Source organism: Cervus elaphus, chromosome 32 (genome assembly GCF_910594005.1).
Source record: "Cervus elaphus chromosome 32, mCerEla1.1, whole genome shotgun sequence".
NCBI lineage: Eukaryota > Metazoa > Chordata > Mammalia > Artiodactyla > Cervidae > Cervus > Cervus elaphus.
Window position 1 is genome coordinate 5,715,636 of NC_057846.1, and position 70,810 is coordinate 5,786,445.

Below are 70,810 nucleotides of genomic sequence, written 5' to 3' on the forward strand. Positions count from 1 at the left end.
GTGACCTCAGGATCCCTCTAGCCTTGAAACAGTGTTCTTGGGGTTTCTCTGGAGTGCCATCAAGGAAATCAAGGCTCCTTTCATGTGTGATGTGCAACACGGAATTGCTCTGCACGCAGTGCAGGGGAATCGGGCCTCATCTCGCGGCGAGGGGGAAGTCTCATGATTTTTCTCGAGTTGCGGCGGGAACCTGGGGGATATTCTCCAGTTACGACGGGGATGGCCCTTCCACACACGTGTTTGTTCAGCGACGGCAGGACTCCTGCCTAGTTACGAGGGACAACTCGGGATTCTCCTCGAGGCTTGGCAGGGCAATTGGGACGCCTCTCCAGCTGAGGCGGGAGACCAAGCGTCCCTTTCCACGTGCCACAGGCATCCTGGGACTTCTATCAAGTTTCACGAGGAGTCAGGCATCGTCTCCTTTGAAGGCACTGATCTCCGCGTACCTCTGGAGTTTTCAAAGGATGTGAGGCCTCCGGTCGCGATGAGGTGGGGAACTAGGTCTTTCTCTGTGGTCTCCACAGGGGATTCAGACATCCGTTCATCTTGGGAGATGCAAGACGAGCCTGCATTCAAGTCACTGCAGGGATATCCGGCCTTATTTCGAGTCAGGGCATCACGGTGTCCATTCCACTTGAGGCCGCAAACTCAGGGTCCCTCTCACATACCTAGAGCTGAGAGAAGCCTCCTCTTGAGGTGCTTGTGGTTAGGTGGTATTTCTCTGGAGTCGAAGCCAGGGACTAACCTCTCATCTCGAGTTGATTTTTGGTCCACGGAGCTCTTTCGTGTTGCTACAGTGACCTCAGGTTCCCTCTAGCCTTGAAACAGTGTTCTTGGGGTTTCTCTGGAGTGCCATCAAGGAAATCAAGGCTCCTTTCATGTGTGATGTGCAACACGGAATTACTCTGCACGCAGTGCAGTGGAATCGGGCCTCATCTCGCGGCGAGGGGGAGGTCTCATGGTTTTTCTCGAGTTGCGGCGGGAACCTGGGGTATATTCTCGAGTTACGACGGGGATGTCCCTTCCACCCACGTGTTTGTTCAGCGACGTCAGGACTCCTGCCTAGTTGCGAGGGACAACTCGGGATTCTCCTCCCGGCTTGGCAGGGCAATTCGGACGCCTCTCCAGCTGAGGCGGGAGACCACGGGTCCCTTTCCACGTGCCACAGGAATCCTGTTACTCCTATCAAGTTTCACGAGGAGTCAGGCATCGTCTCCTTTGGAGGCACTGATCTCCGCATACCTCTGGAGTTTTCAATGGATGTGAGGCCTCCGGTCGCGATGAGGTGGGAAACTAGGTCTTTCTCTGTGGTCTCCACAGGGGATTCGGACATCCTTTCGTCTTGGGAGATGCAAGACGAGCCTGCATTCAAGTCACTGCAGGGATATCCGGCCTTATTTCGAGTCAGGGCATCGCGGTGTCCTTTCCACTTGATGCCGCAAACTCAGGGTCCCTCTCACATACCTAGAGCTGAGAGAAGCCTCCTCTTGAGGTGCTTGTGGTAAGGTGGTATTCCTCTGGAGTCGAAGCCAGGGACTAACCTCTCATCTCGAGTTGATTTTTGGTCCACGGAGCTCTTTCGTGTTGCTACAGTGACCTCAGGATCCCTCTAGCCTTGAAACAGTGTTCTTGGGGTTTCTCTGGAGTGCTATCAAGGAAATCAAGGCTCCTTTCATGTGTGATGTTCAAGACGGAATTGCTCTGCACGCAGTGCAGGGGAATCGGGCCTCATCTAGCGGCGAGGGGGAATACTCATGGTTTTTCTCGAGTTGCGGCGGGAACCTGGGGTATATTCTCGAGTTACGACGGGGATGGCCCTTCCACCCACGTGTTTATTCAGCGACGTCAGGACTCATGCCTAGTTGCGAGGTACATCTCGGGATTATCCTCGAGGATTGGCAGGGCAATTGGATCGCCTCTCCAGCTGAGTGGGAGACCACGGGTCCCTTTCCACGTGCCACAGGAATCTTGTTACTCCTATCAAGTTTCGCGAGGAGTCAGGCATCGTCTCCTTTGGAGGCACTGATATCCGCATACCTCTGGGTTTTCAATGGATGTGAGGCCTCCGGTCGCGATGAGGTGGGAAACTAGGTCTTTCTCTGTGGTCTCCACAGGGGATTCAGACATCCTTTCATCTTGGGAGATGCAAGACGAGCCTGCATTCTAGTCACTGCAGGGATATCCGGCCTTATTTCGAGTCAGGGCATCGCGGTGTCCTTTCCACTTGAGGCCGCAAACTCAGGGTCTCTCTCACATACCTAGAGCTGAGAGAAGCCTCCTCTTGAGGTGCTTGTGGTAAGGTGGTATTCCTCTGGAGTCGAAGCCAGGGACTAACCTCTCATCTCGAGTTGATTTTTGGTCCACGGAGCTCTTTAGTGTTGCTACAGTGACCTCAGGATCCCTCTAGCCTTGAAACAGTGTTCTTGGGATTCTCTGGAGTGCCATCAAGGAAATCAAGGCTCCTTTCATGTTTGATGTGCAACACGGAATTGCTTTGAATGCAGTGCAGGGGAATCGGGCCTCATCTTGCGGCGAGGGGGAAGTCTCATGGTTTTTCTCGAGTTGCGGGGGGAACCTGGGCTATATTCTCGAGTTACGACTGGGATGGCCCTTCCACCCACGTGTTTGTTCAGCGACGTCAGGACTCCTGCCTAGTTGCGAGGGTCAACTCGGGATTCTCCTCGAGGTTAGACAGGGCAATTGGGATGCCTCTCCAGCTGAGGTGGGAGACCAAGTGTCCCTTTCCACGCGCCGCAGGAATCCTGGGACTCCTATCAAGTTTCACGAGGAGTCAGGCATCGTCTCCTTTGGAGGCACTGATCTCAGTGTACCTCTGGAGTTTTCAAAGTATGTGAGGCCTCCGGTCGCAATGAGGTGGGGAACTAGGTCTTTCTCTGTGGTCTCCACAGGGTATTCAGACATCCTTTCGTCTTGGGAGATGCAAGACGAGCCTGCATTCAAGTCACTGCAGGGATATCAGGCCTTATTTCGAGTCAGGGCATCGCGGTGTCCATTCCACTTGAGGCTGCAAACTCAGGGTCCCTCTCACATACCTAGAGCTGAGATAAGCCTCCTCTTGAGGTGCTTGTGGTAAGGTGGTTTCCTCTGGAGTCGAAGCCAGGGACTAACCTCTCATCTCGAGTTGATTTTTGGTCCACGGAGCTCTTTCGTGTTGCTACAGTGACCTCAGGATCCCTCTAGCCTTGAAACAGTGTTCTTGGGGTTTCTCTGGAGTGCCATCAAGGAAATCAAGGCTCCTTTCATGTGTGATGTGCAACACGGAATTGCTCTGCACGCAGTGCAGGGGAATCGGGCCTCATCTCGCGGCGAGGGGGAGGTTTCATGGTTTTTCTCGAGTTGCAGCGGGAACCTGGGGTATATTCTCGAGTTACGACGGGGATGGCCCTTACACACACGTGTTTTTTCAGCGACGTCAGGACTCCTGCCTAGTTGCGAGGGACAACTCGGGATTCTCCTCCCGGCTTGGCAGGGCAATTCGGACGCCTCTGCAGCTGAGGCGGGAGACCAAGGGTCCCTTTCCACGTGCCACAGGAATCCTGGGACTCCTATCAAGTTTCACGAGGAGTCAGGCATCGTCTCCTTTGAAGGCACTGATCTCCGCGTACCTCTGGAGTTTTCAAAGGATGTGAGGCCTCCGGTCGCGATGAGGTGGGGAACTAGGTCTTTCTCTGTGGTCTCCACAGGGCATTCAGACATCCTTTCATCTTGGGAGATGCAAGACGAGCCTGCATTCAAGTCACTGCAGGGATATCCGGCCTTATTTCGAGTCAGGGCATCGCGGTGTTCATTCCACTTGAGGCCGCAAACTCAGGGTCCCTCTCACATACCTAGAGCTGAGAGAAGTGTCCTCTTGAGCTGCTTGTGGTTAGGTGGTATTCCTCTGGAGTCGAAGCCAGGGACTAACCTCTCATCTCGAGTTGATTTTTGGTCCACGGAGCTCTTTCGTGTTGCTACAGTGACCTCAGGATCCCTCTAGCCTTGAAACAGTGTTCTTGGGGTTTCTCTGGAGTGCCATCAAGGAAATCAAGGCTCCTTTCATGTGTGATGTACAACACGGAATTACTCTGCACGCAGTGCAGTGGAATCGGGCCTCATCTCGCGGCGAGTGGGAGGTCTCATGGTTTTTCTCGAGTTGCGGCGGGAACCTGGGGTATATTCTCGAGTTACGACGGGGATGTCCCTTCCACCCACGTGTTTATTCAGTGACGTCAGGACTCATGCCTAGTTGCGAGGTACATCTCGGGATTATCCTCGAGGATTGGCACGGCAATTGGATCGCCTCTCCAGCTGAGTGGGAGACCAAGGGTTCCTTTCCACGTGCCACAGGAATCCTGGGACTCCTATCAAGTTTCACGAGGAATCAGGCATCGTCTTCTTTGGAGGCACTGATCTCTGCGTACCTCTGGAGTTTTCAAAGGATGTGAGGCCTCCGGTCGCGATGAGGTGGGGAACTAGGTCTTTCTCTGTGGTCTCCAGAGGGGATTCAGACATCCTTTCGTCTTGGGAGATGCAAGACGAGCCGGCATTCAAGTCACTGCAGGGATATCCGGCCTTATTTTGAGTCAGGGCATCGCGGTGTCCATTCCACTTGAGGCCGCAAACTCAGGGTCCCTCTCACATACCTAGAGCTGAGAGAAGCCTCCTCTTGAGGTGCTTGTGGTAAGGTGGTATTCCTCTGGAGTCGAAGCCAGGGACTAACCTCTCATCTCGAGTTGATTTTTGGTCCACGGAGCTCTTTCGTGTTGCTAAAGAGACCTCAGGATGCCTCTAGCCTTGAAACAGTGTTCTTGGGGTTTCTCTGGAGTGCCATCAAGGAAATCAAGGCTCCTTTCATGTGTGATGTGCAACACGGAATTGCTCTGCACGCAGTGCAGGGGAATCGGGCCTCATCTCGCGGCGAGGGGGAAGTCTCATGGTTTTTCTCGAGTTGCGGCGGGAACCTGGGGTATATTCTCGAGTTACGACGGGGATAGCCCTTCCACACAAGTGTTTGTTCAGCGACGGCAGGACTCCTGCCTAGTTGCGAGGGAAAACTCGGGATTCTCCTCGAGGCTTGGCAGGGCATTTGGGACGCCTCTCGAGCTGAGGCGGGAGACCAAGGGTCCCTTTCCACGTGCCACAGGAATCCTGGGACTCCTATCAAGTTTCACGAGGAGTCAGGCATCGTCTCCTTTGGAGGCACTGATCTCCGCGTACCTCTGGAGTTTTCAAAAGATGTGAGGCCTCCGGTCGCGATGAGGTGGGGAACTAGGTGTTTCTCTGTGGTCTCCACAGGGGATTCAGACATCCTTTCGTCTTGGGAGATGCAAGACGAGCCTGCATTCAAGTCACTGCAGGGATATCCGGCCTTATTTCGAGTCAGGGCATCGCGGTGTCCATTCCACTTGAGGCCACAAACTCAGGGTCCCTCTCACATACCTAGAGCTGAGAGAAGCCTCCTCTTGAGGTGCTTGTGGTAAGGTGGTATTCCTCTGGAGTCGAAGCCAGGGACTAACCTCTCATCTCGAGTTGATTTTTGGTCCACGGAGCTCTTTCGTGTTGCTACAGTGACCTCAGGATTCCTCTAGCCTTGAAACAGTGTTCTTGGGGTTTCTCTGGAGTACCATCAGGGAAATCAAGGCTCCTTTCATGTGTGATGTTCAAGACGGAATTGCTCTGCACGAAGTGCAGGGGAATCGGGCCTCATCTAGTGGCGAGGGGGAAGTCTCATGGTTTTTCTCGAGTTGCGGCGGGAACCTGGGGTATATTCTCGAGTTACGACGGGGCTGGCCCTTCCACCCACGTGTTTGTTCAGCGACGTCAGGACTCCTGCCTAGTTGCGAGGGACAACTCGGGATTCTCCTCGAGGCTTGGCAGGGCAATTGGGACGCCTCTCCAGCTGAGGCGGGAGACCAAGGGTCCCTTTCCACGTGCCACAGGAATCCTGGGACTCCTAAGAAGTTTCACGAGGAGTCAGGCATCGTCTCCTTTGAAGGCACTGATCTCCGCGTACCTCTGGAGTTTTCAAAGGATGTGAGGCCTCCGGTCGCAATGAGGTGGGGAACTAGGTCTTTCTCTGTGGTCTCCACAGGGGATTCAGACATCCTTTCATCTTGGGAGATGCAAGACGAGCCTGCATTCAAGTCACTGCAGGGATATCCGGCCTTATTTCCAGTCAGGGCATCGCGGTGTCCATTCCACTTGTGGCTGCAAACTCAGGGTCCCTCTCACATACCTAGAGCTGAGAGAAGCCTCCTCTTGAGGTGCTTGTGGTAAGGTGGTATTCCTCTGGAGTCGAAGCCAGGGACTAACCTCTAATCTCCAGTTGATTTATGGTCCACGGAGCTCTTTCGTGTTGCTACAGTGACCTCAGGATCCCTCCAGCCTTGAAACAGTGTTCTTGGGGTTTCTCTGGAGTGCCATCAAGGAAATCAAGGCTCCTTTCGTGTGTGATGTGCAACACGGAATTGTTCTGCACGCAGTGCAGGGAAATTGGGCCTCATCTCGCGGCGAGGGGGAAGTCTCATGGTTTTTCTCGAGTTGCGGCGGGAACCTGGGGTATATTCTCGAGTTACGACGGGGATGGCCCTTCCAACCACGTGTTTGTTCAGCGACGTCAGGACTCCTGCCTAGTTGCGAGGGACAACTCGGGATTCTCTTCGAGGCTTGGCAGGGCAATTGGGACGCCTCTCCAGCTGAGGCGGGAGACCAAGGGTCCCTTTCCACGAGCCACAGGAATCCTGGGACTCCTATCAAGTTTCACGAGGAGTCAGGCATCGTCTCCTTTGGAGGCACTGATCTCCGCGTACCTCTGGAGTTTTCAAAGGATGTGAGGCCTCCGGTCGCGATGAGTTGGGGAACTAGGTCTTTCTCTGTGATCCCCACAGGGGATTCAGACATCCTTTCGTCTTGGGAGATGCAAAACGAGCCTGCATTCAAGTCACTGCAGGGATATCCGGCGTTATTTTGCGTCAGGGCAGTGCAGTGTCCATTCCACTTGAGGCCGCAAACTCAGGGTCCCTCTCACATACCTAGAGCTGAGAGAAGCCTCCTCTTGAGGTGCTTGTGGTAAGGTGGTATTCCTCTGGAGTCGAAGCCAGGGACTAACCTCTCTTCTCGAGTTGAATTTTGGTCAACGGAGCTCTTTCCTGTTGCTACAGTGACCTCAGGATCCCTCTAGCCTTGAAACAGTTTTCTTGGGGTTTCTCTGGAGTGCCATCAAGGAAATCAAGGCTCCTTTCATGTTTGATGTGCAGCACGGAATTGCTTTGAATGCAGTGCAGGGGAATCGGGCCTCAATTTACGGCGAGGGGGAAGTCTCACGGTTTTTCTCGAGTTGCGGTAGGAACATGGGTTATATTCTCGAGTTACGACGGGGATGGCCCTTCCACCCACGTGTTTGTTCAGCGAAGTCAGGACTCCTGCCTAGTTGCGAGGGACAACTCGGAATTCTCCTCGAGGCTTGGCAGGGCAATTGGGATGCCTCTCCAGCTGAGGCGGGAGACCAAGGGTCCCTTTCCACGTGCCACAGGAATCCTGGGACTCCTAAGAAGTTTCACGAGGAGTCAGGCATCGTCTCCTTTGGAGGCACTGATCTCCGCGTACCTGTGGAGTTTTCAAAGGATGTGAGGCCTCAGGTCGCGATGAGGTGGGGAACTAGGTGTTTCTCTGTGGTCTACACAGGGGATTCAGACATCCTTTCGTCTTGGGAGATGCAAGACGAGCCTGCATTCAAGTCACTGCAGGGATATCCGGCCTTATTTCCAGTCAGGGCATGGCGGTGTCCATTCCACTTGTGGCCGAAATCTCAGGTTCCCTCTCACATACCTAGAGCTGAGAGAAGCCTCCTCTTGAGGTGCTTGTGGTAAGGTGGTATTCCTCTGGAGTCGAAGCCAGGGACTAACCTCTAATCTCCAGTTGATTTATGGTCCACGGAGCTCTTTCTTGTTGCTACAGTGACCTCAGGATCCCTCTAGCCTTGAAACAGTGTTCTTTGGGTTTCTCTGGAGTGCCATCAAGGAAATCAAGGCTCCTTTCATGTGTGATGTGCAACACGGAATTGCTCTGCACGCACTGCAGGGGAATCGGGTCTCATCTCGTGGCGAGGGGGAAGTCTCATGGTTTTTCTCGAGTTGCGGCAGGAACCTGGGATATATTCTCGAGTTCCGACGGGGATGGCCCTTCCACCCACGTGTTTGTTCAGCGACGTCAGGACTCCTGCCTAGTTGCGAGGGACAACTCGGGATTCTCCTCGAGGCTTGGCAGGGCAATTGGGACGCCTCTCCAGCTGAGGCGGGAGACCAAGGGTCCCTTTCCACGTGCCACAGGAATCCTGGGTCTCCTATCAAGTTTCACGAGGCGTCAGGCATCGTCTCCTTTGGAGGCACTGATCTCCGCGTACCTCTGGAGTTTTCAAAGGATGTGAGGCCTCAGGTCGCGATGAGGTGGGGAATTAGGTTTTTCTCTGTGGTCTCCCCAGGGGATTCAGACATCCTTTCGTCTTGGGAGATGCAAGACGAGCCTGCATTCAAGTCACTGCAGGGATATCCGGCCTTATTTCGAGTCAGGGCATCGCGGTTTCTATTCCACTTGAGGCCATAAACTCAGGGTCCCTCTCACGTAGCTAGAGCTGAGAGAAGCCTCCTCTTGAGGTGCTTGTGGTAAGGTGGTATTCCTCTGGAGTCGAAGCCAGGGACTAACCTCTCATCTCGAGTTGATTTGTGATCAACGGAGCTCTTTCTTGTTGCTACAGTGACCTCAGGATCCCTCTAGCCTTGAAAGAGTGTTCTTGGGGTTTCTCTGGAGTGCCATCAAGGAAATCAAGGCTCCTTTCATGTGTGATGTTCAAGACGGAATTGCTCTGCACGCAGTGCAGGGGAATCAGGCCTCATCTAGCGGCGAGGGGGAAGTCTCATGGTTTTTCTCGAGTTGCGGCGGGAACCTGGGGTATATTCTCGAGTTACGACGGGGATGGCCCTTCCACCCACGTGTTTGTTCAGCGAAGTCAGGACTCCTGCCTAGTTGCGAGGGACAACTCGGGATTCTCCTCGAGGCTTGGCAGGGCAATTGGGACGCCTCTCCATCTGAGGCGGGAGACCAAGAGTCCCTTTCCACGTGCCACAGGAATCCTGGGACTCCTATCAAGTTTCATGAGGAGTCAGGCATCGTCTCCTTTGGAGGCACTGATCTCAGTGTACCTCTGGAGTTTTCAAAGTATGTGAGGCTTCCGGTCGCGATGAGGTGGGGAACTAGGTCTTTCTCTGTGGTCTCCACAGGGGATTCAGACATCCTTTCGTCTTGGGAGATGCAAGACGAGCCTGCATTCAAGTCACTGCAGGGATATCCGGCATTATTTCGTGTCAGGGCATCGCGGTGTCCATTCCACTTGAGGCCGCAAACTCAGGGTCCCTCTCACATACCTAGAGCTGAGAGAAGCCTCCTCTTGAGGTGCTTGTGGTAAGGTGGTATTCCTCGGGAGTCGAAGCCAGGGACTAACCTCTCATCTCGTGTTGATTTTTGGTCCACGGAGCTCTTTCTTGTTGCTACAGTGACCTCAGGATCCCTCTACCCTTGAAACAGTGTTCTTGGGGTTTCTCTGGAGAGCCATCAAGGAAATCAAGGCTCCTTTCATGTTTGATGTGCAACACGGAATTGCTTTGAATGCAGTGCAGGGGAATCGGGCCTCATCTTACGGCGAGGGGGAAGTCTCACGGTTTTTCTCGAGTTGCGGTGGCAACCTGGGGTATATTCTCGAGTTACGACGGGGATGGCCTTTCCACCTACGTGTTTGTTCAGCGAAGTCAGGACTCCAGCCTAGTTGCGAGGGACAACTCGGGATTCTCCTCGAGGCTAGGCAGGGCAATTGGGATGCCTCTCCAGCTGAGGCGGGAGAGCAAGGGTCCCTTTCCAGGTGCCACAGGAATCCTGGGACTCCTAAGAATTTTCACGAGGAGTCAGGCATCTTCTCCTTTGGAGACACTGATCTCCGCGTACCTCTGGAGTTTTCAAAGGATGTGAGGGCTCTGGACGCGATGAGGTGGGGAACTAGGTGTTTCTCTGTGGTCTCCACAGGGGATTCAGACATCCTTTCGTATTGGGAGATGCAAGACGAGCCTGCATTCAAGTCACTGCAGGGATATCCGGCCTTATTTCCAGTCAGGGCATGACGGTGTCCATTCCACTTGTGGCCGAAAACTCAGGGTCCCTCTCACATACCTACAGCTGAGAGAAGCCTCCTCTTGAGGTGCTTGTGGTAAGGTGGTATTCCTCTGGAGTCGAAGCCAGGGACTAACCTCTAATCTCCAGTTGATTTATGGTCCACGGAGCTCTTTCGTGTTGCTACAGTGACCTCAGGATCCCTCTAGCCTTGAAACAGTGTCTTGGGATTCTCTGGAGTGCCATCAAGGAAATCAAGGCTCTTTTCATGTTTGATGTGCAACACGGAACTGCTTTGAATGCAGTGCAGGGGAATTGGGCCTCATCTTGCGGCGAGGGGGAAGTCTCATGGTTTCTCTCGAGTTGCGGGGGGAACCTGGGCTATATTCTCGAGTTACGACTGGGATGGCCCTTCCACCCACGTGATTGTTCAGCGACGTCAGGACTCCTGCCTAGTTGCGAGGGACAACTCGGGATTCTCCTCGAGGTTTGACAGGGCAATTGGGACGCCTCTCCAGCTGAGGCGGGAGACCAAGTGTCCCTTTCCACGTGCCGCAGGAATCCTGGGACTCCTATCAAGTTTCACGAGGAGTCAGGCATCGTCTCCTTTGGAGGCACTGATCTCAGTGTACCTCTGGAGTTTTCAAAGTATGTGAGGCCTCCGGTCGCAATGAGGTGGGGAACTAGGTCTTTCTCTGTGGTCTCCACAGGGTATTCAGACATCCTTTCGTCTTGGGAGATGCAAGACGAGCCTGCATTCAAGTCACTGCAGGGATATCAGGCCTTATTTCGAGTCAGGGCATCGCGGTGTCCATTCCACTTGAGGCCGCAAACTCAGGGTCCCTCTCACATACCTAGAGCTGAGAGAAGCCTCCTCTTGAGGTGCTTGTGGTAAGGTGGTTTCCTCTGGAGTCGAAGCCAGGGACTAACCTCTCATCTCGAGTTGATCTTTGGTCCACGGAGCTCTTTCATTTGGCTACAGTGACCTCAGGATCCCTCTAGCCTTGAAACAGTGTTCTTGGGGTTTCTCTGGAGTGCCATCAAGGAAATCAAGGCTCCTTTCATGTGTGATGTGCAACACGGAATTGCTCTGCACGCAGGGAAGGGGAATCGGGCCTCATCTCGCGGCGAGGGGGAAGTCTCATGGTTTTTCTCGAGTTGTGGCGGGAACCTGGGGTATATTCTCGAGTTACGACGGGGATAGCCCTTCCACCCACGTGTTTGTTCAGGACGTCAGGACTCCTGCCTAGTTGCGAGGGACAACTCGGGATTCTCCTCGAGGCTTGGCAGGGCAATTGGGACGCCTCTCCAGCTGAGGCGGGAGACCAAGTGTCCCTTTCCACGTGCCACAGGAATCCTGGGACTCCTATCAAGTTTCACGAGGAGTCAGGCATCGTCTACTTTGGAGGCACTGATCTCCGCGTACCTCTGTAGTTTTCAAAGGATGTGAGGCCTCCGGTCGCGATGAGGTGGGGAACTAGGTTTTTCTCCGTGGTCTCCACTAGGGATTCAGACATCCTTTCGTATTGGGAGATGCAAGACGAGCCTGCATTCAAGTCACTGCAGGGATATCCGGCCTTATTTCGAGTCAGGGCATCGCGGTGTCCATTCCACTTGAGGCCGCAAATTCAGGGTCCCTCTCACATACCTAGAGCTGAGAGAAGCCTCCTCTTGAGGTGCTTGTGGTAAGGAGGTATTACTCTGGCGTCGAAGCCAGGGACTACCCTCTCATCTCGAGTTGATTATTGGTCCACGGAGCTCTTTTGTGTTGCTACAGTGACCTCAGGATCCCTCTAGCCTTGAAAGAGTGTTCTTGGGGTTTCTCTGGAGTGCCATCAAGGAAATCAAGGCTCCTTTCATGTGTGATGTGCAACACGTAATTGCTCTGCACGCAGTGCAGGGGAATCGGGCCTCATCTAGCGGCGAGGGGGAAGTCTCATGGTTTTTCACGAGTTGCGGCGGGAACCTGGGTTATATTCTCGAGTTACGACGGGGATGGCCCTTCCACCCACGTGTTTGTTCAGCGACGTCAGGACTCCTGCCTAGTTGCGAGGGACAACTCGGGATTCTCCTCGAGGCTTGGCAGGGCAATTGGGACGCCTCTCCAGCTGAGGCGGGAGACCAAGGGTCCCTTTCCACGTGCCACAGGAATCCTGGGACTGCTATCAAGTTTCACGAGGAGTCAGGCATCGTCTCCTTTGGAGGCACTGATGTCCGCGTACCTCTGGAGTTTTCAAAGGATGTGAGGCCTCTGGTCGCCATGAAGTGGGGAAGTAGGTTTTTCTCTGTGGTCTCCACAGGGGATTCAGACATCCTTTCACCTTGGGAGATGCAAGACGAGCCTGCATTCAAGTCACTGCAGGGATATCCGGCCTTATTTTGCGTCAGGGCATCGCGGTGTCCATTCCACTTGAGGCTGCAAACTCAGGGTCCCTTTCACATAGCTAGAGCTGAGAGAAGCCTCCTCTTGAGGTGCTTGTGGTAAGGTGGTATTCCTCTGGAATCGAAGCCAGGGACTAACCTCTCATCTCGAGTTGATTTTTGGTCCACGGAACTCTTTCGTGTTGCTACAGTGACCTCAGGATCCCTCTAGCCTTGAAACAGTGTTCTTGGGGTTTCTCTGGAGTGCCATCAAGGAAATCAAGGCTCCTTTCATGTGTGATGTGCAACACGGAATTGCTCTGCACGCAGGGCAGGGGAATCGGGCCTCATCTCGGGGCAAGGGGGAAGTCTCATGGTTTTTCTCGAGTTGAGGCGGGAACCTGGGGTATATTCTCGAGTTACGACGGGGATGGCCCTTCCACCCACGTGTTTGTTCAGCGACCTCAGGACTCCTGCCTAGTTGCGAGGGACAACTCGGGATTCTCCTCGAGGCTTGGCAGGGCAATTGGGACGCCTCTCCAGCTGAGGCGGTAGACCAAGTGTCCCTTTCCACGTGCCACAGGAATCCTGGGACTCCTATCAAGTTTATCGAGGAGTCAGGCATCGGCTCCTTTGGAGGCACTGATCTCCGCGTACCTCTGTAGTTTTCAAAGGATGTGAGGCCTCCGGTCGCGAAGATGTGGGGAACTAGGTTTTTCTCTGTGGTCTCCACAGGGGATTCAGACAACCTTTCGTCTTGGGAGATGCAAGATGAGCCTGCATTCAAGTCACTGCAGGGATATCCGGCCTTATTTCGCGTTACGGCATCGCAGTGTCCATTCCATTTGAGACCGCAAACTCAGGGTCCCTCTCACATACCTAGAGCTGAGAGAAGCCTCCTCTTGAGGTGCTTGTGGTAAGATGGTATTCCCCTGGAGTCGAAGCCAGGGACTAACCTCTCATCTCGAGTTGATTTTTGGTCCACGGAGCTCTTTCGGGTTGCTACAGTGACCTCAGGATCCCTCTAGCCTTGAAACAGTGTTCTTGGGGTTTCTCTGGAGTGCCATCAAGGAAATCAAGGCTCCTTTCATGTTTGATGTGCAACACGGAATTGCTCTGCATGCAGTGCAGGGGAATCGGGCCTCATCTAGCTGCGAGGGGGAAGACTCATGGTTTTTCTCGAGTTGCGACGAGAACCTGGGGTATATTCTCGAGTTACGACGGGGATGGCCCTTCCACCCACGTGTTTATTCAGTGCCGTCAGGACTCCTGCCTAGTTGCGAGGGACAACTCGGGATTCTCCTCGAGGCTTGGCAGGGCAATTGGGACGCCTCTCCAGCTGAGACGGAAGACCAAGGGTCCCTTTCCACGTGCCACAGGAATCCTGGGACTCCTAAGAACTTTCACGAGGTGTCAGGCATCGTCTCCTTTGGAGGCACTGATCTCCGCGTACCTCTGGAGTTTTCAAAGGATGTGAGGCCTCCGGTCGCGATGAGGTGGGGAACTAGGTCTTTCTCTGTGGTCTCGACAGGGGATTCAGACATCCTTTCATCTTGGGAGATGCAAGACGAGCCTGCATTCAAGGCACTGCATGGATATCCGGCATTATTTCCAGTCAGGGCATCGCGGTGTCCATTCCACTTGTGGCCGCAAACTCAGGGTCCCTCTCACATACCTAGAGCTGAGAGAAGCCTCCTCTTGAGGTGCTTGTGGTAAGGTGGTATTCCTCTGGAGTCGAAGCCAGGGACTAACCTCTCATCTCGAGTTGATTTTTGGTCCACGGAGCTCTTTTGTGTTGCTACAGTGACCTCATGATCCCTCTAGCCTTGAAAGAGTGTTCTTGGGGTTTCTCTGGAGTGCCATCAAGGAAATCAAGGCTCCTTTCATGTGTGATGTGCAACACGGAATTGCTCTGCACACAGTGCAGGGGAATCGGGCCTCATCTCGCGGCGAGGGGGAAGTCTCATGGTTTTTCTCGAGTTGCGGCGGGAACCTGGGATATATTCTCGAGTTACGACGGGGATGGCCCTTCCACCCACGTGTTTGTTCAGTGACGTCAGGACTCCTGCCTAGCTGCAAGAAACAACTCGGTATTCTCCTCGAGGCTTGGCAGGGCAATTGGGACGCCTCTCCAGCTGAGGCCCTAGACCAAGTGTCCCTTTCCACGTGCCACAGGAATCCTGGGGCTCCTATCAAGTTTCACGAGGAGTCAGGCATCGTCTCCTTTGGAGGCACTGATCTCCGCGTACCTCTGGAGTTTTCAAAGGATGTGAGGCCTCCGGTCGCGATGAGGTGGGGAACTAGGTCTTTCTCTGTGGTCTCCACAGGGGATTCAGACATCCTTTCGTCTTGGGAGATGCAAGACGAGCCTGCATTCAAGTCACTGCAGGGATATCCGGCCTTATTTCGAATCAGGGCTTCGCGGTGTCCATTCCACTTGACGCCGCAATCTCAAGGTCCCTCTCACATAGCTAGAGCTGAGAGAAGCCTCCTCTTGAGGTGCTTGTGGTAAGGTGGTAGTTCTCTGCAGTCAAAGCCGGGGACTAACCTCCCATCTCGATTTGATGTTTGGTCCACGGAGCTCTTTCGTGTTGCTACAGTGACCTCAGGATCCCTTTAGCCTTGAAACAGTGTTCTTGGGGTTTCTCTGGAGTGCCATCAAGGAAATCAAGGCTCCTTTCATGTGTGATGTGCAACACGGAATTGCTCTGCACGCAGTGCAGGGGAATCGGGCCTCATCTCGCGGCGAGGGGGAACTCTCATGGTTTTTCTCGAGTTGTGGCGGGAACCTGGGGTATATTCTCGAGTTACGACGGGGATGGTCCTTCCACCCACGTGTTTGTTCAGCGACGTCAGGACTCCTGCCTAGTTGCGAGGGACAACTCGTGATTCTCTTCGAGGCTTGGCAGGGCATTTGGGACGCCTCTCCAGCTGAGGCGGGAGACCAAGGGTCCCTTTCCAAGTGCCACAGGAATCCTGGGACTCCTATCAAGTTTCGCGAGGAGTCAGGCATCGTCTCCTTTGGAAGCACTGATCTCCGTGTACCTCTGGAGTTTTCAAAGGATGTGAGGCCTCCGGTCGCGATGAGATGGGGAACTAGGTCTTTCTCTGTGGTCTCCACAGGGGATTCAGACATCCTTTCGTCTTGGGAGATGCAAGACTAGCCTGCATTCAAGTTACTGCAGGGATATCCGGTCTTACATCGAGTCAGGGCATCGCGGTGTCCATTCCACTTGAGGCCGCACACTCAGGATCCCTCTCACATACCTAGAGCTGAGAGAAGCCTCCTCTTGAGGTGCTTGTGGTAAGGTGGTATTCCTCTGGAGTCGAAGCCAGGGACTAACCTCTCATCTCGAGTTGATTTTTGGTCCACGGAGCTCTTTCGTGTGGCTACAGTGACCTCAGGATCCCTCTAGCCTTGAAACAGTGTTCTTGGGGTTTCTCTGGAGTGCCATCAAGGAAATCAAGGCTCCTTTCATGTGTGATGTGCAACACGGAATTGCTCTGCATGCAGTGCAGGGTATCGGGCCTCATTTTCCGGCGAGGGGGAAGTCTCATGGTTTTTCTCGAGTTGCGGTGGGAACCTGGGGTATATTCTCGAGTTACGACGGGGATGGCCCTTCCACCCACGTGTTTGGTCATCGACGTCAGGACTCCTTTCTAGTTGAGAGGGACAACTCGGGATTCTCCTCGAGGCTTGGCAGGGCAATTGGGACGCCTCTCCAGCTGAGGCGGGAGACCAAGGGTCCCTTTCCACGTGCCACAGGAATCCTGGGACTCCTATCAAGTTTCACGAGGAGTCAGGCATCGTCCATTTTGGAGGCACTGATCTCCGCGTACCTCTGGAGTTTTCAAAGGATTTGAGGCATCCGGTCGCGATGAGGTGGGGAACTAGGTCTTTCTCTGTGGTCTCCAAAGGGGATTCAGACATCCTTTCATCTTGGGAGATGCAAGACGAGCTGACATTCTAGTCACTGCAGGGATATCTTGCCTTATTTCGAGTCAGGGCATCGCGGTGTCCATTCCACTTGAGGCCGCAAACTCAGGGTCCCTCTCACATAGCTAGAGCTGAGAGAAGCCTCCTCTTGAGGTGCTTGTGGTAAGGTGGTAGTTCTCTGCAGTCAAAGCCAGGGACTAACCTCCCATCTCGAGTTGATTTTTGGTCCACGGAGCTCTTTCATTTTGCTACAGTGACCTCAGGATCCCTCTAGCCTTGCAACAGTGTTCTTGGGGTTTCTCTGGAGTGCCATCAAGGAAATCAAGGCTCCTTTCATGTGTGATGTGCAACACGGAATTGCTCTGCACGCAGTGCAGGGGAATCGGGCCTCATCTCGCGGCGACGGGGAAGTCTCATGGTTTTTCTCGAGTTGCGGCGGGAACCTGGGGTATATTCTCGAGTTACGACGGGGATGGCCCTTCCACCCACGTGTTTGTTCATCAACGTCAGGACTCCTGCCTGGTTGGGAGGGACAACTTGGGATTCTCCTCGAGGCTTGGCAGGGCAATTGGGACGCCTCTGCAGCTGAGGCGGGAGAACACGGGTCCCTTTCCACGTGCCACAGGAATCCTGGGACTCCTATCAAGTTTCACGAGGCGTCAGGCATCGTCTCCTTTGAAGGCACTGATCTCCGCGTACCTCTGAAGTTTTTAAAGGATGTGAGGCCTCCGGTCGCGATGAGGTGGGGAACTAGGTCTTTCTCTGTGGTCTCCACAGGGGATTCAGACATCCTTTCGTCTTGGGAGATGCAAGACGAACCTGCATTCAAGTCACTGCAGGGATATCCGGCCTTATTTCGAATCAGGGCTTCGCGGTGTCCATTCCACTTGACGCCGCAATCTCAAGGTCCCTCTCACATAGCTAGAGCTGAGAGAAGCCTCCTCTTGAGGTGCTTGTGGTAAGGTGGTAGTTCTCTGCAGTCAAAGCCGGGGACTAACCTCCCATCTCGATTTGATGTTTGGTCCACGGAGCTCTTTCGTGTTGATACAGTGACCTCAGGATCCCTTTAGCCTTGAAACAGTGTTCTTGGGGTTTCTCTGGAGTGCCATCAAGGAAATCAAGGCTCCTTTCATGTGTGATGTGCAACACGGAATTGCTCTGCACGCAGTGCAGGGGAATCGGGCCTCATCTCGCGGCGAGGGGGAACTCTCATGGTTTTTCTCGAGTTGTGGCGGGAACCTGGGGTATATTCTCGAGTTACGACGGGGATGGTCCTTCCACCCACGTGTTTGTTCAGCGACGTCAGGACTCCTGCCTAGTTGCGAGGGACAACTCGTGATTCTCTTCGAGGCTTGGCAGGGCATTTGGGACGCCTCTCCAGCTGAGGCGGGAGACCAAGGGTCCCTTTCCAAGTGCCACAGGAATCCTGGGACTCCTATCAAGTTTCGCGAGGAGTCAGGCATCGTCTCCTTTGGAAGCACTGATCTCCGTGTACCTCTGGAGTTTTCAAAGGATGTGAGGCCTCCGGTCGCGATGAGATGGGGAACTAGGTCTTTCTCTGTGGTCTCCACAGGGGATTCAGACATCCTTTCGTCTTGGGAGATGCAAGACTAGCCTGCATTCAAGTTACTGCAGGGATATCCGGTCTTACATCGAGTCAGGGCATCGCGGTGTCCATTCCACTTGAGGCCGCACACTCAGGATCCCTCTCACATACCTAGAGCTGAGAGAAGCCTCCTCTTGAGGTGCTTGTGGTAAGGTGGTATTCCTCTGGAGTCGAAGCCAGGGACTAACCTCTCATCTCGAGTTGATTTTTGGTCCACGGAGCTCTTTCGTGTGGCTACAGTGACCTCAGGATCCCTCTAGCCTTGAAACAGTGTTCTTGGGGTTTCTCTGGAGTGCCATCAAGGAAATCAAGGCTCCTTTCATGTGTGATGTGCAACACGGAATTGCTCTGCATGCAGTGCAGGGTATCGGGCCTCATTTTCCGGCGAGGGGGAAGTCTCATGGTTTTTCTCGAGTTGCGGTGGGAACCTGGGGTATATTCTCGAGTTACGACGGGGATGGCCCTTCCACCCACGTGTTTGGTCATCGACGTCAGGACTCCTTTCTAGTTGAGAGGGACAACTCGGGATTCTCCTCGAGGCTTGGCAGGGCAATTGGGACGCCTCTCCAGCTGAGGCGGGAGACCAAGGGTCCCTTTCCACGTGCCACAGGAATCCTGGGACTCCTATCAAGTTTCACGAGGAGTCAGGCATCGTCCATTTTGGAGGCACTGATCTCCGCGTACCTCTGGAGTTTTCAAAGGATTTGAGGCATCCGGTCGCGATGAGGTGGGGAACTAGGTCTTTCTCTGTGGTCTCCAAAGGGGATTCAGACATCCTTTCATCTTGGGAGATGCAAGACGAGCTGACATTCTAGTCACTGCAGGGATATCTTGCCTTATTTCGAGTCAGGGCATCGCGGTGTCCATTCCACTTGAGGCCGCAAACTCAGGGTCCCTCTCACATAGCTAGAGCTGAGAGAAGCCTCCTCTTGAGGTGCTTGTGGTAAGGTGGTAGTTCTCTGCAGTCAAAGCCAGGGACTAACCTCCCATCTCGAGTTGATTTTTGGTCCACGGAGCTCTTTCATTTTGCTACAGTGACCTCAGGATCCCTCTAGCCTTGCAACAGTGTTCTTGGGGTTTCTCTGGAGTGCCATCAAGGAAATCAAGGCTCCTTTCATGTGTGATGTGCAACACGGAATTGCTCTGCACGCAGTGCAGGGGAATCGGGCCTCATCTCGCGGCGACGGGGAAGTCTCATGGTTTTTCTCGAGTTGCGGCGGGAACCTGGGGTATATTCTCGAGTTACGACGGGGATGGCCCTTCCACCCACGTGTTTGTTCATCAACGTCAGGACTCCTGCCTGGTTGGGAGGGACAACTTGGGATTCTCCTCGAGGCTTGGCAGGGCCATTGGGACGCCTCTGCAGCTGAGGCGGGAGAACACGGGTCCCTTTCCACGTGCCACAGGAATCCTGGGACTCCTATCAAGTTTCACGAGGCGTCAGGCATCGTCTCCTTTGAAGGCACTGATCTCCGCGTACCTCTGAAGTTTTTAAAGGATGTGAGGCCTCCGGTCGCGATGAGGTGGGGAACTAGGTCTTTCTCTGTGGTCTCCACAGGGGATTCAGACATCCTTTCGTCTTGGGAGATGCAAGACGAACCTGCATTCAAGTCACTGCAGGGATATCCGGCCTTATTTCGAGTCAGGGCATCGCGGTGTCCATTCCACTGGAGGCCGCAAACTCAGGGTCCCTCTCACATAGCTAGAGGTGAGAGAAGCCTCCTCTTGAGGTGCTTGTGGTAAGGTGGTATTCCTCTGGAGTCGAAGCCAGGGACTAACCTCTCATCTCGAGTTGCTTTTTGGTCCACGGAGCTCCTTCGTGTGGCTACAGTGACCTCAGGATCCCTCTAGCCTTGAAACAGTGTTCGTGGGGTTTCTCTGGAGTGCCATTAAGGAAATCAAGGCTCCTTTCATGTGTGATGTGCAAGACGGAATTGCTCTGCACGCAGTGCAGGGGAATCGGGCCTCATCTCGCGGCGAGGGGGAAGTCTCATGGTTTTTCTCGAGTTGCGGCGGGAACCTGGGGTATATTCTCGAGTTACGACGGGGATGGCCCTTCCACCCACGTGTTTGTTCAGCGACGGCAGGACTCCTGCCTAATTGCGAGGGACAACTCGGGATTCTCCTCGAGGCTTGGCAGGGCAATTGAGACGCCTCTCCAGCTGAGGCGGGAGACCAAGGGTCTCTTTCCACGTGCCACAGGAATCCTGGGACTCCTATCAAGTTTCACGAGGAGTCAGGCATCGTCTCCTTTGGAGGCACTGATCTCCGCGTACCTCTGGAGTTTTCAAAGGATGTGAGGCCTCCAGTCGCAATGAGGTGGGGAACTAGGTCTTTCTCTGTGGTCTCCACAGGGGATTCAGACATCCTTTCGTCTTGTGAGATGCAAGACGAGCCTGCATTCAAGTCACTGCGGGGATATCCGGCTTTATTTCCAGTCAGGGCATAGCGGTGTCCATTCCACTTGAGGCTGCAAACTCAGGGTCCCTCTCACATACCTAGAGCTGAGAGAAGCCTCCTCTTGAGGTGCTTGTGGTAAGGTGGTATTCCTCTGGAGTCGAAGCCAGGGACTAACCCCTCATCTCGAGTTGATTTGTGGTCCACGGAGCTCTTTCGTGTTGCTACAGTGACCTCAGGATCCCTCTAGCCTTGAAACAGTGTTCTTGGGGTTTCTCTGGAGTGCCATCAAGGAAATCAAGGCTCCTTTCATGTGTGATGTGCAACACGGAATTGCTCTGCACGCAGTGCAGGGGAATCGGGCCTCATTTTGCGGGGAGGGGAAAGTCTCATGGTTTTTCTCGAGTTGCAGCGGGAACCTCGGGTATATTCTCGAGTTACGACGGGGATGGCCTTTCCACCAACGTGTTTGTTCAGCGACGTAAGGACTTCTGCCTAGTTGCGAGGGACAACTCGGGATTCTCCTCGAGGCTTGGCAGGGCAATTGGGATGCCTCTCCAGCTGAGGCGGGAGACCAAGTGTCCCTTTCCACGTGCCACAGGAATCCTGGGACTCCTATCAAGTTTCACGAGGAGTCAGGCATCGTCTCCTTTGGAGGCACTGATCTCTGGGTACCTCTGGAGTTTTCCAAGGATGTGAGGCCTCCGGTCGTGATGAGGTGGGGAACTAGGTCTTTCTCTGTGGTCTCCACAGGGGATTCAGACATCCTTTCGTATTGGGAGGTGCAAGATGAGCCTGCATTCAAGTCACTGCAGGGATATCCGGCCTTATTTCGAGTCAGGGCATCGCGGTGTCCATTCCACTTGAGGCCGCAAACTCAGGGTCCCTCTCACATACCTAGAGCTGAGAGAAGCCTCCTCTTGAGGTGCTTGTGGTAAGGTGGTATTCCTCTGGAGTCGAAGCCAGGGACTAACCTCTCATATCGAGTTGATTTTTTGTCCACGGAGCTCTTTCGTGTTGCTACAGTGACCTCAGGATCCCTCTAGCCTTGAAACAGTGTTCTTGGGGTTTCTCTGGAGTGCCATAAAGGAAATCAAGCCTCCTTTCATGTGTGATGTGCAACACGGTTTTGATCTGCACGCAGTGCAGCGGAATCGAGCCTCATCTAGCGGCGAGGGGGAAGTCTCATGGTTTCTCTCGAGTTGCGGCGGAAACCTGGGTTATATTCTCGAGTTACGACGGGGATGGCCCTTCCACCCACGTGTTTGTTCAGCGACGTCAGGACTCCTGCCTAGTTGCGAGGGACAACTCGGGATTCTCCTCGAGGCTTGGCAGGGCAATTGGGACAGCTCTCCAGCTGAGGCGGGAGACCAAGGGTCCCTTTCCACGTGCCACAGTATCCTGGGACTCCTATCAAGGTTCACGAGGAGTCAAGCATCGTCTCCTTTGGAGGCACTGATCTCCGCGTACCTCTGGAGTTTTCAAAGGATGTGAGGCCTCAGGTCGCGATGAGGTGGGGAACTAGGTCTTTCTCTGTGGTCTCCACAGGGGATTCAGACATCCTTTCCTCTTGGGAGACGCAAGACGAGCCTGCATTCAAGTCACTGCAGGGATATCCAGCCTTATTTCGAGTCAGGGAATCGCGGTGTCCATTCCACCTCAGGCCGCAAACTCAGGGTCCCTCTCACATACCTAGAGCTGAGAGAAGCCTCCTCTTGAGGTGCTTGTGGTAAGGTGGTATTCCTCTGGAGTCGAAGCCAGGGACTAACCTCTCATCTCGAGTTGATTTTTGGTCCACGGAGCTCTTTTGTGTTGCTATAGTGACCTCAGGATCCCTCTAGCCTTGAAACAGTGTTCTTGGGTTTTCTCTGGAGTGCCGTAAAGGAAATCAAGCCTCCGTTCATGTGTGATGTGCAACACGGAATTGCTCTGCACGCAGTGCAGGGGAATCGGGCCTCATCTCGCGGCGAGGGGGAAGTCTCATGGTTTCTCTCGAGTTGCGGTGGGAACCTGGGGTATATTCTCGAGTTACGACGGGGATGGCCCTTCCACCCACGTGTTTGTTCAGCGACGTCAGGACTCCTGCCTAGTTGCGAGGGACAACTCGGGATTCTCCTCGAGGATTGGCAGGGCAATTGGAACGCCTCTCCAGCTGAGGCGGGAGACCAAGGGTCCCTTTCCACGTGCCACAGGAATCCTGGGACTCCTATCAAGTTTCACGAGGAGTCAGGCATCGTCTCCTTTGGAGGCAGTGATCTCCGCGTACCTCTGGAGTTTTCAAAGGATATAAGGAATCCGGTCGCGATGAGGTGGGGAACTAGGTCTTTCTCTGTGGTCTCCACAGGGGATTCAGACATCCTTTCTTCGTGGGAGATGCAAGACGAGCCTGCACTCAAGTCACTGCGTGGATATCCGGCATTATTTCCAGTCAGGGCATAGCGGTGTCCATTCCACTTGAGGCTGCAAACTCAGGGTCCCTCTCACATACCTAGAGCTGAGAGAAGCCTCCTCTTGAGGTGCTTGTGGTAAGGTGGTATTCCTCTGGAGTCGAAGCCAGGGACTAACCCCTCATCTCGAGTTGATTTGTGGTCCACGGAGCTCTTTCGTGTTGCTACAGTGACCTCAGGATCCCTCAACCTTGAAACAGTGTTCTTGGGGTTTCTCTGGAGTGCCATCAAGGAAATCAAGGCTCCTTTCATGTGTGATGTGCAACACGGAATTGCTCTGCACGCAGTGTAGGGGAATCGGGCCTCATCTCGCGGCGAGGGGGAAGTCTCATGTTTTTTCTCGATTTGCGGCGGGAACCTGGGGTATATTCTCGAGTTACGACGGGGATGGCCCTTCCACACACGTGTTTGTTCAGCGACGTCAGGACTCCTGCCTAGTTGCGAGGGTCAATTCGGGATTCTCCTCGAGGCTTGGCAGGGCAATTGGGACGCCTCTCCAGCTGAGGCGGGAGACCAAGGATCCTTTTCCACGTGCCACAGGAATCCTGGGACTCCTATCAAGTTTCACGAGGAGTCAGGCATCGTCCCTTTTGGAGGCACTGATCTCAGCGTACCTCTGGTGTTTTCAAAGGATTTGAGCTCTCTGGTCGCGATGAGGTGGGGAACTGGGTCTTTCTCTGTGGTCTCCACAGGGGATTCAAACATCCTTTCATCTTTGCAGATGCAAAACGTGCCGGCATTCAAGTCACTGCAGGGATATCCGGCCTTATTTCGAGTCAGGGCATCGCGGTGTCCATTCCACTTGAGGCCGCAAACTCAGGGTCCCTCTCACATACCTAGAGCTGAGAGAAGCCTCCTCTTGAGGTGCTTGTGGTAAGGTGGTATTCCTCTGGAGTCGTAGCCAGGGACTAACCTCTCATCTCGAGTTGATTTGTGGTCCACAGAGCTCTTTTGTGTTGCCTTGAAACAGTGTTCTTGGGGTTTCTCTGGAGTGCCATCAAGGAAATCAAGGCTCCTTTCATGTGTGATGTGCAACACGTAATTGCTCTGCACGCAGTGCAGGGGAATCGGGCCTCTTCTCGCGGCGAGGGGGAAGTCTCATGGTTTTTTTCGAGTTGCGGTAGGAACCTGGGGTATATTCTCGAGTTACGACGGGGATGGCCCTTCCACCCACGTGTTTGTTCAGCGACGTCAGGACTCCTGACTAGTTGCGAGGGACAACTCGGGATTTTCCTCGAGGCTTGGCAGGGCAATTGGGACGCCTCTCCAGCTGAGGCGGGAGACCAAGGGTCCCTTTCCACGTGCCACAGGAATCCTGGGACTCCTATCAAGTTTCACGAGGAGTCAGGCATCGTCTCCTTTGGAGGCACTGATCTCCGCGTAGCTCTGGAGTTTTCAAAGGATGTGAGGCCTCCAGTCGCAATGAGGTGGGGAACTAGGTCTTTCTCTGTGGTCTACACAGGGGATTCAGACATCCTTTCGTCTTGTGAGATGCAAGACGAGCCTGCATTCAAGTCACTGCGGGGATATCCGGCTTTATTTCCAGTCAGGGCATAGCGGTGTCCATTCCACTTGAGGCTGCAAACTAAGGGTCCCTCTCACATACTTAGAGCTGAGAGAAGCCTCCTCTTGAGGTGCTTGTGGTAAGGTGGTATTCCCCTGGAATCGAAGCCAGGGACTAACCCCTCATCTCGAGTTGATTTGTGGTCCACGGAGCTCTTTCGTGTTGCTATAGTGACCTCAGGATCCCTCTAGCCTTGAAACAGTGTTCTTGGGGTTTCTCTGGAGTGCCATCAAGGAAATCAAGTCTCCTTTCATGTGTGATGTGCAGCACGGAATTGCTCTGCACGCAGTGCAGGGGAATCGGGCCTCATTTTGCGGGGAGGGGAAAGTCTCATGGTTTTTCTCGAGTTGCAGCGGGAACCTCGGGTATATTCTCGAGTTACTTCGGGGATGGCCTTTCCACCCACGTGTTTGTTCAGCGACGTAAGGACTTCTGCCTAGTTGCGAGGGACAACTCGGGATTCTCCTCGAGGCTTGGCAGGGCAATTGGGATGCCTCTCCAGCTGAGGCGGGAGACCAAGTGTCCCTTTCCACGTGCCACAGGAATCCTGGGACTCCTATCAAGTTTCACGAGGAGTCAGGCATCGTCTCCTTTGGAGGAACTGATCTCCGCGTACCTCTGGAGTTTTCAATGGATGTGAGGCCTCCGGTCGCGATGAGGTGGGGAACTAGGTCTTTCTCTGTGGTCTCCACAGGGGATTCAGACATCCTTTCGTCTTGGGAGATTCAAGATGAGCCTGCATTCAAGTCACTGCAGAGATATCCGGCCTTATTTCGAGTCAGGGCATCGCGGTGTCCATTCCACTTGAGGCCGCAAACTCAGGGTCCCTCTCACATACCTAGAGCTGAGAGAAGCCTCCTCTTGAGGTGCTTGTGGTAAGGTGGTATTCCTCTGGAGTCGAAGCCAGGGACTAACCTCCCATCTCGAGTTGATTCTTGGTCCTCGGAGCTCTTTCGTGTTGCTATGGTGACCTCAGGATACCTCTAGCCTTGAAACAGTGTTCTTGGGGTTTCTCTGGAGTGCCATCAAGGAAATCAAGGCTCCTTTCATTTTTGATGTGCAACACGGAATTGCTCTGCACGCAGTGTAGGGGAATCGGGCCTCATCTCGCGGCGAGGGGGAAGTCTCATGGTTTTTCTCGAGTTGCGGCGGGAACCTGGGGTATATTCTCGAGTTACGACGGGGATGGCCCTTACACACACGTGTTACTTCAGCCATGTCAGGACTTCTGCCTAGTTGCGAGGGACAACTCGGGATTCTCCTCGAGGCTTGGCAGGCAATTGGGATGCCTCTCCAGCTGAGGCGGGAGACCAAGGGTCCCTTTCCACGTGCCACAGGATTCCTGGGACTCCTATCAAGTTTCTCGAGGAGTCAGGCATCGTCCATTTTGGAGGCACTGATCTCCGCGTACCTCTGGAGTTTTCAAAGTATTTGAGGCATCCGGTCACGATGAGGTGGGGAACTAGGTCTTTCTCTGTGGTCTCCAAAGGGGATTCAGACATCCTTTCATCTTGGGAGATGCAAGACGAGCTGGCATTCAAGTCACTGCAGAGATATCTGGCCTTATTTCGAGTCAGGGCATCGCGGTGTCCATTCCACTTGAGGCCGCAAACTCAGGGTCCCTCTCCCATACCTAGAGCTGCGAGAAGCCTCCTCTTGAGGTGCTTGTGGTAAGGTGGTATTCCTCTGGAGTCGAAGCCAGGGACTAACCTCTCATCTCGAGTTGATTTGTGGTCCACGGAGCTCTTTTGTGTTGCCTTGAAACAGTGTTCTTGGGGTTTCTCTGGAGTGCCATCAAGGAAATCAAGGCTCCTTTCATGTGTGATGTGCAACATGGAATTGCTCTGCACGCAGTGCAGGGTATTCGGGCCTCATCTCGCGGCGAGGGGGAAGTCTCATGGTTTTTCTCGAGTTGCGGCGGGAACCTGGGGTATATTCTCGAGTTACGACGGGGATGGCCCTTCCACCCACGTGTTTGTTCAGCGACGACAGGACTCCTGCCTGGTTGCGAGGGAACTCGGGATTCTCCTCGAGGCTTGGCAGGGCAATTGGGACGCCTCTCCAGCTGAGGCGGGAGAACACGGGTCCCTTTCCACGTACCACAGGAATCCTGGGACTCCTATCAAGTTTCATGAGGAGTCAGGCATCGTCCCTTTTGGAGGCACTGATCTCAGCGTACCTCTGGAGTTTTCAAAGGATTTGAGCTCTCTGGTCGCGATGAGGTGGGGAACTGGGTCTTTCTCTGTGGACTCCACAGGGGATTCAAACATCCTTTCATCTTTGCAGATGCAAAACGAGCCGGCATTCAAGTCACTGCAGAGATATCTGGCCTTATTTCGAGTCAGGGCATCGCGGTGTCCATTCCACTTGAGGCCACAAACTCAGGGTCCCTCTCACATGCCGAGAACTGAGAGAAGGCTCCTCTTGAGGTGCTTGTGGTAAGGTGGTATTCCTCTGGAGTCGAAGCCAGGGACTAACCTCTCATCTCGAGTTGATTCTTGGTCCACGGAGCTCTTTCGTGTTGCTACAGTGACCTCAGAATCCCTCTAGCCTGGAAACAGTGTTCTTGGGGTTTCTCTGGAGTGCCATCAAGGAATTCAACGCTCCTTTCATGTGTGATGTGCAACACGGAATTGCTCTGCACACAGTGCAGGGGAATCGGGCCTCATCTCGCGGCGAGGGGGAAGTCTCATGATTTTTCTCGAGTTGCGGCGGGAACCTGGGGTATATTCTCGAGTTACGACGGGGATGACCCTTCCACCCACGTGTTTGTTCAGCGACGTCAGGACTCCTGCCTAATTGCGAGTGACAACTCGGGATTCTCCTCGAGGCTTGGCAGGGCAATTGGGACGCCTCTCCAGCTGAGGCGGGAGACCACGTGTCCCTTTCCACGTGCCACCGGAATCCTGGGACTTCTATCAAGTTTGATGAGGAGTCAGGCATCATCTCCTTTGGAGGCACTGATCTCTGCGTACCTCTGGAGTTTTCAAAGGATGTGAGGCCTCCGGTCGCGATGAGGTGGGGTACTACGTCTTTCTCTGTGGTCTCCACAGGGGATTCAGACATCCTTTCGTCTTGGGAGACGCAAGACTAGCCTGCATTCAAGTCACTGCAGGGATATCCGGCCTTATTTCGAGTCAGGGCATCGCGGTGTCCATTCCACTTGAGGCCGCAAACTCAGGGTCCCTCTCACTTACCTAGAGCTGAGAGAAGCCTCCTCTTGAGGTGCTTGTGGTAAGGTGGAATTCCTCTGGAGTCGAAGCTACGGACTAACCTCTCATCTCGAGTTGATTTTTGGTCTACGGAGATCTTTCGTGTTGCTACAGTGACCTCAGGATCCCTCTAGCCCTGAAACAGGGTTCTTGGAGTTTCTCTGGAGTGCCATCAAGGAAATCAAGGCTCCTTTCATGTGTGATGTGCAACACGTAATTGCTCTGCACGCAGTGCAGGGGAATCGGGCCTCTTCTCGCGGCGAGGGGGAAGTCTCATGGTTTTTTTCGAGTTGCGGCAGGAACCTGGGGTATATTCTCGAGTTACGACGGGGATGGCCCTTCCACCCACGTGTTTGTTCAGCGACGTCAGGACTCCTGCCTAGTTGCGAGGGACAACTCGGGATTCTCCTCGAGGCTTGGCAGGGAAATTGGGACGCCTCTCCAGCTGAGGCGGGAGACCAAGGGTCCCTTTCCACGTGCCACAGGAATCCTGGGACTCCTATCAAGTTTCACGAGGAGTCAGGCATCGTCTCCTTTGGAGGCACTGATCTCCGCGTAGCTCTGGAGTTTTCAAAGGATATGAGGTCTCCGGTCGCGATGAGGTGGGGAACTAGGTCTTTCTCTGTGGTCTACACAGGGGATTCAGACATCCTTTCGTCTTGTGAGATGCAAGACGAGCCTGCACTCAAGTCACTGCGGGGATATCCGGCATTATTTCCAGTCAGGGAATAGCGGTGTCCATTCCAGTTGAGGCTGCAAACTCAGGGTCCCTCTCACATACCTAGAGCTGAGAGAAGCCTCCTCTTGAAGTGCTTGTGGTAAGGTGGTATTCCTCTGGAGTCGAAGCCAGGGACTAACCCCTCATCTCGAGTTGATTTGTGGTCCCCGGAGCTCTTTCGTGTTACTACAGTGACCTCAGGATCCCTCTAGCCTTGAAACAGTGTTCTTTGGGGTTTCTCTGGAGTGCAATCAAGGAAATCAAGGCTCCTTTCATGTGTGATGTGCAACACGGAATTGCTCTGCACGCAGTGCAGGTGAATCGGGCCTCATTTTGCGGGGAGGGGGAAGTCTCATGGTTTTTCTCGAGTTTCAGCGGGAACCTCGGGTATATTCTCGAGTTACTCCGGGGATGGCCATTCCACCCACGTGTTTGTTCAGCGACGTCACGACTTCTGCCTAGTTGCGAGGGACAACTCGGGATTCTCCTCGAGGCTTGGAAGGGCAATTGGGATGCCTCTCCAGCTGAGGCGGGAGACCAAGGGTCCCTTTCCACGTGCCACAGGAATCCTGGGACTCCTATCAAGTTTCACGAGGAGTCAGGCATCGTCTCCTTTGGAGGCACTGATCCCTGCGTACCTCTGGAGTTTTCAAAGGATGTGAGGCCTCCGGTCGCGATGAGGTGGGGAACTAGGTCTTTCTCTGTGGTCTCCACAGGGGATTCAGACATCCTTTCGTCTTGGGAGATGCAAGACGAGCCTGCATCCAAGTCACTGCAGGGATATCCGGCCTTATATCGAGTCAGGGCATCGCGGTGTCCATTCCACTTGAGGGCGCAAACTCAGGGTCCCTCTCACATACCTAGAGCTGAGAGAAGCCTCCTCTTGAGGTGCTTGTGGTAAGGTGGTATTCCTCTGGAGTCGAAGCCAGGGACTAACCTCCCATCTCGAGTTGATTCTTGGTCCTCGGAGCTCTTTCGTGTTGCTACAGTGACCTCAGGATCCCTCTAGCCTTGAAACAGTGTTCTTGGGGTTTCTCTGGAGTGCCATCAAGGAAATCAAGGCTCCTTTCATGTGTGATGTGCAACACGGAATTGCTCTGCACGCAGTGTAGGGGAATCGGGCCTCATCTCGCGGCGAGGGGGAAGTCTCATGGTTTTTCTCGAGTTGCGGCGGGAACCTGGGGTATATTCTCGAGTTACGACGGGGATGGCCCTTCCACACACGTGTTTGTTCAGTGACGTCAGGACTCCTGCTTAGTTGCGAGGGTCAATTCGGGATTCTCCTCGAGGCTTGGCAGGGCAATTGGGACGCCTCTCCAGCTGAGGCGGGAGACCAAGGATCCTTTTCCACGTGCCACAGGAATCCTGGGACTCCTATCATGTTTCACGAGGAGTCAGGCATCGTCCCTTTTGGAGGCACTGATCTCAGCGTACCTCTGGAGTTTTCAAAGTATTTGAGCTCTCTAGTCGCGATGAGGTGGGGAACTGGGTCTTTCTCTGTGGTCTCCACAGGGGATTCAAACATCCTTTCATCTTTGCAGATGCAAAACGAGCCAGCATTCAAGTCACTGCAGGGATATCCGGCCTTATTTCGAGTCAGGGCATCCCAGTGTCCATTCCACTTGAGGCCGCAAACTCAGGGTCGCTCTCACATAGCTAGAGATGAGAGAAGCCTCCTCTTGAGGTGCTTGTGGTAAGGTGGTATTCCTCTGCAGTCGAACCCAGGGGCTAACCTCTCATCTCGAGTTGATTTTTGGTCCTCGGAGATCTTTCGTGTTGCTACAGTGACCTCCGTTTCCCTCTCGCCTTGAAACAGTGTTCTTGGGGTTTCTCTGGAGTGCCATCAAGGAAATCAAGGCTCCTTTCATGTGTGATGTGCAACACGGAATTGCTCTGCACACAGTGCAGGGTATCGGACCTCATTTTGCGGCAAGGGGGAAGTCTAATGGTTTTTCTCGAGTTGCGATGGTAACCTGGGGTATGTTCTCGAGTTAGGACGGGGATGGCCCGTCCACCCACGTGTTTGTTCAGCGACGTCAGACTCCTGCCTAGTTGCGAGGGAAAACTCGGGATTCTCCTCGAGGCTTGGCAGGGCAATTGGGACGCCTCTCCAGCTGAGTCGGGAGACCAAGGTTCCCTTTCCACGTGCCATAGGAATCCGGGGACTCCTATCAAGTTTCACGAGGAGTCAGGCATCGTCTCCTTTGGAGGCACTGATCTCCGCGAACCTGTGGAGTTTTCAAAGGATGTGAGGCCTCCGGTCGCGATGAGGTGGGGAACTAGGTCTTTCTCTGCGGTCTCCACAGGGGATTCAGACATCTTTTCATCTTGGGAGATGCAAGACGAGCCTGCATTCAAGTCACTGCAGGGTTATCCGGCCTTATTTTGCGTCAGGGCATCACAGTGTCCATTCCACTTGAGGCCGCAAAATCAGGGTCCCTCTCACATACCTAGAGCTGAGAGAAGCCTCCTCTTGAAGTGCTTGTGGTAAGGTGGTATTCCCCTGGAGTCGAAGCCAGGGACTAATCTCTCATCTCGAGTTGACTTTTGGTCCACGGAGCTCTTTCGTGTTGCTACAGTGACCTCAGGATCTCTCTACCCTTGAAACAGTGTTCTTGGGGTTTCTCTGGAGTGCCATCAAGGATATCAAGGCTCCTTTCATGTGTGATGTGCAACACGGAATTGCTCTGCACGCAGTGCAGAGTATCGGGCCTTATTTTGTGGCGAGGGGGAAGTCTCATGGTTTTTCTCGAGTTGCGATTGGAACCTGGGGTATATTCACGAGTTACGACGGGGATGGCCCTTCCACACACGTGTTTGTTCAGCGACGTCAGACTCCTGCCTAGTTGCGAGGGACAACTCGGGATTCTCCTCGAGGCTTGGCAGGGCAATTGGGACACCTCTCCAGCTGAGGCTGGAGACCAAGGGTCCCTTTCCACGTGCCACAGGAATCCTGGGACTCCTATCAAGTTTCTCGAGGAGTCAGGCTTCGTCTCCTTTGGAGGCACTGATCTCCGCGTACCTCTGGAGTTTTCAAGGGATGTTAGGCCTCCGGTCGCGATGAGGTGGGGAACTAGGTCTTTCTCTGTGGTCTCCACAGGGGATTCAGACATCCTTTCGTCTTGGGAGATGCAAGACGAGCCTGCATTCAAGTCACTGCAGGGATATCCGGCCTTATTTCGAGTCAGGGCATTGCGGTGTCCATTCCACTTGAGGCCGCAAACTCAGGGTCCCTCTCACATACCTAGAGCTAAGAGAAGCCTCGTCTTGAGGTGCTTGTGGTAAGGTGGTATTCCTCTGGAGTCGAAGCCAGGGACTAACCTCTCATCTCGAGTTGATTTTTGGTCCACGGAGCTCTTTCGTGTTGCTACAGTGACCTCAGGATCCCTCTAGCCTTGAAACAGTGTTTTGGGGTTTCTCTGGAGTGCCATCAAGGAAATCAAGGCTCCTTTCATGTGTGATGTGCAACACGGAATTGCTCTGCACGCAGTGCAGGGTATCGGGCCTCATTTTGCGGCGAGGGGGAAGTCTAATGGTTTTTCTCGAGTTGCGATTGGAACCTGGGGTATATTCTCGAGTTACGACTGGGATGGCCCTTCCACCCACGTGTTTGTTTAGCGACGTCAGGACTTCTGCCTAGTTGCGAGGGACAACTCGGGATTCTCCTCGAGGCTTGGCAGGGCAATTGGGACGCCTCTCCAGCTGACGCGGGAGACCAAGGGTCCCTTTCCACGTGCCACAAGAATCCTGGGACTCCTATCAAGTTTCACGAGGAGTCAGGCATCGTCTCCTTTGGAGGCACTGATCTCCGCGTATCTCTGGAGTTTTCAAAGGATGTGAGGCCTCCGGTCGCGATGAGGTGGGGAACTAGGTCTATCTCTGCGGTCTCCACAGGGGATTCAGACATCCGTTCATCTTAGGAGATGCAAGACGAGCCTGCATTCAAGTCACTGCAGGGATATCCGGCCTTATTTTGCGTCAGGGCATTGCAGCGTCCATTGCACTTGAGGCCGAAAAACCAGGGTCCCTCTCACATACCTAGAGCTGAGAGAAGCCTCCTCTTGAGGTGCTTGTGGTAAGGTGGTATTCCCCTGGAGTCGAAGCCAGGGACTAACCTCTCATCTCGAGTTGATTTTTGGTCCACGGAGCTCTTTCGTGTTGCTACAGTGACCTCAGGATCCCTCTAGCCTTGAAACAGTGTTCTTGGGGTTTCTCTGGAGTGCCATCAAGGAAATCAAGGCTCCTTTCATGTGTGATGTGTAACACGGAATTGCTCTGCATGCAGTGCAGGGGAATCGGGCCTCATCTCGCGGCGAGGGGGAAGTCTCATGGTTTTTCCCGAGTTGCGGCGGGAACCTGGGGTATATTCTCGAGTTACGACGGGGATGGCCCTTCCACACACGTGTTAGTTCAGCGACGTCAGGACTCCTGCCTAGTTGCGAGGGACAACTCGGGATTCTCCTCGAGGCTTGGCAGGGCAATTGGGACGCCTCTCCAGCTGAGGCGGGAGACCAAGGGTCCCTTTCCACGTGCCACAGGAATCCTGGGACTCCTATCAAGTTTCACGAGGAGTCAGGCATCGTCTCCTTTCGAGGCACTGATCTCCGCGTAACTCTGGAGTTTTCAAAGGATGTGAGGCCTCCGGTCGCGATGAGGTGGGGACTAGGTCTTTCTCTGTGGTCTCCACAGGGGATTCAGACATCCTTTCGTCTTCGGAGATGCAAGACGAGCCTGCATTCAAGTCACTGCAGGGATATCCGGCCTTATTTCGAGTCAGGGCATCGCGGTCTCCATTCCACTTGAGGCCGCAAACTCAGGGTCCCTCTCACATACATAGAGCTGAGAGAAGCCTCCTCTTGAGGTGCTTGTGGTAAGGTGGTATTCCTCTGGAGTCGAAGCCAGGGACTAACCTCTCATCTCGAGTTGATTTTTGGTCCACGGAGCTCTTTCGTGTTGCTACAGTGTCCTCAGGATCCCTCAACCTTGAAACAGTGTTCTTGGGGTTTCTCTGGAGTGCCATCAAGGAAATCAAGGCTCCTTTCATGTGTGATGTGCAACACAGAAATGCTCTGCAGCAGTGCAGGGGAATCGGGCCTCATCTCGCGGCGAGGGGGAAGTCTCATGGTTTTTCTCGAGTTGCGGCGGGAACCTGGCGTATATTCTCGAGTTACGACGGGGATGGCCCTTCCACACACGTGTTTGTTCAGCGACGGCAGGACTCCTGCCTAGTTGCGAGGGACAACTCGGGATTCTCCTCGAGGCTTGGCAGGGCAATTGGGACGCCTCTCCAGCTGAGGCGGGAGACCAAGGATCCCTTTTCATGTGCCACAGGAATCCTGGGACTCCTATCAAGTTTCACGAGGAGTCAGGCATCGTCTCCTTTGGAGGCACTGATCTCCGAGTACCTCTGGAGTTTTCAAAGGATGTGAGGCCTCCGGTCGCGATGAGGTGGGGAACTACGTCTTTCTCTGTGGTCTACACAGGGGATTCAGACATCCTTTCGTCTTGGGAGATGCAAGACGAGCCTGCATTCAAGTCACTGCAGGGATATCCGGCCTTATTTCGAGTCAGGGCATCGCGGTGTCCATTCCACTTGAGGCCGCAAACTCAGGGTCCCTCTCACATACCTAGAGCTGAGAGAAGCCTCCTCTTGAGGTGCTTGTGGTAAGGTGGTATTCCTCTGGAGTCGAAGCCAGGGACTAACCTCTCATCTCGAGTTGATTCATGGTCCACGGAGCACTTTCGTGCTGCTACAGGGACCTCAGGATCCCTCCAGCCTTGAAACAGTGTTCTTGGGGTTTCTCTGGAGTGCCATCAAGTAAATCAAGGCTCCTTTCATGTGTGATGTGCAACACGGAATTGCTCTGCACGCAGTGCAGGGGAATCGGGCCTCATCTCGCGGCGAGGGGGAAGTCTCATGGTTTTTCTCGACTTGCGGCGGGAACCTGGGGTATATTCTCGAGTTACGACGGGGATGGCCCTTCCACCCACGTGTTTGTTCAGCGACGTCAGGACTTCTGCCAAGTTGCGAGGGACAACTCGGGATTCTCCTCGAGGCTTGGCAGGGCAATTGGGATGCCTCTCCAGCTGAGGTGGGAGACCAAGGGTCCCTTTCCACGTGCCACAGGAATCGTGGGACTCCTATCAAGTTTCACGAGGAGTCAGGCATCGTCTCCTTTGGAGGCACTGATCTCCGCGTACCTCTGGAGTTTTCAAAGGATGTGAGGACTCCGGTCGCGATGAGGTGGGGAACTAGGTCTTTCTCTGTGGTCTCCACAGGGGATTCAGACATCCTTTCGTCTTGGGAGATGCAAGACGAGCCTGCATTCAAGTCACTGCAGGGATATCCGGCTTTATTTCGAGTCAGGGCATCGCGGTCTCCATTCCACTTGAGGCCGCAAACTCAGGGTCCCTCTCACATACATAGAGCTGAGAGAAGCCTCCTCTTGAGGTGCTTGTGGTAAGGTGGTATTCCTCTGGAGTCGAAGCCAGGGACTAACCTCTCATCTCGAGTTGATTTTTGGTCCACGGAGCTCTTTCTTGTTGCTACAGTGACCTCAGGATCCCTCAACCTTGAAACAGTGTTCTTGGGGTTTCTCTGGAGTGCCATCAAGGAAATCAAGGCTCCTTTCATGTGTGATGTGCAACACGGAATTGCTCTGCACGCAGTGCAGGGGAATTGGGCCTCATCTCGCGGCGAGGGGGAAGTCTCATGGTTTTTCTCGAGTTGCGGCGGGAACCTGGGGTATATTCTCGAGTTACGACGGGGATGGCCCTTACACACACGTGTTTTTTCAGCGATGGCAGGAGTCCTGCCTAGTTGCGAGGGACAACTCGGGATTCTCCTCGAGGCTTGGCAGGGCAATTGGGACGCCTCTCCAGCTGAGGCGGGAGACCAAGGGTCCCTTTCCACGTGTCACTGGAATCCTGGGACTCCTGTCAAGTTTCACGAGGAGTCAGGCATCGTCTCCTTTGGAGGCACTGATCTCCGCGTACCTCTGGAGTTTTCAAAGGATGTGAGGCCTCCGGTCGCCATGAGGTGGGGAACTAGGTCTTTCTCTGTGGTCTCCACAGGGGATTCAGACATCCTATCATCTTGGGAGATGGAAGACGAGCCTGCATTCAAGTCACTGCAGGGATATCCGGCCTTATTTCGAGTTAGGGCATCGGGGTGTCCATTCCACTTGAGGCCGCAAACTCAGGGTCCCTCTCACAAACCTAGAGCTGAGAGAAGCCTCCTCTTGAGGTGCTTGTCGAAAGGTGGTATTCCTCTGGAGTCGAAGCCAGGGACTAACCTTTCATCTCGAGTTGATTTGTGGTCCACGGAGCTCTTTCGTGTTGCTAGAGTGACCTCAGGATCCCTCTAGCCTTGAAACAGTGTTCTTGGGGTTTCTCTGGAGTACCACCAAGGAAATCAAGGCTCCTTTCATGTGTGATGTGTAACACGGAATTGCTCTGCACGCAGTGCAGGGGAATCGGGCCTCATCTCGCGGCGAGGGGGAAGTCTCATGGTTTTTCTCGAGTTGCGGCGGGAACCTGGGCTATATTCTCGAGTTATGACTGGGATGGCTCTTCCACCCACATGTTTGTTCAGCGACGTCAGGACTCCTGCCTCGTTGCGAGGGACAACTCGGGATTCTCCTCGAGGCTTGGCAGGGCAATTGGAACGCCTCTCCAGCTGAGGCGGGAGACCAAGGGTCCCTTTCCATGTGCCACAGGAATCCTGGGACTCCTATCAAGTTTCACGAGGAGTCAGGCATCGTCTCCTTTGGAGGCACTGATCTCCGCGTACCTCTGGAGTTTTCAAAGGATGTGAGGCCTCCGGTCGCCATGAGGTGGGGAACTAGGTCTTTCTCTGTGGTCTCCACAGGGGATTCAGACATCCTTTCATCTTGGGAGATGCAAGACGAGCCTGCATTCAAGTCACTGCAGGGATATCCGGCCTTATTTCGCGTCAGGGCATCTAGGTGTCCATTCCACTTGAGGCCGCAAACTCAGGGTCCCTCTCACATACCTAGAGCTGAGAGAAGCCTCCTCTTGAGGTGCTTGTGGTAAGGTGGTATTCCTCTGGAGTCGAAGCCAGGGAATAACCTCTCATCTCGAGTTGATTCTTTGTCCACGGAGCTCTTTCGTGTTGCTTCAGTGACCTCAGGATCCTCTAGCCTTGAAACAGTGTTCTTGGGGTTTCTCTGGAGTGCCATCAAGGAAATCAAGGCTCCTTTCATGTGTGATGTGCAACACGGAATTGCTCTGCACGCAGTGCAGGGGAATCAGGCTTCATCTCGCGGCGAGGGGGAAGTCTCATGGTTTTTCTCGAGTTGCGGCGGGAACCTGGGGTATATTCTCGAGTTACGACGGGGATGGCCCTTACACACACGTGTTTGTTCAGCGATGGCAGGACTCCTGCCTAGTTGCGAGGGACAACTCGGGATTCTCCTCGAGGCTTGGCAGGGCAATTGGGACGCCTCTCCAGCTGAGGCGGGAGACCAAGGGTCCCTTTCCACGTGCCACAGGAATCCTGGGACTCCTATCAAGTTTCACGAGGAGTCAGGCATCGTCTCCTTTGGAGGCACTGATCTCCGCGTACCTCTGGAGTTTTCAAAGGATGTGAGGCCTCCGGTCGCGATGAGGTGGGGAACTAGGTCTTTCTCTGTGGTCTCCACAGGGGATTCAGACATCCTTTCGTCTTGGGAGATGAAAGACGAGCCTGCATTCAAATCACTGCAGGGATATCCGGCCTTATTTTGCGTCAGGGCATCTAGGTGTCCATTTCACTTGAGGCTACAAATTCAGGGTCCCTCTCACATACCTAGAGCTGAGAGAAGCCTCCTCTTGAGGTGCTTGTGGTAAGGTGGTATTCCTCTGGAGTCGAAGCCAGGGACTAACCTCTCATCTCGAGTTGATTCTTCGTCCACGGAGCTCTTTCGTGTTGCTACTGTGACCTCAGCATCCCTCTAGCCTTGAAACAGTGTTCTTGGGGTTTCTCTGGAGTGCCATCAAGGAAATCAAGGCTCCTTTCATGTGTGATGTGCAACACGGAATTGCTCTGCACGCAGTGCAGGGGAATCAGGCCTCATCTCGCGGCGAAGGGGAAGTCTCATGGTTTTTCTCGAGTTGCGGCGGGAACCTGGGGTATATTCTCGAGTTACGACGGGGATGGCCCTTCCACACACGTGTTTGTTCAGCGACGTCACGACTCCTGCCTAGTTTCGAGGGACAACTCGGGATTCTCCTCGAGGCTTGGCAGGGCAATTGGGACGCCTCTCCAGCTGAGGCGGGAGACCAAGGGTCCCTTTCCACGTGACACAGGAATTCTGGGACTCCTGTCAAGTTTCACGAGGAGTCAGGCATCGTCTCCTTTGGAGGCACTGATCTCCGCGTACCTCTGAAGTTTTCAAAGGATGTGAGGCCTCCGGTCGCGATGAGGTGGGGAACTAGGTCTTTCTCTGTGGTCTCCACAGGAGATTCAGACATCTTTTCGTCTTGGGAGATGCAAGACGAGCCTGCATTCAAGTCACTGCAGGGATATCCGGCCTTATTTCGAGTCAGGGCATCGCGGTGTCCATTCCACTTGAGGCCGCAAACTCAGGGTCCCTCTCACATACCTAGAGCTGAGAGAAGCCTCCTCTTGAGGTGCTTGTGGTAAGGTGGTATTCCTCTGGAGTCGAATCCAGGGACTAACCTCTCATCTCGAGTTGATTTTTGGTCCACGGAGCTCTTTCATGTTGCTACAGCGACCTCAGGATCCCTCTATCCTTGAAACAGTGTTCTTGGGGTTTCTCTGGAGTGCCATCAAGGAAATTAAGGCTCCTTTCATGTGTGATGTGCAACACGGAATTGCTCTGCACGCAGTGTAGGGGAATCGGGCCTCATCTCGCGGCGAGGGGGAAGTCTCATGGTTTTTCTTGAGTTGCGGTGGGAACCTGGGGTATATTCTCGAGTTACGACGGGAATGGCCCTTCCACCCTCGTGTTTGTTCAGAGACGTCAGGACTCCTGCCTAGTTGCGAGGGACAACTCGGGATTCTCCTCGAGGCTTGGCAGGGCAATTGGGACGTGTCTCCAGCTGAGGCGGGAGACCAAGTGTCCCTTTCCATGTGCCACAGTAATCCTGGGACTCCTATCAAGTTTCACGAGGAGTCAGGCATCGTCTCCTTTGGAGGCACTGATCTCCGCGTACCTCTGGAGTTTTCAAAGGATGTGAGGCCTCGGTCGCCATGAGGTGGGAAACTAGGTCTTTCTCTGTGGTCTCCACAGGGGATTCAGACATTCGTTCATTTTGCGAGATGCAAGATGAGACTGCATTCAAGTCACTGCAGGGATATCCGGCCTTATTTCACGTAAGGGCATAGCAGTGTCCATTCCACTTGAGGCCGCAAAATTAGGTTAACTCTCACATACCTAGAGCTGAGAGAAGCCTCCTCTTGAGGTGCTTGTGGTAAGGTGGTATTCCTCTGGAGTTGAATCCAGGGACTAACCTCTCATCTCGAGTTGACTTTTGGTCCACGGAGGTCTTTTGTGTTGCTACAGTGACCTCAGGATTCCTCTAGCCTTGAAACAGTGTTCTTGGGGTTTCTCTGGAGTACCATCAAGGAAATCAAGGCTTCTTTCATGTGTGATGTTCAACACGGAATTGCTCTGCACGCAGTGCAGGGGAATCGGGCCTCATCTCGCGGCGAGGGGGAAGTCTCATGGTTTTTCTCGAGTTGTGGCGGGAACCTGGGGTATATTCTCGAGTTACGACGGGGATGGCCCTTCCACCCACGTGTTTCTTCAGCGACATCACTACTCCTGCCTAGTTTCGAGGGACAACTCGGGATTCTCCTCGAGGCTTGGCAGGGCAATTGGGACGCCTCTCCAGCTGAGGCGGGAGACCAAGGGTCCCTTTCCACGTGCCACAGGAATCCTGGGACTCCTATCAAGTTTCACGAGGAGTCAGGCATCGTCTCCTTTGGAGGCACTGATCTCCGCGTACCTCTGGAGTTTTCAAAGGATGTGAGGCCTCCGGTCGCCATGAGGTGGGGAACTAGGTCTTTCTCTGTGGTCTCCACAGGGGATTCAGACATCCTATCATCTTGGGAGATGCAAGACGAGCCTGCATTCAAGTCACTGCAGGGATATCCGGCCTTATTTCGAGTTAGGGCATCGCGGTGTCCATTCCACTTGAGGCCGCAAACTCAGGGTCCCTCTCACATACCTAGAGCTGAGAGAAGCCTCCTCTTGAGGTGCTTGTCGTAAGGTGGTATTCCTCTGGAGTCGAAGCCAGGGACTAACCTTTCATCTCGAGTTGATTTGTGGTCCACGGAGCTCTTTCATGTTGCTAGAGTGACCTCAGGATCCCTCTAGCCTTGAAACAGTGTTCTTGGGGTTTCTCTGGAGTACCACCAAGGAAATCAAGGCTCCTTTCATGTGTGATGTGCAACACGGAATTGCTCTGCACGCAGTGCAGGGGAATCGGGCCTCATCTCGCGGCGAGGGGGAAGTCTCATGGTTTTTCTCGAGTTGCGGCGGGAACCTGGGCTATATTCTCGAGTTACGACGGGGATGGCCCTTCCACCCACATGTTTGTTCAGCGACGTCAGGACTCCTGCCTCGTTGCGAGGGACAACTCGGGATTCTCCTCGAGGCTTGGCTGGGCAATTGGAACGCCTCTTCAGCTGAGGCGGGAGACCAAGGGTCCCTTTCCATGTGCCACAGGAATCCTGGGACTCCTATCAAGTTTCACGAGGAGTCAGGCATCGTCTCTTTTGGAGGCACTGATCTCCGCGTACCTCTGGAATTTTCAAAGGATGTGAGGCCTCCGGTCGCCATGAGGTGGGGAACTAGGTCTTTCTCTGTGGTCTCCACAGGGGATTCAGACATCCTTTCATCTTGGGAGATGCAAGACGAGCCTGCATTCAAGTCACTGCAGGGATATCCGGCCTTATTTCGCGTCAGGGCATCGCAGTGTCCATTCCACTTGAGTCTGCAACTCAGGGTCCCTCTCACATACCTAGAGCTGAGAGAAGCCTCCTCTTGAGGTGCTTGTGGTAAGATGGTATTCCTCTGGAGTCGAAGCCAGGGACAAACCTCTCATCTCGAGTTGATTTTTGGTCCACGGAGCTCTTTCGTGTTGCTACAGTAACCTCAGGATCCCTCTAGCCTTGAAACAGTGTTCTTGGGGTTTCTCTGGAGTGCCATCAAGGAAATCAAGGCTTCTTTCATGTGTGATGTTCAACACGGAATTGCTCTGCACGCAGTGCAGGGGAATCGGGCCTCATCTCGCGGCGAGGGGGAAGTCTCATGGTTTTTCTCGAGTTGCGGCGGGAACCTGGGGTATATTCTCGAGTTACGACGGGGATGGCCCTTCCACACACGTGTTTGTTCAGCGACATCAGGACTCCTGCCTAGTTTCGAGGGACAACTCGGGATTCTCCTCGAGGCTTGGCAGGGCAATTGGGACGCCTCTCCAGGTGGGGCGGGAGGCCAAGGGTCCCTTTCCACGTGCCACAGGAATCCTGGGACTCCTATCAAGTTTCACGAGGAGTCAGGCATCGTCTCCTTTGGAGGCACTGATCTCCGCGTACCTCTGGAGTTTTCAAAGGATGTAAGGCCTCCGGTCGCGATGAGGTGGGGAACTAGGTCTTTCTCTGTGGTCTCCACAGGGGATTCAGACATCCTTTCATCTTGGGAGATGGAAGACGAGCCTGCATTCAAGTCACTGCAGGGATATCCGGCATTATTTCGAGTCAGGGCATCGCGGTGTCCATTCCACTTGAGGCCGCAAACTCAGGGTCCCTCTCACATACCTAGAGCTGAGAGAAGCCTCCTCTTGAGGTGCTTGTGGTAAGGTGGTATTCCTCTGGAGTCGAAGCCAGGGACTAACCTCTCATCTCGAGTTGATTTTTGGTCCACGGAGCTCTTTCGTGTTGCTACAGTGACCTCAGGATCCCTCTAGCCTTGAAACAGTGTTCTTGGGGTTTCTCTGGAGTGCCATCAAGGAAATCAAGGCTCCTTTCATGTGTGATGTGTAACACGGAATTGCTCTGCACGCAGTGCAGGGGAATCGGGCCTCATATCGCGGCGAGGGGGAAGTCTCATGGTTTTTCTCGAGTTGCAGCGGGAACCTGGGGTATATTCCCAATTTACGACGGGGAGGGCCCTTTCACCCACGTGTTTGTTCAGCGACGTCAGGACTCCTGCCTCGTTGCGAGGGACAACTCGGGATTCTCCTCGAGGCTTGGCAGGGCAATTGGGACGCCTCTCCAGCTGAGGCGGGAGACCAAGGGTCCCTTTCCATGTGCCACAGGAATCCTGGGACTCCTATCAAGTTTCACGAGGAGTCAGGCATCGTCTCCTTTGGAGGCACTGATCTCCGCGTACCTCTGGAGTTTTCAAAGGATGTGAGGCCTCCGGTCGCCATGAGGTGGGGAACTAGGTCTTTCTCTGTGGTCTCCACAGGGGATTCAGATATCCTTTCATCTTGGGAGATGCAAGACGAGCCTGCATTCAAGTCACTGCAGGGATATCCGGCCTTATTTCGCGTCAGGGCATCGCAGTGTCCATTCCACTTGAGTCTGCAACTCAGGGTCCCTCTCACATACCTAGAGCTGAGAGAAGCCTCGTCTTGAGGTGCTTGTGGTAAGGTGGTATTCCTCTGGAGTCGAAGCCAGGGACAAACCTCTCATCTCGAGTTGATTTTTGGTCCACGGAGCTCTTTTGTGTTGCTACAGTGACCTCAGGATCCCTCTAGCCTTGAAACAGTGTTCTTGGGGTTTCTCTGGAGTGCCATCAAGGAAATCAAGGCTCCTTTCATGTGTGATGTGCAACACGGAATTGCTCTGCACGCAGTGCAGGGGAATCGGGCCTCATCTCGCGGCGAGGGGGAAGTCTCATGGTTTTTCTCGAGTTGCAGCGGGAACCTGGGGTATATTCTCAAGTTACGACGGGGATGGCCCTTCCACCCACGTGTTTGTTCAGCGCCGGCAGGACTCCTGCCTAGTTGCGAGGGACAACTCGGGATTCTCCTCGAGGCTTGGCAGGGCAATTGGGACGCCCCTCCAGCTGAGGCGGGAGACCAGGGTCCCTTTCCACGTGCCACAGGAATCCTGGGACTCCTATCAAGTTTCACGAGGAGTCAGGCATCGTCTCCTTTGGAGGCACTGATCTCCGCGTACCTCTGAAGTTTTCAAAGGATGTGAGGCCTCCGGTCGCGATGAGGTGGGGAACTAGGTCTTTCTCTGTGGTCTCCACAGGGGATTCAGACATCCTTTCGTCTTGGGAGATGCAAGACGAGCCTGCATTCAAGTCACTGCAGGGATATCCGGCCTTATTTCGCGTCAGGGCATCGCGGTGTCCATTCCACTTGAGGCCACAAACTCAGGGTCCCTCTCACATACCTAGAGCTGAGAGCAGCCTCCTCTTGAGGTGCTTGTGGTAAGGTGGTATTCCTCTGGAGTCGAAGCCAGGGACTAACCTCTCATCTCGAGTTGATTTTTGGTCCACGGAGCACTTTCGTGTTGCTACAGTGACATCAGGATCCCTCTAGCCTTGAAAGAGTGTTCTTGGGGTTTCTCTGGAGTGCCATCAAGGAAATTAAGGCTCCTTTCATGTGTGATGTGCAACACGGAATTGTTCTGCACGCACTGCAGGGGAATCGGGCCTCATCTCCCGGCGAGGGGGAAGTCTCATGGTTTTTCTCGAGTTGCGGCGGGAACCTGGGGTATATTCTCGAGTTACGACGGGGATGGCCCTTCCACCCACGTGTTTGTTCAGCGACGTCAGGACTCCTGCCTTGTTGCGAGGGACAACTCGGGATTCTCCACGAGGCTTGGCAGGGCAATCGGGACGCCTCTCCAGCTGAGGCGGGAGACCAAGGGTCCCTTTCCACGGGCCATAGGAATCCTGGGACTCCTATCAAGTTTCACGAGGAGTCAGGCATCGTCTCCTTTGGAGGCACTGATCTCCGCGTACCTCTGGAGTTTTCAAAGGATGTGAGGCCTCCGGTCGCGATGAGGTGGGGAACTACGTCTTTCTCTGTTGTCTCCACAGGGTTTTCAGACATCCGTTCATCTTGGGAGATGCAAGACGAGCCTGCATTCAAGTCACTGCAGGGATATCCGGCCTTATTTCGAGTCAGGGCATCGCAGTGTCCATTCCACTTAAGTCTGCAACTCAGGGTCCCTCTCACATACCTAGAGCTGAGAGAAGCCTCCTCTTGAGGTGCTTGTGGTAAGGTGGTATTCCTCTGGAGTCGAAGCCAGGGACAAACCTCTCATCTCGAGTTGATTTTTGGTCCACGGACCTCTTTCGTGTTGCTACAGTAACCTCAGGATCCCTCTAGCCTTGAAACAGTGTTCTTGGGGTTTCTCTGGAGTGCCATCAAGGAAATTAAGGCTCCTTTCATGTGTGATGTGCAACACGGAATTGTTCTGCACGCACTGCAGGGGAATCGGGCCTCATCTCCCGGCGAGGGGGAAGTCTCATGGTTTTTCTCGAGTTGCGGCGGGAACCTGGGGTATATTCTCGAGTTACGACGGGGATGGCCCTTCCACCCACGTGTTTGTTCAGCGACGTCAGGACTCCTGCCTAGTTGCGAGGGACAACTCGGGATTCTCCTCGAGGCTTGGCAGGGCAATTGGGACGCCTCTCCAGCTGAGGCGGGAAACCAAGTGTCCCATTCCATGTGCACAGCTATTCTGGGACTCCTAACAAGTTTCACGAGGTGTCAGGCATCGTCTCCCTTGGAGGCACTGATCTCTGCGTACCTCTGAAGTTTTCAAAGGCTGTGAGGCCTCCGTTCGCGAAGAGGTGGGGAAGAAGGTCATTCTCTGTGGTCTCCACAGGGGATTCAGACATCCTTTCGTCTTGGGAGATGCAAGACGAGCCTGCATTCAAGTCACTGCAGGGATATCCGGCCTTATTTCGAGTCAGGGCATCGCAGTGTCCATTCCACTTGAGGCCGCAAACTCAGCACATAGCTAGAGCTGAGAGAAGCCTCCTCTTGAGGTGCTTGTGGTAAGGTGGTATTCCTCTGGAGTCAAAGCCAGGGACTAACCTCTCATCTCGAGTTGATTGTTGGTCCACGGAGCTCTTTCCTGTTGCTACAGTGACCTCAGGATCCCGCTAGCCTTGAAACAGTGTTCTTGGTGTTTCTCTTGAGTGCCATCAAGGAAATCAAGGCTCCTTTCATGTGTGATGTGCAACACGGAATTGCTCTGCACGCAGTGCAGGGGATTCGGGCCTCATATCGCGGCGAGGGGGAAGTCTCATGGTTTTTCTCGAGTTGCGGCGGGAACCTGGGGTATATTCTCGAGTTACGACGGGGATGGCCCTTCCAACCACGTGTTTCTTCAGCGCCAGCAGGACTCCTGCCTAGTTGTGACGGACAACTCGGGATTCTCCTCGAGGCTTGGCAGGGCAATTGGGACGCCTCTCCAGCTGAGGCGGGAGACCAAGGGTCCCTTTCCACGTGCACAGGAATCCTGGGACTCCTATCAAGTTTCACGAGGAGTCAGGCATCGTCTCCTTTGGAGGCACTGATCTCCGCGTACCTCTGAAGTTTTCAAGGATGTGAGGCCTCCGGTCGCGATGTGGTGGGGAACTAGGTCTTTCTCTGTGGTCTCCACAGGGGATTCAGACATCCTTTCGTCTTCGGAGATGCAAGACGAGCCTGCATTCAAGTCACTGCAGGGATATCCGGCCTTATTTCGAGTCAGGGCATCGCGGTGTCCATTCCACTGGAGGCCGCAAACTCAGGGTCCCTCTCACATACCTAGAGCTGAGGGAAGCCTCCTCTTGAGGTGCTTGTGGTAAGGTGGTATTCCTCTGGAGTCGAAGCCAGGGACTAACCTCTCATCTCGAGTTGATTTTTGGTCCACGGAGCTCTTTCGTTTTGCTACAGTGACCTCAGGATCCCTCTAGCCTTGAAACAGTGTTCTTGGGGTTTCTCTGGAGTGCCATCAAGGAAATCAAGGCTCCTTTCATGTGTGATGTGCAACACGGAATTGCTCTGCATGCAGTGCAGGGGAATCGGGCCTCATCTCGCGGCGAGGGGGAAGTCTCATGGTTTTTCTCGAGTTGCAGCGGGAACCTGGGGTATATTCTCGAGTTACGACGGGGATGGCCCTTACACACACGTGTTTGTTCAGCGATGGGAGGACTCCTGCCTAGTTGCGAGGGACAACTCGGGATTCTCCTCGAGGCTTGGCAGGGCAATTGGGACGCCTCTCCAGCTGAGGCGGGAGACCAAGGGTCCCTTTCCACGTGTCACAGGAATCCTGGGACTCCTATCAAGTTTCACGAGGAGTCAGGCATCGTCTCCTTTGGAGGCACTGATCTCCGCGTACCTCTGGAGTTTTCAAAGGATGTGAGGCCTCCGGTCGCCATGAGGTAGGGAACTAGGTATTTCTCTGTGGTCTCCACAGGGGATTCAGACATCCTTTCATCTTGGGAGATGCAAGACGAGCCTGCATTCAAGTCACTCCAGGGATATCCGGCCTTATTTCGCGTCAGGGCATCTAGGTGTCCATTCCACTAGAGGCCGCAAACTCAGGGTCCCTCTCACATACCTAGAGCTGAGAGAAGCCTCCTCTTGAGGTGCTTGTGGTAAGGTGGTATTCCTCTGGAGTCGAAGCCAGGGAATAACCTCTCATCTCGAGTTGATTCTTGGTCCACGGAGCTCTTTCTTGTTGCTTCAGTGACCTCAGGATCCTCTAGCCTTGAAACCGTGTTCTTGGGGTTTCTCTGGAGTGCCATCAAGGAAATCAAGGCTCCTTTCATGTGTGATGTGCAACACGGAATTGCTCTGCACGCAGTGCAGGGGAATCAGGCTTCATCTCGCGGCGAGGGGGAAGTCTCATGGTTTTTCTCGAGTTGCGGCAGGAACCTGGGGTATATTCTCGAGTTACGACGGGGATGGCCCTTACACACACGTGTTTGTTCAGCGATGGCAGGACTCCTGCCTAGTTGCGAGGGACAACTCGGGATTCTCCTCGAGGCTTGGCAGGGCAATTGGGACGCCTCTCCAGCTGAGGCGGGAGACCAAGGGTCCCTTTCCACGTGCCACAGGAATCCTGGGACTCCTATCAAGTTTCACGAGGAGTCAGGCATCGTCTCCTTTGGAGGCACTGATCTCCGCGTACCTCTGGAGTTTTCAAAGGATGTGAGGCCTCCGGTCGCGATGAGGTGGGGAACTAGGTCTTTCTCTGTGGTCTCCACAGGGGATTCAGACATCCTTTCATCTTGGGAGATGCAAGACGAGTCTGCATTCAAGTCACTGCAGGGATATCCGGCCTTATTTCGCGTCAGGGCATAGCAGTGTCCATTCCACTTGAGGCCGCAAAATTAGGTTAACTCTCACATACCTAGAGCTGAGAGAAGCCTCCTCTTGAGGTGCTTGTGGTAAGGTGGTATTCCTCTGGAGTTGAATCCAGGGACTAACCTCTCATCTCGAGTTGACTTTTGGTCCACGGAGCTCTTTTGTTTTGCTACAGTGACCTCAGGATGCCTCTAGCCTTGAAAGAGTGTTCTTGGGGTTTCTCTGGAGTACCATCAAGGAAATCAAGGCTTCTTTCATGTGTGATGTGCAACACGGAATTGCTCTGCACGCAGTGCAGGGGAATCGGGCCTCATCTCGCAGCGAGGGGGAAGTCTCATGGTTTTTCTCGAGTTGTGGCGGGAACCTGGGGTATATTCTCGAGTTACGACGGGGATGGCACTTCCACCCACGTGTTTGTTCAGCGACATCACTACTCCTGCCTAGTTTCGAGGGACAACTCGGGATTCTCCTCGAGGCTTGGCAGGGCAATTGGGACGCCTCTCCAGCTGAGGCGGGAGACCAAGGGTCCCTTTCCACGTGCCACAGGAATCCTGGGACTCCTATCAAGTTTCACGAGGAGTCAGGCATCGTCTCCTTTGGAGGCACTGATCTCCGCGTACCTCTGGAGTTTTCAAAGGATGTGAGGCCTCCGGTCGCGATGAGGTGGGGAACTAGGTCTTTCTCTGTGGTCTCCACAGGGGATTCAGACATCCTTACATCTTGGGAGATGCAAGACGAGTCTGCATTCAAGTCACTGCAGGGATATCCGGCCTTATTTCCAGTCAGGGCATCGCGGTGTCCATTCCACTGGAGGCCGCAAACTCAGGGTCCCTCTCACATACCTAGAGCTGAGAGAAGCCTCCTCTTGAGGTGCTTGTGGTAAGGTGGTATTCCTCTGGAGTCGAAGCCAGGGACTAACCTCTCATCTCGAGTTGATTTTTGGTCCACGGAGCTCTTTCGTGTTGCTACAGTGACCTCAGGATCCCTCTAGCCTTGAAACAGTGTTCTTGGGGTTTCTCTGGAGTGCCATCAAGGAAATCAAGGCTCCTTTCATGTGTGATGTGCAACACGGAATTACTCTGCATGCAGTGCAGGGGAATCGGGCCTCATCTCGCGGCGAGGGGGAAGTCTCATGGTTTTTCTCGAGTTGCGGCGGGAACCTGGGGTATATTCTCGAGTTACGACGGGGATGGCCCTTCCACCCACGTGTTTGTTCAGCGACGTCAGGACTCCTGCCTAGTTGCGAGGGACAACTCGGGATTCTCCTCGAGGCTTGGCAGGGCAATTGGGACGCCTCTCCAGCTGAGGCGGGAAACCAAGTGTCCCATTCCATGTGCACAGCTATTCTGGGACTCCTAACAAGTTTCACGAGGTGTCAGGCATCGTCTCCCTTGGAGGCACTGATCTCCGCGTACCTCTGAAGTTTTCAAAGGCTGTGAGGCCTCCGTTCGCGAAGAGGTGGGGAAGAAGGTCATTCTCTGTGGTCTCCACAGGGGATTCAGACATCCTTTCGTCTTGGGAGATGCAAGACGAGCCTGCATTCAAGTCACTGCAGGGATATCCGGCCTTATTTCGAGTCAGGGCATCGCGGTGTCCATTCCACTTGAGGCCGCAAACTCAGCACATAGCTAGAGCTGAGAGAAGCCTCCTCTTGAGGTGCTTGTGGTAAGGTGGTATTCCTCTGGAGTCAAAGCCAGGGACTAACCTCTCATCTCGAGTTGATTGTTGGTCCACGGAGCTCTTTCCTGTTGCTACAGTGACCTCAGGATCCCGCTAGCCTTGAAACAGTGTTCTTGGTGTTTCTCTTGAGTGCCATCAAGGAAATCAAGGCTCCTTTCATGTGTGATGTGCAACACGGAATTGCTCTGCACGCAGTGCAGGGGATTCGGGCCTCATATCGCGGCGAGGGGGAAGTCTCATGGTTTTTCTCGAGTTGCGGCGGGAACCTGGGGTATATTCTCGAGTTACGACGGGGATGGCCCTTCCAACCACGTGTTTCTTCAGCGCCAGCAGGACTCCTGCCTAGTTGCGACGGAAAACTCGGGATTCTCCTCGAGGCTTGGCAGGGCAATTGGGACGCCTCTCCAGCTGAGGCGGGAGACCAAGGGTCCCTTTCCACGTGCACAGGAATCCTGGGACTCCTATCAAGTTTCACGAGGAGTCAGGCATCGTCTCCTTTGGAGGCACTGATCTCCGCGTACCTCTGAAGTTTTCAAGGATGTGAGGCCTCCGGTCGCGATGTGGTGGGGAACTAGGTCTTTCTCTGTGGTCTCCACAGGGGATTCAGACATCCTTTCGTCTTGGGAGATGCGAGACGAGCCTGCATTCAAGTCACTGCAGGGATATCCGGCCTTATTTCGAGTCAGGGCATCGCGGTGTCCATTCCACTGGAGGCCGCAAACTCAGGGTCCCTCTCACATACCTAGAGCTGAGGGAAGCCTCCTCTTGAGGTGCTTGTGGTAAGGTGGTATTCCTCTGGAGTCGAAGCCAGGGACTAACCTCTCATCTCGAGTTGATTTTTGGTCCACGGAGCTCTTTCGTTTTGCTACAGTGACCTCAGGATCCCTCTAGCCTTGAAACAGTGTTCTTGGGGTTTCTCTGGAGTGCCATCAAGGAAATCAAGGCTCCTTTCATGTGTGATGTGCAACACGGAATTGCTCTGCATGCAGTGCAGGGGAATCGGGCCTCATCTCGCGGCGAGGGGGAAGTCTCATGGTTTTTCTCGAGTTGCAGCGGGAACCTGGGGTATATTCTCGAGTTACGACGGGGATGGCCCTTACACACACGTGTTTGTTCAGCGATGGCAGGACTCCTGCCTAGTTGCGAGGGACAACTCGGGATTCTCCTCGAGGCTTGGCAGGGCAATTGGGACGCCTCTCCAGCTGAGGCGGGAGACCAAGGGTCCCTTTCCACGTGTCACAGGAATCCTGGGACTCCTATCAAGTTTCACGAGGAGTCAGGCATCGTCTCCTTTGGAGGCACTGATCTCCGCGTACCTCTGGAGTTTTCAAAGGATGTGAGGCCTCCGGTCGCCATGAGGTAGGGAACTAGGTATTTCTCTGTGGTCTCCACAGGGGATTCAGACATCCTTTCATCTTGGGAGATGCAAGACGAGCCTGCATTCAAGTCACTCCAGGGATATCCGGCCTTATTTCGCGTCAGGGCATCTAGGTGTCCATTCCACTAGAGGCCGCAAACTCAGGGTCCCTCTCACATACCTAGAGCTGAGAGAAGCCTCCTCTTGAGGTGCTTGTGGTAAGGTGGTATTCCTCTGGAGTCGAAGCCAGGGAATAACCTCTCATCTCGAGTTGATTCTTGGTCCACGGAGCTCTTTCTTGTTGCTTCAGTGACCTCAGGATCCTCTAGCCTTGAAACCGTGTTCTTGGGGTTTCTCTGGAGTGCCATCAAGGAAATCAAGGCTCCTTTCATGTGTGATGTGCAACACGGAATTGCTCTGCACGCAGTGCAGGGGAATCAGGCTTCATCTCGCGGCGAGGGGGAAGTCTCATGGTTTTTCTCGAGTTGCGGCGGGAACCTGGGGTATATTCTCGAGTTACGACGGGGATGGCCCTTACACACACGTGTTTGTTCAGCGATGGCAGGACTCCTGCCTAGTTGCGAGGGACAACTCGGGATTCTCCTCGAGGCTTGGCAGGGCAATTGGGACGCCTCTCCAGCTGAGGCGGGAGACCAAGGGTCCCTTTCCACGTGCCACAGGAATCCTGGGACTCCTATCAAGTTTCACGAGGAGTCAGGCATCGTCTCCTTTGGAGGCACTGATCTCCGCGTACCTCTGGAGTTTTCAAAGGATGTGAGGCCTCCGGTCGCGATGAGGTGGGGAACTAGGTCTTTCTCTGTGGTCTCCACAGGGGATTCAGACATCCTTTCATCTTGGGAGATGCAAGACGAGTCTGCATTCAAGTCACTGCAGGGATATCCGGCCTTATTTCGCGTCAGGGCATAGCAGTGTCCATTCCACTTGAGGCCGCAAAATTAGGTTAACTCTCACATACCTAGAGCTGAGAGAAGCCTCCTCTTGAGGTGCTTGTGGTAAGGTGGTATTCCTCTGGAGTTGAATCCAGGGACTAACCTCTCATCTCGAGTTGACTTTTGGTCCACGGAGCTCTTTTGTTTTGCTACAGTGACCTCAGGATGCCTCTAGCCTTGAAAGAGTGTTCTTGGGGTTTCTCTGGAGTACCATCAAGGAAATCAAGGCTTCTTTCATGTGTGATGTGCAACACGGAATTGCTCTGCACGCAGTGCAGGGGAATCGGGCCTCATCTCGCAGCGAGGGGGAAGTCTCATGGTTTTTCTCGAGTTGTGGCGGGAACCTGGGGTATATTCTTGAGTTACGACGGGGATGGCCCTTCCACCCACGTGTTTGTTCAGCGACATCACTACTCCTGCCTAGTTTCGAGGGACAACTCGGGATTCTCCTCGAGGCTTGGCAGGGCAATTGGGACGCCTCTCCAGCTGAGGCGGGAGACCAAGGGTCCCTTTCCACGTGCCACAGGAATCCTGGGACTCCTATCAAGTTTCACGAGGAGTCAGGCATCGTCTCCTTTGGAGGCACTGATCTCCGCGTACCTCTGGAGTTTTCAAAGGATGTGAGGCCTCCGGTCGCGATGAGGTGGGGAACTAGGTCTTTCTCTGTGGTCTCCACAGGGGATTCAGACATCCTTTCATCTTGGGAGATGCAAGACGAGTCTGCATTCAAGTCACTGCAGGGATATCCGGCCTTATTTCGAGTCAGGGCATCGCGGTGTCCATTCCACTGGAGGCCGCAAACTCAGGGTCCCTCTCACATACCTAGAGCTGAGAGAAGCCTCCTCTTGAGGTGCTTGTGGTAAGGTGGTATTCCTCTGGAGTCGAAGCCAGGGACTAACCTCTCATCTCGAGTTGATTTTTGGTCCACGGAGCTCTTTCGTGTTGCTACAGTGACCTCAGGATCCCTCTAGCCTTGAAACAGTGTTCTTGGGGTTTCTCTGGAGTGCCATCAAGGAAATCAAGGCTCCTTTCATGTGTGATGTGCAACACGGAATTACTCTGCATGCAGTGCAGGGGAATCGGGCCTCATCTCGCGGCGAGGGGGAAGTCTCATGGTTTTTCTCGAGTTGCGGCGGGAACCTGGGGTATATTCTCGAGTTACGACGGGGATGGCCCTTCCACCCACGTGTTTGTTCAGCGACGTCAGGACTCCTGCCTAGTTGCGAGGGACAACTCGGGATTCTCCTCGAGGCTTGGCAGGGCAATTGGGACGCCTCTCCAGCTGAGGCGGGAAACCAAGTGTCCCATTCCATGTGCACAGCTATTCTGGGACTCCTAACAAGTTTCACGAGGTGTCAGGCATCGTCTCCCTTGGAGGCACTGATCTCCGCGTACCTCTGAAGTTTTCAAAGGCTGTGAGGCCTCCGTTCGCGAAGAGGTGGGGAAGAAGGTCATTCTCTGTGGTCTCCACAGGGGATTCAGACATCCTTTCGTCTTGGGAGATGCAAGACGAGCCTGCATTCAAGTCACTGCAGGGATATCCGGCCTTATTTCGAGTCAGGGCATCGCGGTGTCCATTCCACTTGAGGCCGCAAACTCAGCACATAGCTAGAGCTGAGAGAAGCCTCCTCTTGAGGTGCTTGTGGTAAGGTGGTATTCCTCTGGAGTCAAAGCCAGGGACTAACCTCTCATCTCGAGTTGATTGTTGGTCCACGGAGCTCTTTCCTGTTGCTACAGTGACCTCAGGATCCCGCTAGCCTTGAAACAGTGTTCTTGGTGTTTCTCTTGAGTGCCATCAAGGAAATCAAGGCTCCTTTCATGTGTGATGTGCAACACGGAATTGCTCTGCACGCAGTGCAGGGGATTCGGGCCTCATATCGCGGCGAGGGGGAAGTCTCATGGTTTTTCTCGAGTTGCGGCGGGAACCTGGGGTATATTCTCGAGTTACGACGGGGATGGCCCTTCCAACCACGTGTTTCTTCAGCGCCAGCAGGACTCCTTTCTAGTTGCGAGGGACAACTCGGGATTCTCCTCGAGGCTTGGCAGGGCAATTGGGACGCCTCTCCAGCTGAGGCGGGAGACCAAGGGTCCCTTTCCACGTGCACAGGAATCCTGGGACTCCTATCAAGTTTCACGAGGAGTCAGGCATCGTCTCCTTTGGAGGCACTGATCTCCGCGTACCTCTGAAGTTTTCAAGGATGTGAGGCCTCCGGTCGCGATGTGGTGGGGAACTAGGTCTTTCTCTGTGGTCTCCACAGGGGATTCAGACATCCTTTCGTCTTGGGAGATGCAAGACGAGCCTGCATTCAAGTCACTGCAGGGATATCCGGCCTTATTTCGAGTCAGGGCATCGCGGTGTCCATTCCACTGGAGGCCGCAAACTCAGGGTCCCTCTCACATACCTAGAGCTGAGGGAAGCCTCCTCTTGAGGTGCTTGTGGTAAGGTGGTATTCCTCTGGAGTCGAAGCCAGGGACTAACCTCTCATCTCGAGTTGATTTTTGGTCCACGGAGCTCTTTCGTTTTGCTACAGTGACCTCAGGATCCCTCTAGCCTTGAAACAGTGTTCTTGGGGTTTCTCTGGAGTGCCATCAAGGAAATCAAGGCTCCTTTCATGTGTGATGTGCAACACGGAATTGCTCTGCATGCAGTGCAGGGGAATCGGGCCTCATCTCGCGGCGAGGGGGAAGTCTCATGGTTTTTCTCGAGTTGCAGCGGGAACCTGGGGTATATTCTCGAGTTACGACGGGGATGGCCCTTACACACACGTGTTTGTTCAGCGATGGCAGGACTCCTGCCTAGTTGCGAGGGACAACTCGGGATTCTCCTCGAGGCTTGGCAGGGCAATTGGGACGCCTCTCCAGCTGAGGCGGGAGACCAAGGGTCCCTTTCCACGTGTCACAGGAATCCTGGGACTCCTATCAAGTTTCACGAGGAGTCAGGCATCGTCTCCTTTGGAGGCACTGATCTCCGCGTACCTCTGGAGTTTTCAAAGGATGTGAGGCCTCCGGTCGCCATGAGGTAGGGAACTAGGTATTTCTCTGTGGTCTCCACAGGGGATTCAGACATCCTTTCATCTTGGGAGATGCAAGACGAGCCTGCATTCAAGTCACTCCAGGGATATCCGGCCTTATTTCGCGTCAGGGCATCTAGGTGTCCATTCCACTAGAGGCCGCAAACTCAGGGTCCCTCTCACATACCTAGAGCTGAGAGAAGCCTCCTCTTGAGGTGCTTGTGGTAAGGTGGTATTCCTCTGGAGTCGAAGCCAGGGAATAACCTCTCATCTCGAGTTGATTCTTGGTCCACGGAGCTCTTTCTTGTTGCTTCAGTGACCTCAGGATCCTCTAGCCTTGAAACCGTGTTCTTGGGGTTTCTCTGGAGTGCCATCAAGGAAATCAAGGCTCCTTTCATGTGTGATGTGCAACACGGAATTGCTCTGCACGCAGTGCAGGGGAATCAGGCTTCATCTCGCGGCGAGGGGGAAGTCTCATGGTTTTTCTCGAGTTGCGGCGGGAACCTGGGGTATATTCTCGAGTTACGACGGGGATGGCCCTTACACACACGTGTTTGTTCAGCGATGGCAGGACTCCTGCCTAGTTGCGAGGGACAACTCGGGATTCTCCTCGAGGCTTGGCAGGGCAATTGGGACGCCTCTCCAGCTGAGGCGGGAGACCAAGGGTCCCTTTCCACGTGCCACAGGAATCCTGGGACTCCTATCAAGTTTCACGAGGAGTCAGGCATCGTCTCCTTTGGAGGCACTGATCTCCGCGTACCTCTGGAGTTTTCAAAGGATGTGAGGCCTCCGGTCGCGATGAGGTGGGGAACTAGGTCTTTCTCTGTGGTCTCCACAGGGGATTCAGACATCCTTTCATCTTGGGAGATGCAAGACGAGCCTGCATTCAAGTCACTGCAGGGATATCCGGCCTTATTTCGCGTCAGGGCATAGCAGTGTCCATTCCACTTGAGGCCGCAAAATTAGGTTAACTCTCACATACCTAGAGCTGAGAGAAGCCTCCTCTTGAGGTGCTTGTGGTAAGGTGGTATTCCTCTGGAGTTGAATCCAGGGACTAACCTCTCATCTCGAGTTGACTTTTGGTCCACGGAGCTCTTTTGTTTTGCTACAGTGACCTCAGGATGCCTCTAGCCTTGAAAGAGTGTTCTTGGGGTTTCTCTGGAGTACCATCAAGGAAATCAAGGATTCTTTCATGTGTGATGTGCAACACGGAATTGCTCTGCACGCAGTGCAGGGGAATCGGGCCTCATCTCGCAGCGAGGGGGAAGTCTCATGGTTTTTCTCGAGTTGTGGCGGGAACCTGGGGTATATTCTCGAGTTACGACGGGGATGGCCCTTCCACCCACGTGTTTGTTCAGCGACATCACTACTCCTGCCTAGTTTCGAGGGACAACTCGGGATTCTCCTCGAGGCTTGGCAGGGCAATTGGGACGCCTCTCCAGCTGAGGCGGGAGACCAAGGGTCCCTTTCCACGTGCCACAGGAATCCTGGGACTCCTATCAAGTTTCACGAGGAGTCAGGCATCGTCTCCTTTGGAGGCACTGATCTCCGCGTACCTCTGGAGTTTTCAAAGGATGTGAGGCCTCCGGTCGCGATGAGGTGGGGAACTAGGTCTTTCTCTGTGGTCTCCACAGGGGATTCAGACATCCTTTCATCTTGGGAGATGCAAGACGAGTCTGCATTCAAGTCACTGCAGGGATATCCGGCCTTATTTCGAGTCAGGGCATCGCGGTGTCCATTCCACTGGAGGCCGCAAACTCAGGGTCCCTCTCACATACCTAGAGCTGAGAGAAGCCTCCTCTTGAGGTGCTTGTGGTAAGGTGGTATTCCTCTGGAGTCGAAGCCAGGGACTAACCTCTCATCTCGAGTTGATTTTTGGTCCACGGAGCTCTTTCGTGTTGCTACAGTGACCTCAGGATCCCTCTAGCCTTGAAACAGTGTTCTTGGGGTTTCTCTGGAGTGCCATCAAGGAAATCAAGGCTCCTTTCATGTGTGATGTGCAACACGGAATTACTCTGCATGCAGTGCAGGGGAATCGGGCCTCATCTCGCGGCGAGGGGGAAGTCTCATGGTTTTTCTCGAGTTGCGGCGGGAACCTGGGGTATATTCTCGAGTTACGACGGGGATGGCCCTTCCACCCACGTGTTTGTTCAGCGACGTCAGGACTCCTGCCTAGTTGCGAGGGACAACTCGGGATTCTCCTCGAGGCTTGGCAGGGCAATTGGGACGCCTCTCCAGCTGAGGCGGGAAACCAAGTGTCCCATTCCATGTGCACAGCTATTCTGGGACTCCTAACAAGTTTCACGAGGTGTCAGGCATCGTCTCCCTTGGAGGCACTGATCTCCGCGTACCTCTGAAGTTTTCAAAGGCTGTGAGGCCTCCGTTCGCGAAGAGGTGGGGAAGAAGGTCATTCTCTGTGGTCTCCACAGGGGATTCAGACATCCTTTCGTCTTGGGAGATGCAAGACGAGCCTGCATTCAAGTCACTGCAGGGATATCCGGCCTTATTTCGAGTCAGGGCATCGCGGTGTCCATTCCACTTGAGGCCGCAAACTCAGCACATAGCTAGAGCTGAGAGAAGCCTCCTCTTGAGGTGCTTGTGGTAAGGTGGTATTCCTCTGGAGTCAAAGCCAGGGACTAACCTCTCATCTCGAGTTGATTGTTGGTCCACGGAGCTCTTTCCTGTTGCTACAGTGACCTCAGGATCCCGCTAGCCTTGAAACAGTGTTCTTGGTGTTTCTCTTGAGTGCCATCAAGGAAATCAAGGCTCCTTTCATGTGTGATGTGCAACACGGAATTGCTCTGCACGCAGTGCAGGGGATTCGGGCCTCATATCGCGGCGAGGGGGAAGTCTCATGGTTTTTCTCGAGTTGCGGTGGGAACCTGGGGTATATTCTCGAGTTACGACGGGGATGGCCCTTCCAACCACGTGTTTCTTCAGCGCCAGCAGGACTCCTGCCTAGTTGCGACGGAAAACTCGGGATTCTCCTCGAGGCTTGGCAGGGCAATTGGGACGCCTCTCCAGCTGAGGCGGGAGACCAAGGGTCCCTTTCCACGTGCACAGGAATCCTGGGACTCCTATCAAGTTTCACGAGGAGTCAGGCATCGTCTCCTTTGGAGGCACTGATCTCCGCGTACCTCTGAAGTTTTCAAGGATGTGAGGCCTCCGGTCGCGATGTGGTGGGGAACTAGGTCTTTCTCTGTGGTCTCCACAGGGGATTCAGACATCCTTTCGTCTTGGGAGATGCAAGACGAGCCTGCATTCAAGTCACTGCAGGGATATCCGGCCTTATTTCGAGTCAGGGCATCGCGGTGTCCATTCCACTGGAGGCCGCAAACTCAGGGTCCCTCTCACATACCTAGAGCTGAGGGAAGCCTCCTCTTGAGGTGCTTGTGGTAAGGTGGTATTCCTCTGGAGTCGAAGCCAGGGACTAACCTCTCATCTCGAGTTGATTTTTGGTCCACGGAGCTCTTTCGTTTTGCTACAGTGACCTCAGGATCCCTCTAGCCTTGAAACAGTGTTCTTGGGGTTTCTCTGGAGTGCCATCAAGGAAATCAAGGCTCCTTTCATGTGTGATGTGCAACACGGAATTGCTCTGCATGCAGTGCAGGGGAATCGGGCCTCATCTCGCGGCGAGGGGGAAGTCTCATGGTTTTTCTCGAGTTGCAGCGGGAACCTGGGGTATATTCTCGAGTTACGACGGGGATGGCCCTTACACACACGTGTTTGTTCAGCGATGGCAGGACTCCTGCCTAGTTGCGAGGGACAACTCGGGATTCTCCTCGAGGCTTGGCAGGGCAATTGGGACGCCTCTCCAGCTGAGGCGGGAGACCAAGGGTCCCTTTCCACGTGTCACAGGAATCCTGGGACTCCTATCAAGTTTCACGAGGAGTCAGGCATCGTCTCCTTTGGAGGCACTGATCTCCGCGTACCTCTGGAGTTTTCAAAGGATGTGAGGCCTCCGGTCGCCATGAGGTAGGGAACTAGGTATTTCTCTGTGGTCTCCACAGGGGATTCAGACATCCTTTCATCTTGGGAGATGCAAGACGAGCCTGCATTCAAGTCACTCCAGGGATATCCGGCCTTATTTCGCGTCAGGGCATCTAGGTGTCCATTCCACTAGAGGCCGCAAACTCAGGGTCCCTCTCACATACCTAGAGCTGAGAGAAGCCTCCTCTTGAGGTGCTTGTGGTAAGGTGGTATTCCTCTGGAGTCGAAGCCAGGGAATAACCTCTCATCTCGAGTTGATTCTTGGTCCACGGAGCTCTTTCTTGTTGCTTCAGTGACCTCAGGATCCTCTAGCCTTGAAACCGTGTTCTTGGGGTTTCTCTGGAGTGCCATCAAGGAAATCAAGGCTCCTTTCATGTGTGATGTGCAACACGGAATTGCTCTGCACGCAGTGCAGGGGAATCAGGCTTCATCTCGCGGCGAGGGGGAAGTCTCATGGTTTTTCTCGAGTTGCGGCGGGAACCTGGGGTATATTCTCGAGTTACGACGGGGATGGCCCTTACACACACGTGTTTGTTCAGCGATGGCAGGACTCCTGCCTAGTTTCGAGGGACAACTCGGGATTCTCCTCGAGGCTTGGCAGGGCAATTGGGACGCCTCTCCAGCTGAGGCGGGAGACCAAGGGTCCCTTTCCACGTGCCACAGGAATCCTGGGACTCCTATCAAGTTTCACGAGGAGTCAGGCATCGTCTCCTTTGGAGGCACTGATCTCCGCGTACCTCTGGAGTTTTCAAAGGATGTGAGGCCTCCGGTCGCGATGAGGTGGGGAACTAGGTCTTTCTCTGTGGTCTCCACAGGGGATTCAGACATCCTTTCATCTTGGGAGATGCAAGACGAGTCTGCATTCAAGTCACTGCAGGGATATCCGGCCTTATTTCGAGTCAGGGCATCGCGGTGTCCATTCCACTGGAGGCCGCAAACTCAGGGTCCCTCTCACATACCTAGAGCTGAGAGAAGCCTCCTCTTGAGGTGCTTGTGGTAAGGTGGTATTCCTCTGGAGTCAAAGCCAGGGACTAACCTCTCATCTCGAGTTGATTTTTGGTCCACGGAGCTCTTTCGTGTTGCTACAGTGACCTCAGGATCCCTCTAGCCTTGAAACAGTGTTCTTGGGGTTTCTCTGGAGTGCCATCAAGGAAATCAAGGCTCCTTTCATGTGTGATGTGCAACACGGAATTACTCTGCATGCAGTGCAGGGGAATCGGGCCTCATCTCGCGGCGAGGGGGAAGTCTCATGGTTTTTCTCGAGTTGCGGCGGGAACCTGGGGTATATTCTCGAGTTACGACGGGGATGGCCCTTCCACCCACGTGTTTGTTCAGCGACGTCAGGACTCCTGCCTAGTTGCGAGGGACAACTCGGGATTCTCCTCGAGGCTTGGCAGGGCAATTGGGACGCCTCTCCAGCTGAGGCGGGAAACCAAGTGTCCCATTCCATGTGCACAGCTATTCTGGGACTCCTAACAAGTTTCACGAGGTGTCAGGCATCGTCTCCCTTGGAGGCACTGATCTCCGCGTACCTCTGAAGTTTTCAAAGGCTGTGAGGCTTCCGTTCGCGAAGAGGTGGGGAAGAAGGTCATTCTTTGTGGTCTCCACAGGGGATTCAGACATCCTTTCGTCTTGGGAGATGCAAGACGAGCCTGCATTCAAGTCACTGCAGGGATATCCGGCCTTATTTCGAGTCAGGGCATCGCGGTGTCCATTCCACTTGAGGCCGCAAACTCAGCACATAGCTAGAGCTGAGAGAAGCCTCCTCTTGAGGTGCTTGTGGTAAGGTGGTATTCCTCTGGAGTCAAAGCCAGGGACTAACCTCTCATCTCGAGTTGATTGTTGGTCCACGGAGCTCTTTCCTGTTGCTACAGTGACCTCAGGATCCCGCTAGCCTTGAAACAGTGTTCTTGGTGTTTCTCTTGAGTGCCATCAAGGAAATCAAGGCTCCTTTCATGTGTGATGTGCAACACGGAATTGCTCTGCACGCAGTGCAGGGGATTCGGGCCTCATATCGCGGCGAGGGGGAAGTCTCATGGTTTTTCTCGAGTTGCGGCGGGAACCTGGGGTATATTCTCGAGTTACGACGGGGATGGCCCTTCCAACCACGTGTTTCTTCAGCGCCAGCAGGACTCCTGCCTAGTTGCGACGGAAAACTCGGGATTCTCCTCGAGGCTTGGCAGAGCAATTGGGACGCCTCTCCAGCTGAGGCGGGAGACCAAGGGTCCCTTTCCACGTGCACAGGAATCCTGGGACTCCTATCAAGTTTCACGAGGAGTCAGGCATCGTCTCCTTTGGAGGCACTGATCTCCGCGTACCTCTGAAGTTTTCAAGGATGTGAGGCCTCCGGTCGCGATGTGGTGGGGAACTAGGTCTTTCTCTGTGGTCTCCACAGGGGATTCAGACATCCTTTCGTCTTGGGAGATGCAAGACGAGCCTGCATTCAAGTCACTGCAGGGATATCCGGCCTTATTTCGAGTCAGGGCATCGCGGTGTCCATTCCACTGGAGGCCGCAACCTCAGGGTCCCTCTCACATACCTAGAGCTGAGGGAAGCCTCCTCTTGAGGTGCTTGTGGTAAGGTGGTATTCCTCTGGAGTCGAAGCCAGGGACTAACCTCTCATCTCGAGTTGATTTTTGGTCCACGGAGCTCTTTCGTTTTGCTACAGTGACCTCAGGATCCCTCTAGCCTTGAAACAGTGTTCTTGGGGTTTCTCTGGAGTGCCATCAAGGAAATCAAGGCTCCTTTCATGTGTGATGTGCAACACGGAATTGCTCTGCATGCAGTGCAGGGGAATCGGGCCTCATCTCGCGGCGAGGGGGAAGTCTCATGGTTTTTCTCGAGTTGCAGCGGGAACCTGGGGTATATTCTCGAGTTACGACGGGGATGGCCCTTACACACACGTGTTTGTTCAGCGATGGCAGGACTCCTGCCTAGTTGCGAGGGACAACTCGGGATTCTCCTCGAGGCTTGGCAGGGCAATTGGGACGCCTCTCCAGCTGAGGCGGGAGACCAAGGGTCCCTTTCCACGTGTCACAGGAATCCTGGGACTCCTATCAAGTTTCACGAGGAGTCAGGCATCGTCTCCTTTGGAGGCACTGATCTCCGCGTACCTCTGGAGTTTTCAAAGGATGTGAGGCCTCCGGTCGCCATGAGGTAGGGAACTAGGTATTTCTCTGTGGTCTCCACAGGGGATTCAGACATCCTTTCATCTTGGGAGATGCAAGACGAGCCTGCATTCAAGTCACTCCAGGGATATCCGGCCTTATTTCGCGTCAGGGCATCTAGGTGTCCATTCCACTAGAGGCCGCAAACTCAGGGTCCCTCTCACATACCTAGAGCTGAGAGAAGCCTCCTCTTGAGGTGCTTGTGGTAAGGTGGTATTCCTCTGGAGTCGAAGCCAGGGAATAACCTCTCATCTCGAGTTGATTCTTGGTCCACGGAGCTCTTTCTTGTTGCTTCAGTGACCTCAGGATCCTCTAGCCTTGAAACCGTGTTCTTGGGGTTTCTCTGGAGTGCCATCAAGGAAATCAAGGCTCCTTTCATGTGTGATGTGCAACACGGAATTGCTCTGCACGCAGTGCAGGGGAATCAGGCTTCATCTCGCGGCGAGGGGGAAGTCTCATGGTTTTTCTCGAGTTGCGGCGGGAACCTGGGGTATATTCTCGAGTTACGACGGGGATGGCCCTTACACACACGTGTTTGTTCAGCGACGTCAGGACTCCTGCCTAGTTTCGAGGGACAACTCGGGATTCTCCTCGAGGCTTGGCAGGGCAATTGGGACGCCTCTCCAGCTGAGGCGGGAGACCAAGGGTCCCTTTCCACGTGCCACAGGAATCCTGGGACTCCTATCAAGTTTCACGAGGAGTCAGGCATCGTCTCCTTTGGAGGCACTGATCTCCGCGTACCTCTGGAGTTTTCAAAGGATGTGAGGCCTCCGGTCGCGATGAGGTGGGGAACTAGGTCTTTCTCTGTGGTCTCCACAGGGGATTCAGACATCCTTTCATCTTGGGAGATGCAAGACGAGTCTGCATTCAAGTCACTGCAGGGATATCCGGCCTTATTTCGAGTCAGGGCATCGCGGTGTCCATTCCACTGGAGGCCGCAAACTCAGGGTCCCTCTCACATACCTAGAGCTGAGAGAAGCCTCCTCTTGAGGTGCTTGTGGTAAGGTGGTATTCCTCTGGAGTCGAAGCCAGGGACTAACCTCTCATCTCGAGTTGATTTTTGGTCCACGGAGCTCTTTCGTGTTGCTACAGTGACCTCAGGATCCCTCTAGCCTTGAAACAGTGTTCTTGGGGTTTCTCTGGAGTGCCATCAAGGAAATCAAGGCTCCTTTCATGTGTGATGTGCAACACGGAATTACTCTGCATGCAGTGCAGGGGAATCGGGCCTCATCTCGCGGCGAGGGGGAAGTCTCATGGTTTTTCTCGAGTTGCAGCGGGAACCTGGGGTATATTCTCGAGTTACGACGGGGATGGCCCTTACACACACGTGTTTTTTCAGCGATGGCAGGACTCCTTCCTAGTTGCGAGGGACAACTCGGGATTCTCCTCGAGGCTTGGCAGGGCAATTGGGACGCCTCTCCAGCTGAGGCGGGAGACCAAGTGTCCCTTTCCATGTGCCACAGTAATCCTGGGACTCCTATCAAGTTTCACGAGGAGTCAGGCATCGTCTCCTTTGGAGGCACTGATCTCCGCGTATCTCTGGAGTTTTCAAAGGATGTGAGGCCTCCGGTCGCGATGAGGTGGGAAACTAGGTCTTTCTCTGTGGTCTCCACAGGGGATTCAGACATCCTTTCATCTTGGGAGATGGAAGACGAGCCTGCATTCAAGTCACTGCAGGGATATCCGGCCTTATTTCGAGTCAGGGCATTGCGGTGTCCATTCCACTGGTGGCCGCAAACTCAGGGTCCCTCTCACATACCTAGAGCTGAGAGAAGCCTCCTCTTGAGGTGCTTGTGGTAAGGTGGTATTCCTCTGGAGTCGAAGCCAGGGACTAACCTCTCATCTCGAGTTGATTCTTCGTCCACGGAGCTCTTTCGTGTTGCTACTGTGACCTCAGCATCCCTCTAGCCTTGAAACAGTGTTCTTGGGGTTTCTCTGGAGTGCCATCAAGGAAATCAAGGCTCCTTTCATGTGTGATGTGCAACACGGAATTTCTCTTCACGCAGTGCAGGGGAATCAGGCCTCATCTCGCGGCGAAGGGGAAGTCTCATGGTTTTTCTCGAGTTGCGGCGGGAACCTGGGGTATATTCTCGAGTTACGACGGGGATGGCCCTTCCACACACGTGTTTGTTCAGCGACGTCACGACTCCTGCCTAGTTTCGAGGGACAACTCGGGATTCTCCTCGAGGCTTGGCAGGGCAATTGGGACGCCTCTCCAGCTGAGGCGGGAGACCAAGGGTCCCTTTCCACGTGACACAGGAATTCTGGGACTCCTGTCAAGTTTCACGAGGAGTCAGGCATCGTCTCCTTTGGAGGCACTGATCTCCGCGTACCTCTGAAGTTTTCAAAGGATGTGAGGCCTCCGGTCGCGATGAGGTGGGGAACTAGGTCTTTCTCTGTGGTCTCCACAGGAGATTCAGACATCTTTTCGTCTTGGGAGATGCAAGACGAGCCTGCATTCAAGTCACTGCAGGGATATCCGGCCTTATTTCGAGTCAGGGCATCGCGGTGTCCATTCCACTTGAGGCCGCAAAATCAGGGTCCCTCTCACATACCTAGAGCTGAGAGAAGCCTCCTCTTGAGGTGCTTGTGGTAAGGTGGTATTCCTCTGGAGTCGAATCCAGGGACTAACCTCTCATCTCGAGTTAATTTTTGGTCCACGGAGCTCTTTCATGTTGCTACAGCGACCTCAGGATCCCTCTATTCTTGAAACAGTGTTCTTGGGGTTTCTCTGGAGTGCCATCAAGGAAATTAAGGCTTCTTTCATGTGTGATGTGCAACACGGAATTGCTCTGCACGCAGTGTAGGGGAATCGGGCCTCATCTCGCGGCGAGGGGGAAGTCTCATGGTTTTTTTTGAGTTGCGGTGGGAACCTGGGGTATATTCTCGAGTTACGACGGGAATGGCCCTTCCACCCTCGTGTTTGTTTAGAGACGTCAGGACTCCTGCCTAGTTGCGAGGGACAACTCGGGATTCTCCTCGAGGCTTGGCAGGGCAATTGGGACGTGTCTCCAGCTGAGGCGGGAGACCAAGTGTCCCTTTCCATGTGCCACAGTAATCCTGGGACTCCTATCAAGTTTCACGAGGAGTCAGGCATCGTCTCCTTTGGAGGCACTGATCTCCGCGTACCTCTGGAGTTTTCAAAGGATGTGAGGCCTCGGTCGCCATGAGGTGGGAAACTAGGTCTTTCTCTGTGGTCTCCACAGGGGATTCAGACATTCGTTCATTTTGCGAGATGCAAGATGAGACTGCATTCAAGTCACTGCAGGGATATCCGGCCTTATTTTGCGTCAGGGCATAGCAGTGTCCATTGCACTTGAGGCCGCAAAATTAGGTTAACTCTCACATACCTAGAGCTGAGAGAAGCCTCCTCTTGAGGTGCTTGTGGTAAGGTGGTATTCCTCTGGAGTTGAATCCAGGGACTAACCTCTCATCTCGAGTTGACTTTTGGTCCACGGAGGTCTTTTGTGTTGCTACAGTGACCTCAGGATTCCTCTAGCCTTGAAACAGTGTTCTTGGGGTTTCTCTGGAGTACCATCAAGGAAATCAAGGCTTCTTTCATGTGTGATGTTCAACACGGAATTGCTCTGCACGCAGTGCAGGGGAATCGGGCCTCATCTCGCGGCGAGGGGGAAGTCTCATGGTTTTTCTCGAGTTGCGGCGGGAACCTGGGGTATATTCTCGAGTTACGACGGGGATGGCCCTTCCACCCACGTGTTTCTTCAGCGACATCACTACTCCTGCCTAGTTTCGATGGACAACTCGGGATTCTCCTCGAGGCTTGGCAGGGCAATTGGGACGCCTCTCCAGCTGAGGCGGGAGACCAAGGGTCCCTTTCCACGTGCCACAGGAATCCTGGGACTCCTATCAAGTTTCACGAGGAGTCAGGCATCGTCTCCTTTGGAGGCACTGATCTCCGCGTACCTCTGGAGTTTTCAAAGGATGTGAGGCCTCCGGTCGCCATGAGGTGGGGAACTAGGTCTTTCTCTGTGGTCTCCACAGGGGATTCAGACATCCTATCATCTTGGGAGATGCAAGACGAGCCTGCATTCAAGTCACTGCAGGGATATCCGGCCTTATTTCGAGTTAGGGCATCGCGGTGTCCATTCCACTTGAGGCCGCAAACTCAGGGTCCCTCTCACATACCTAGAGCTGAGAGAAGCCTCCTCTTGAGGTGCTTGTCGTAAGGTGGTATTCCTCTGGAGTCGAAGCCAGGGACTAACCTTTCATCTCGAGTTGATTTGTGGTCCACGGAGCTCTTTCATGTTGCTAGAGTGACCTCAGGATCCCTCTAGCCTTGAAACAGTGTTCTTGGGGTTTCTCTGGAGTACCACCAAGGAAATCAAGGCTCCTTTCATGTGTGATGTGCAACACGGAATTGCTCTGCACGCAGTGCAGGGGAATCGGGCCTCATCTCGCGGCGAGGGGGAAGTCTCATGGTTTTTCTCGAGTTGCAGCGGGAACCTGGGCTATATTCTCGAGTTACGACTGGGATGGCCCTTCCACCCACATGTTTGTTCAGCGACGTCAGGACTCCTGCCTCGTTGCGAGGGACAACTCGGGATTCTCCTCGAGGCTTGGCTGGGCAATTGGAACGCCTCTTCAGCTGAGGCGGGAGACCAAGTGTCCCTTTCCATGTGCCACAGGAATCCTGGGACTCCTATCAAGTTTCACGAGGAGTCAGGCATCGTCTCTTTTGGAGGCACTGATCTCCGCGTACCTCTGGAATTTTCAAAGGATGTGAGGCCTCCGGTCGCCATGAGGTGGGGAACTAGGTCTTTCTCTGTGGTCTCCACAGGGGATTCAGACATCCTTTCATCTTGGGATATGCAAGACGAGCCTGCATTCAAGTCACTGCAGGGATATCCGGCCTTATTTCGCGTCAGGGCATCGCAGTGTCCATTCCACTTGAGTCTGCAACTCAGGGTCCCTCTCACATACCTAGAGCTGAGAGAAGCCTCCTCTTGAGGTGCTTGTGGTAAGATGGTATTCCTCTGGAGTCGAAGCCAGGGACAAACCTCTCATCTCGAGTTGATTTTTGGTCCACGGAGCTCTTTCGTGTTGCTACAGTAACCTCAGGATCCTTCTAGCCTTGAAACAGTGTTCTTGGGGTTTCTCTGGAGTGCCATCAAGGAAATCAAGGCTTCTTTCATGTGTGATGTGCAACACGGAATTGCTCTGCACGCAGTGCAGGGGAATCGGGCCTCATCTCGCGGCGAGGGGGAAGTCTCATGGTTTTTCTCGAGTTGCGGCGGGAACCTGGGGTATATTCTCGAGTTACGACGGGGATGGCCCTTCCACACACGTGTTTTTTCAGCGACATCAGGACTCCTGCCTAGTTTCGAGGGACAACTCGGGATTCTCCTCGAGGCTTGGCAGGGCAATTGGGACGCCTCTCCAGGTGGGGCGGGAGGCCAAGGGTCCCTTTCCACGTGCCACAGGAATCCTGGGACTCCTATCAAGTTTCACGAGGAGTCAGGCATCGTCTCCTTTGGAGGCACTGATCTCCGCGTACCTCTGGAGTTTTCAAAGGATGTAAGGCCTCCGGTCGCGATGAGGTGGGGAACTAGGTCTTTCTCTGTGGTCTCCACAGGGGATTCAGACATCCTTTCATCTTGGGAGATGGAAGACGAGCCTGCATTCAAGTCACTGCAGGGATATCCGGCATTATTTCGAGTCAGGGCATCGCGGTGTCCATTCCACTTGAGGCCGCAAACTCAGGGTCCCTCTCACATACCTAGAGCTGAGAGAAGCCTCCTCTTGAGGTGCTTGTGGTAAGGTGGTATTCCTCTGGAGTCGAAGCCAGGGACTAACCTCTCATCTCGAGTTGATTTTTCGTCCACGGAGCTCTTTCGTGTTGCTACAGTGACCTCAGGATCCCTCTAGCCTTGAAACAGTGTTCTTGGGGTTTCTCTGGAGTGCCATCAAGGAAATCAAGGCTCCTTTCATGTGTGATGTGTAACACGGAATTGCTCTGCACGCAGTGCAGGGGAATCGGGCCTCATATCGCGGCGAGGGGGAAGTCTCATGGTTTTTCTCGAGTTGCAGCGGGAACCTGGGGTATATTCTCAAGTTACGACGGGGAGGGCCCTTTCACCCACGTGTTTGTTCAGCGACGTCAGGACTCCTGCCTCGTTGCGAGGGACAACTCGGGATTCTCCTCGAGGCTTGGCAGGGCAATTGGGACGCCTCTCCAGCTGAGGCGGGAGACCAAGGGTCCCTTTCCATGTGCCACAGGAATCCTGGGACTCCTATCAAGTTTCACGAGGAGTCAGGCATCGTCTCCTTTGGAGGCACTGATCTCCGCGTACCTCTGAAGTTTTCAAAGGATGTGCGGCCTCCGGTCGCCATGAGGTGGGGAACTAGGTCTTTCTCTGTGGTCTCCACAGGGGATTCAGATATCCTTTCATCTTGGGAGATGCAAGACGAGCCTGCATTCAAGTCACTGCAGGGATATCCGGCCTTATTTCGCGTCAGGGCATCGCAGTGTCCATTCCACTTGAGTCTGCAACTCAGGGTCCCTCTCACATACCTAGAGCTGAGAGAAGCCTCGTCTTGAGGTGCTTGTGGTAAGGTGGTATTCCTCTGGAGTCGAAGCCAGGGACAAACCTCTCATCTCGAGTTGATTTTTGGTCCACGGAGCTCTTTTGTGTTGCTACAGTGACCTCAGGATCCCTCTAGCCTTGAAACAGTGTTCTTGGGGTTTCTCTGGAGTGCCATCAAGGAAATCAAGGCTCCTTTCATGTGTGATGTGCAACACGGAATTGCTCTGCACGCAGTGCAGGGGAATCGGGCCTCATCTCGCGGCGAGGGGGAAGTCTCATGGTTTTTCTCGAGTTGCAGCGGGAACCTGGGGTATATTCTCAAGTTACGACGGGGATGGCCCTTCCACCCACGTGTTTGTTCAGCGCCGGCAGGACTCCTGCCTAGTTGCGAGGGACAACTCGGGATTCTCCTCGAGGCTTGGCAGGGCAATTGGGACGCCCCTGCAGCTGAGGCGGGAGACCAGGGTCCCTTTCCACGTGCCACAGGAATCCTGGGACTCCTATCAAGTTTCACGAGGAGTCAGGCATCGTCTCCTTTGGAGGCACTGATCTCCGCGTACCTCTGAAGTTTTCAAAGGATGTGAGGCCTCCGGTCGCGATGAGGTGGGGAACTAGGTCTTTCTCTGTGGTCTCCACAGGGGATTCAGACATCCTTTCATCTTGGGAGATGCAAGACGAGCCTGCATTCAAGTCACTGCAGGGATATCCGGCCTTATTTCGCGTCAGGGCATCGCGGTGTCCATTCCACTTGAGGCCGCAAACTCAGGGTCCCTCTCACATACCTAGAGCTGAGAGCAGCCTCCTCTTGAGGTGCTTGTGGTAAGGTGGTATTCCTCTGGAGTCGAAGCCAGGGACTAACCTCTCATCTCGAGTTGATTTTTGGTCCACGGAGCACTTTCGTGTTGCTATAGTGACATCAGGATCCCTCTAGCCTTGAAAGAGTGTTCTTGGGGTTTCTCTGGAGTGCCATCAAGGAAATTAAGGCTCCTTTCATGTGTGATGTGCAACACGGAATTGTTCTGCACGCACTGCAGGGGAATCGGGCCTCATCTCCCGGCGAGGGGGAAGTCTCATGGTTTTTCTCGAGTTGCGGCGGGAACCTGGGGTATATTCTCGAGTTACGACGGGGATGGCCCTTCCACCCACGTGTTTGTTCAGCGACGTCAGGACTCCTGCCTAGTTGCGAGGGACAACTCGGGATTCTCCTCGAGGCTTGGCAGGGCAATTGGGACGCCTCTCCAGCTGAGGCGGGAGACCAAGGGTCCCTTTCCACGGGCCATAGGAATCCTGGGACTCCTATCAAGTTTCACGAGGAGTCAGGCATCGTCTCCTTTGGAGGCACTGATCTCCGCGTACCTCTGGAGTTTTCAAAGGATGTGAGGCCTCCGGTCGCGATGAGGTGGGGAATTACGTCTTTCTCTGTGGTCTCCACAGGGTTTTCAGACATCCGTTCATCTTGGGAGATGCAAGACGAGCCTGCATTCAAGTCACTGCAGGGATATCCGGCCTTATTTCGAGTCAGGGCATCGCAGTGTCCATTCCACTTAAGTCTGCAACTCAGGGTCCCTCTCACATACCTAGAGCTGAGAGAAGCCTCCTCTTGAGGTGCTTGTGGTAAGGTGGTATTCCTCTGGAGTCGAAGCCAGGGACAAACCTCTCATCTCGAGTTGATTTTTGGTCCACGGACCTCTTTCGTGTTGCTACAGTAACCTCAGGATCCCTCTAGCCTTGAAACAGTGTTCTTAGGGTTTCTCTGGAGTACCATCAAGGAAATCAAGGCTTCTTTCATGTGTGATGTTCAACACGGAATTGCTCTGCACGCAGTGTAGGGGAATCGGGCCTCATCTCGCGGCGAGGGGGAAGTCTCATGGTTTTTCTCGAGTTGAGGCGGGAACCTGGGGTATATTCTCGAGTTACGACGGGGATGGCCCTTCCACCCACGTGTTTGTTCAGCGCCGGCAGGACTCCGGCCTAGTTTCGAGGGACAACTCGGGATTCTCCTCGAGGCTTGGCAGGGCCATTGGGACGCCTCTCCAGCTGAGGCGGGAGACCAAGGCTCCCTTTCCACGTGCCACAGGAATCCTGGGACTCCTATCAAGTTTCACGAGGAGTCAGGCATCGTCTCCTTTGGAGGCACTGATCTCCGCGTACCTCTGGAGTTTTCAAAGGATGTAAGGCCTCTGGTCGCGATGAGGTGGGAAACTAGGTCTTTCTCTGTGGTCTCCACAGGGGATTCAGATATCCTTTCATCTTGCGAGATGCAAGACGAGCCTGCATTCAAGTCACTGCAGGGATATCCGGCCTTATTTCGAGTCAGGGCATCGCGGTGTCCATTCCACTTGAGGCCGCAAACTCAGGGTCCCTCTCACATACCTAGAGCTGAGAGAAGCCTCCTCTTGAACTGATTGTGGTAAGGTGGTATTCCTCTGGAGTCGAAGCCAGGGACTAACCTCTCATCTCGTGTTGATTCTTGGTCCACGGAGCTCTTTCGTGTTGCTACAGTGACCTCAGGATCCCTCTAGCCTTGAAACAGTGTTGTTGGGGTTTCTCTGGAGTGCCACCAAGGAAATCAAGGCTCCTTTCATATGTGATGTGCAACACGGAATTGCTCTGCACACAGTGCAGGGGAATCGGGCCTCATCTCGCGGCGAGGGGGAAGTCTCATGGTTTTTCTCGAGTTGCGGCGGGAACCTGGGGTATATTCTCGAGTTACGACGGGGATGGCCCTTCCACCCACGTGTTTGTTCAGCGACGTCAGGACTCCTGCCTAGTTGCGAGGGACAACTCGGGATTCTCCTCGAGGCTTGGCAGGGCAATTGGGACGCCTCTCCAGCTGAGGCGGGAAACCAAGTGTCCCATTCCATGTGCACAGCTATTCTGGGACTCCTAACAAGTTTCACGAGGTGTCAGGCATCGTCTCCCTTGGAGGCACTGATCTCCGCGTACCTCTGAAGTTTTCAAAGGCTGTGAGGCCTCCGTTCGCGAAGAGGTGGGGAAGAAGGTCATTCTCTGTGGTCTCCACAGGGGATTCAGACATCCTCTCGTCTTGGGAGATGCAAGACGAGCCTGCATTCAAGTCACTGCAGGGATATCCGGCCTTATTTCGAGTCAGGGCATCGCGGTGTCCATTCCACTTGAGGCCGCAAACTCAGCACATAGCTAGAGCTGAGAGAAGCCTCCTCTTGAGGTGCTTGTGGTAAGGTGGTATTCCTCTGGAGTCAAAGCCAGGGACTAACCTCTCATCTCGAGTTGATTGTTGGTCCACGGAGCTCTTTCCTGTTGCTACAGTGACCTCAGGATCCCGCTAGCCTTGAAACAGTGTTCTTGGTGTTTCTCTTGAGTGCCATCAAGGAAATCAAGGCTCCTTTCATGTGTGATGTGCAACACGGAATTGCTCTGCACGCAGTGCAGGGGAA